A 72,077-nucleotide genomic window follows, 5' to 3' on the forward strand; every position below is an offset into this window, starting at 1 on the left:
GACCAATAATGCAGTTGATAATGACACTGATAAGTACCTGGTAGATAATCCGGATAGTGATGAGGATGAGGATGATGACGAGGACGAAGATGAAGACCATGGTGGTGATCCCGAACCTAGTACGGGTTAGTTGTTACTAGTATATTCATTACATATAGCATTGTTGTGTATATTTATTGTCATTCAATTTTTATTTGTTACATGTCATGTATGTTGAACTGATAGGTACCACTACAAGTGAAAAGGGAAAAGGCTACAACCTTAGAACCGATCCTCCACGCAGGAGCGTTACTCGGTATACCCCATCCGCTTTTAACAGGGTTGCAAAGAAGTGCAAAAAGTTATTCAAGGATGTGAAGTCGGCAATGAAAAAATAATGTTTGGTGTTGTTTACTTTGTTAATTAGGTTATTGTTACTATCATGGTTTCAATGTCTGTATCGAGTATGTTAGTTAGGTTATTGTCACTATTATGGTTTCAATGTGTGTATGGAGTATGTTAATTAGGTCCGGTTAACCGGTGAAACCGAGCCAGTCCGGTCCGGTTTTTACAACTCTATTTAATTAGGTTATTTTTACTGTTATGGTTTCGATGCATGTTACAGTATCAAATAGTTAGAAACTTAAAAAAAAAATCTTCGGTCTGGTTCACCGGTTTTTCCAGTCAAACCGAGCCGGTCCGGTCCGATTTTTGCAACTCTATTTAATTAGGTTATTGTTACTGTTATGCTTTCGATGCATGTTACAGTATCAAATAGTTAGAAACTTAAAAAAAAAAATCTTCGGTCCGGTTCACCGGTTTTTACAACTCTATTTAATTAGGTTATTGTTACTGTTATGGTTTCGATGCATGTTAAAGTATCAAATAGTTAGAAACTTAAAAATAGAATCTTCGGTCCAGTTCACCGGTTTTCACATCGTTACAATAAAAGTCCAATAAACTGAAATGCAAGAAAAGTAACTCTAGTTTCCGTCCGGTCCCGCACTTGGACCACCTGCTTGACGACATCTACTATGGCTGTGGCCCTCAGCACCGCATTGCTTGCATCTCCTAGGACCACGCAACATGCGTGTATCCATCTCATTCAAGAAGCGGGTCATCTTAGGCCGACCTTTGGCTACCCGTCTTAGGAATGGATTACCAACAAATCGAGGTCCTTGATAAGGTAGCCATGTTGTAGGATTCCCCAGTGGTCTGAACCTAGCTCTGTATACCCTTCGAACTTGGTCCATTTTGTAAACGTCATGAACGTACACTTGCTAGTCCAACCGCTGATTTGCACAACAAGCAAACACATGTCGACACGGAATTCTATCAACCTGGAATTCACCACAGTCGCAACGCTGTCGGCATAGGTCAACTGTATACTCAACCCCACTAGGCATCTCACGTACTTCAAAGACTTCATTTTCTCTGTCAAAGCAACTAACCTATATATTTCCTGCTGCTTGTTGGTTTGCATGCAACTTACAGGTCACAAGCTCAGAGAACACATGCCCAGCATTAATGCGAGCCTCAGCCTCGGCTCTCTTCCTAGTGAACAACTCATTCAGTCTGTAAAATGTAGCCTTCACAAGGGCGGTGACTGGGAGATTGCGAGCCCCCTTCAATACGGAGTCGATGCACTCCACAAGGTTGATGGTCTGTGACCCTATCTATATCCACCATCAAATGCCAACGCATACTGCTCACGCGGGATCCTGTCAAGCCAGTTGGTGTAAGCTTCACCCCGTTCGCGTAGTCGTTCATAGCGCATCTGGTACTCCCGAATCGTCCTTGAATATCCTATGATAAGAAACATTGAACCATGAACAACATTCTATTCTATCGTATTTATAACTTTAGAAGTGTGCCTCTAATTCAAACTTACCGATATTGACGATAAGCTTCTGCAGGTAAGGTGCCTTGAACTTCCTCAAGAAATTCGACTCAATATGCCTGATACAGAACATATGGAAAGCTCTAGGAGGAGACCAAGCCCTATTACTGCGAGCAATAGCTGACCTGATGGAATCGTGTCGATCAGATATAAGTCCTATACCATCATGTGTCACCACATGTTGGCGTAAGTTACTTAGAAAAAAGTACCACGCCTCAGCAGTCTCTCCCTCCACTATGGCAAATGCAATTGGGACAATATTGTTATTTTCATCTTGTGAAATTGCTACCAATAAACAACCCTTGTACTTTCCATACAAATGAGTGTCGTCCACCTGCACAACTGGCTTGCAATGTCTGAATGCCCTTATACAAGGGTAATAACTCTAGAAGACTCGGTGCAGTACACGGATATCAGGAACCAAATCATCTCTCTGGTATGCAGGCATAGTCTCAAAGTGAACCACCGCTGACGGCTCCTTGTGACACATAGCCTCAAACCATATGGGCAAGGCTTCGTACGATGCTTCTCAACCCCCGAAGATTGACTCCACCGCCTTCTGCTTTGCCAACCATGCTTTGCGATAACTGATGGTGTAGTTAAACTTCGACTGTACTTCCGCAATGACTGATTTCACCTTTATAGATGGGTCAACCTCTACCAACGGCTTAATTGCTTCTGCAACTGTCTTGGAATCCAGTTTCGAATGGTCTTGAAAAATACTAGATCGAGTACAAGTGTGACTACCATTGTACCTTCTTATCTCCCAACAGTACTTCTTCTGTATTTTGGTAACCCTGATCAGCAAATCACAACCTGCGCCATATTGTGCACATTTAGCATAGAATGTCATCGGTTCTGACTCATACACCCTGTAGTCTACACCTCTACGGATGGTATAATCCTTCATCGCCTTGATTACTGCCTCTCTTGAACTGAATTCCATTCCAACCGTGAATTCCCCATCCATCACAACAGGAAGCTCAGCTACAATCACACAGCAAGATACGTATTCTCATAAATAATAATAATAATCTACATTTTTACATATATAATTATAGTCTACATGTTAGCTATCTTATTTACCTAACCACCTAGTAAATATAGTCCATACTAAATAACTAATAACTAATAAATTAATCAAACGCATATTACACAAATTGTAATTCACATGTCACATAACTATCTTTCTTTACATACCTGCATTCATGTATTGAGGAAACTCCGGTGCATGCATAGCCTCCAAATCCAACGACCGCATGAAAGAAGGCTCTTGAAACGGTTGTTGGTTTGCCAATACATTGGCCACCTCCGCCACATCTGTGTTAATAGTGCCGTCAGCTTCATCTTCTTCTTCACCTAAACCAACGATCTCATAATGACTTTCAAATTCCTCCTCGCTATCACTATCATAATTTTCCAATTCAATATTTCGGTCCGCTTCCGACTGCTCGAACTCAATGTACAGCTCGATGCACGACATTCGATGACGATTTCAATATAGATTGAAAACATTTCATGCATGCTCGCTTCATCCGTTACGTACTTGGTTTGAAATTGTGCGAACCCACCAAACACGGATAAAGGATACCTGTACAAAATACACGACACTCTCCTAGATAAACGAGGATTTATCCTCTCACAAATCACACCTTTTAATTCCTCAAACGACAATGTGTATGGAATAACAATATCTAATGGATTTTCACATACAAATTGAACTCCTTCATACGTTTGTAATAAAATCTGCCCAAAACAATATACTTTCAAACTAACTCTATCATCCATACTAACAGTGATATACTAGCTACTCTCAATAACAATATTTTTTTCCTCTATTTCTGCAACAATAAAAAAGAAGGAGAACCAGAGAAGAAAAGCTACATAACTTGCTGGATTTTCTCTCTGCACGAAGAGGAAGACGAACTACTGCGTACTAAAGGTAACTTATATGTATACAGCAGCAACAACCAAATCGGACAGTCCGACCGCGTCTTCGCATTTCAAATTTTTTAACAACACTAATCGGACCGTCCGATTAGTTTCACGCCATTTCCTCTCTCCTAAAATCGGTCCCAGCGATTTCAGTACTCCCCTCGCACAAATCGGACCGTCCGATTTGTACCCTCTCTCTCCTCAATGAAATCAGACGGTCCGATTTCTTCACACTAACAAACAAAACTTCAACGCCGTCACACCACCGTAAATCCCCCCAAAACAATATAACTTAGGCTAACTCACACATTAAAATCATATCCAAAAAAAACAGCGCTTTTTATCAAGACATACTTTAGTTTTTTTTTTTTTTTTTTTTTCAGAAATTTCAATGACATGATCAAAATTGCTCAATCCAGAACTTTTTTTTTTAAATAGTTAGAAGAGCTTGGTATATTTATCCTCTGTTCAGATTTTTTTTATTGAACTGATCATACAATAGTCTATAATCATACATATCCAAAACCTAGTCCATCATGCAGGAACCAGAGCCGATGACCATGTTTTATCCCATTAATGCAGTTTTAACTGTGTTAATTAAGTTACCATGCACACAAGAACAAATATAGACACCTCTGGATCATTCAAATAATCGTATACTGCATATTCTTGATTAAAAGATTCTTTTGCGGTATGTATGTATCTGAGTCGTTGCTTTCAAACTGAGAGGGTATATATTATTCAACATAATTAATTTTTGTACCAATAGACATTGATACAATACATTATTTAGCTGGACATACATGCACCATATACAAAATAAAACGATATATAACATACATAAGATCATAAATTAGCGAGGCCAATTTATGTAGCCACACTATGCAGAACAACAGTTTCAATGGTTAAACCGGGACCAAAGCCAAACAACACACCCCATTCAAACCCTTCACCGGTGGTTTTAAGTCCTTCTTCAACCGATTTCTTTCTCATCTCATCCAATATGAACAGCACACATGCACTTGACATGTTACCATAATTACTAAGCACATCTCTAGTGGCTTTCATCTTCTCCGGTTTCAAGTTCAACTTTTCTTCGACTTGGTCCAAAATCGCAGGCCCACCGGGATGTGCAATCCAAAATATCGAGTTATAATCAGATATTCCCAATGGATCAAAAGCCTCGGTGAGTGCCTTGTTGATGTTCTTCGAAACAATCGAAGGAACATCCTTGAGAAGATGGAAAGTAAGCCCAACTTCACGAAGGTGGCCATCAATGGCGCCTTCGCTGTCGGGTGCAAGTGTTTGAGCAGTCCAAACAAGCTCGAATATCGGCTTCTCAATCTCCGGCAATGGATCCGAACCAACGATAAGCGCGGCGGCTCCGTCACCGAACAATGCTTGTCCTACAAGACTATCCAAGTGTGTTTCACTTGGACCACGGAATGTAACCGCCGTTATCTCAGAACAAACAACAAGAACACGTGCACCCTTGTTGTTCTCCGCCAAGTCCTTGGCCAAACGGAGAACGGTGCCGCCGGCGAAGCAGCCTTGCTGGTACATCATGTACCTCTTGACGTATGGCCGGAGGCCTAAGAGTTTGGTGAGTCGGTAATCGGCACCGGGCATGTCGACGCCGCTGGTGGTGCAGAAGATCAAGTGTGTTATCTTTGACTTTGGTTGCCCCCATTCCTTGATGGCTTTTGTTGCAGCTTCTTTGCCCAGCCTTGGAACCTCCACAACCACCATGTCTTGCCTTGCATCCAATGATGGTGCCATGTATGCACACATGTTAGGGTTTTCCTTCAGCATCTCTTCCGTTAAGTACATGTATCTCTTCTTAATCATTGACTTATCACCTGAAACAATACGCTAACCCTTGAGTTCTTCACAATGCTATATATGTATAATTAAACAGCAATTAATTCATTAATTAATACATACACATGCGTTGGAACTTTTTCTTAAGGTCGCTCATGTGTTCGCTATTGGTGATTCTGAAGTAGTAATCCGGATACGTGCTTTGATCAACGCAGTTCGGTGGTGTTGCTGTTCCAATTGCCATTATAGTTGCAGGACCTTCTGCTCTTTGAGCCTTGCGAATCTCAGATACATTCACCATTGTTTCTTATTAGGTTAATGCAGAAGCTTTTGCTAGATAGTGGAAAGCTGATAGCATGTCCTGAAGAATTGTTATGGAAAGATGAGATTTTATAGGCACCAAAGTGTGAAGGATGTGTGATGAATAGGTGCAGTGGGTAGCTGAGCATCACGTGCTTCACTCTTAATTACCATTATGTTCATGTCACGATGAAATTTTTTCAAAGAAAAAAAGTGTTTGAATTCTTTTTATTTAAATTATATTCATAAGTGATCTTATTAAATCAATTTAAATTGAACTAGTAGTTAGTTTATTAATCTATTTACTTACATAAAAATATAGGTAGACAATGAAAATATTAAACTATGTGAACAATAGATATATCGGATGTTCAATTTTTTAGGTGTGCAGATAGTTATTCTAATATTAAGATTTAGCTGAGTAATTTAGAGTGTAGTACGTTTTACTTGAATTTTAGTCAACTTTAGGACCCGTTATTTATGTTATTCAAGAAAGTCATTAGTTATCTAGAATAACCTCTTACTTAATTAAGTATTAAAATTTAAATTTTATTTTATATATACAGTAATTTATTAATTAAACACATTTTTAAAAGAAGTTTAAATTCATAAAGAATTAATTTTTGGTCAAATTTAAAAATATAATGAGAAATTAAAAAAATAAATAATCTTATTAATTTCAAAAAATTTCAATATTCTTAAACGACGTTCTTTGACTGCTACGATAAATAATGACGAGTTTGTTTGGACGATGCATGGTATGTTTTACCCTTCGCATTAGAATGGAGACTAGTCTTTATGTCTACAACCAGTCAACCACATGAGTGTGATCCTTGTCTTGTTTGGCCAAATGCCCAAATTAAACTAAGCCAATAATTGGCTACTTATTTTAGAATTTAGTTAATACATATTCTAAAATATATATGATAAGTTTATTATATAATAATAAAATATTTTAAATATTTTTATTTAATAAATATATTAAAAATCTATATTTTTTATAATTTTAATAAAAAAATTAATTTATAAATTTAATATATGTGTTCTTAAAATATAAGATAAATAAATTCTTTATTTTACACTATTTTTATGCATTTGATTTTTTGGGAGAAATTCAGATAATATGCGCTATGTATCGTAGTCACAGTATTGAATAGTAGCTTTCTTCAATGCTTCCTAGTTGGTTCCTACGTACCATTGCCCAAGTGATAAGTGCAACACGACTAGCTCTATTTGTTCTCCATGTTATCACTTACCTCTGATACGTGTTTTTTCTTTGTTATAACATTAAATTCCTTTTAATTTGATCCTTCTCTAGTTGTACAATGATAAATTTTACGGTGGTTTCTCTTAAATAAGATATTTATTGTTTATATGACATGTTTTATTGTTATTAAAAAAATTTGGTCGAGTCATTATAATTAATATTAACTATTTTTTTAATTTGAATTTAGATAACTAAATTATCCAATTAAAATAAAATAATTTCTGTAAATTACAAGATCTTTAACAAAATTCCATTTTGCAATTTCGTTTTTTTTTTAAACTACCAAATTCCTTAACCTTTTTCAGCCAAAAGAATGAAACGAGAGGATTAACTTGAATCAAATATACTTTGGTCATCGTTGTGTATGATTAATAATCCTTTTAGTTATTTACTAACGATTGTAAGGTATCATTTAAAGTCATAAGTTTCAGTGTGATTGAAGGAATTTAACCCAAAAAAAAAAAAAAAGAGAAAACAACTTTTACAATTTATTTTTTGAAAATAAAAAGCTCAACACAACAAGGTAGAGAAGCTAGAAAGTACAAAGTTACTAGGTAACAAAACAAAAAATTAAACTGTAATCATCTCCGACATTGCCATCAACAACTAGAAGGATCAAAATCATCCCACTCTTTGTAGCACCTAATCGATTTGTTGATAATCTCCGCAACACCTGCTTCTTGATTACTGAATATCCTGTCATTCCTTTTCAGCCAAATATTTCTGATGATATATAGTACAAAAATCAATCAACTACCTATTGCATTCATCTTTCCTAGCAGGATCTAACGGATATTAGTGGATCTGAGCACATAAGAGAGGACTGTGCTGCCCATGCAGAGAGAAATTCTAATACTCATGCCCCCAAAGCCACAATTGTTGGAGGGAGAGTTAGTTACAAACCAGGGACAGATGGCAAGCAATCTGATAAATCAGGGACCACACAGAAGCACAAGAGTGAAAGCTACTAATAGGAGGCGTGAGCATTATGTTCGTTGGCGTATTGTGGTATTAACTTGTCTCTCTCTTAATTGTGGATTCTATTCCTTTCTATTCCCATCTCTCTCTCCTCCGCTCTCTTACACTGAATTTCCCTTCGTAATTTCTATTCTCAAATTCTTGACAGGTTCAATTGATTGGAGGAATTCATGTCACATTCTTCTTGTGTTAGTGTTACTCATAATAGATATTTTTCTTCTCTATACATTCTCAATATTTCGTTAGTTTACTATTTTATTGAGCTCATGCTACTGCATCACTATACTTTTGTACTAGTTTAGTTCTTTTTAATAAAATTCATCAATCACCCTTCTAAATTGATGCTTTCATTGCCGGCTACAGGATGAAAGGCGTGGAGGCAAATATTAAGAAGCTCTACCAGATGCTTGAAACGGAGGCAGAGGAAAATCGCACAGGACGGGCCAGAGCTTCTGAGGCAATGAATCTGAAATTTGACGTACTTCAATCCTCCATCACGCAACTACTACGCACTCCGCGTTGCTCTAGCTCTCCTTCTCGTGAGCTCTCACATGGTGCGAGCTCAATTGGAGACCAGCCGTTTCGTGCAGGCTTGCAGCCTCGAAGGGTGAACTTCGATATGCCGAAATTCGATGGGAGTGATGCCTTGGGTTGGATATTTTCCATGGATCAGTATTTTGACTTCTTCCGGGTTCCCGACGAGTAACAAGTGGGTTTGGCAGCGCTTCAAATGTCTAGTTCGGCCATCCCATGGTTTCAGATGTCATAGAGGGCTGCCCAATTTCGTTCATAGACTCAACTCAAATGGACGATCGGGCTCGAGTTTGGACCTTCCTTGTTCGAATCTCCTAGGAAATTGCTCTTCAAGTTGCAACAACAAGCTTTGGTGGGTGAGTATTACTCCGAATTTGTTGTGTTAGCCAACCGTACTCAACTTGAACCACCTAACGCCCTTAGGGATTGTTTTATCAGTGGCTTAAGGACGGATATTTGAAGGGAGGTGAAGGCACAATGTCCCCCAAGTTTGATGTGTGCAATGACTTTGGCGAGATTATATGAGGATAAATTTACCCCCAATCCCTGTCACTCTACAAGGCCGGCTCCCCATCTTTCCCAATTTGCTACCCAAGCCTTAGCCACTTCTCGGGACCAAACACACATCCATCCTTCCCTCTCTTCCTTCCTACACCGCCACAACGCCTTCCTGTGACCTCAAACCAAAATGCTACTAGACGTCTTACTCTGGCTGAAATCCAGAGTAGAAGAGAGAAAGATTTGTGCTATTGGTGTGATGAGAAGTTCTCGGCCACACACAAGTGCACCAACCGCCAATTCATGTCTCGTCAGTTTGAAATTGATGATGATACAGAGCTGCAGGTGAATCTATATGAGGTTCTGTGTGATGGGAAAGCTCTATCGCAGTTGGAGCAACAGGTCTTGTGGAACCATTTATCTTATAATGCCATGCACGGCACCTCTAGTCCAGCTATGATTCATATTAAAGCTCATGTCAATGGGTTGGAAGTTCAAGCCCTTATTGATGGCGGTAGCTCTAATAGCTTCATCCAGCCGCGGATTGCAAAGTTCTTAAATCTTCCAATCGAACCAGCTCCTGGTATCAAAGTAATGGTAGGTGATTTTGATGTGTTAGAGGTGGAAGGTTATATTCTAGCCTTGGAAGTTAATTTGCATGGGTGCACAGTGACTATTCCCAATGTGTTTGTTCTTTATGTTGCGGGAGGTGATTTAGTGATCGAGACGACGTGGCTGAAGACTTTGAAGGCTCATATGTTGATTACGATTCATCGTTTCTCTGGTTCTTGCATAATGGTCAATTTGTCATGGTGCAAGGTGAAAAGTCGCATACTCCGGCTCAGGCTCAATTTCATCACATCAGATGCTTGATTTGTACCAAGTCTATAGCTGAAGTTTTTACTCTTGAGGTGCAAAAGGACGAAGAGTCCTTGACACCACAGCTGCAACTCCCTGAAACTCTAGCTCCTGAATTAATTTTTCTTCTCAACACCTATGCAGGAGTTTTCGCCCAACCATCAGGTTTACCCCCTCCCCCCAACGTTCTCATGATCATGGCATTCCCTTGGTCCAGGGTGCAGCACCGGTTAAGGCTTGCCCCTATCGATATCTGCATTACCAAAAAACACAAATTGAGTTGATGGTCAAGGAAATGCTGGAAGAAGGCATCATCCAACCTAGCAAGAGCCCCTTCTCTTCCCTAATCCTTATAGTAAGAAAAAAGGAGGGCACATGGTGCTTTTGTACCGATTATAGAGCACTGAATAACATCACTATTAAAGATAGCTTTCCGATACCTATGGTGGATGAGCTTTTGGACGAAATGTTTGGTGCCACGATTTTTTCGAAGTTGGATTTACGGTCGGGTTATCACCAAATTCTGGTCAAGCCTGAGGATCGCTTCAAGATAGCTTTCCAAACTCATCAAGGTCTTTATGAATGGTTGGTCATGCCCTTCGACTTAACCAATGCACGGGCTACATTTCAAAGCCTCATGAATGATGTTTTTAGGCCTTTTTACGGAAATTTGTAGTGGTCTTTTTTTATGACATTTTGGTATATCGCCCATCTTGGAATCAGCACTTGCAGTACCTTGAATTGGTCTTGAAGCTGTTGCAGCAGGAGCAATTGTTTGCCAAGCATTCTAAGTGCCTGTTTGGTACATCTGAGATTGATTATCTAGGGCACACTATATCTGGCAATGGGGTTCACATGGAGCATGCCAAAGTGGAGGTTGTCACTGAGTGGAAGCCGCCACAAAACCTCAAGCAGCTACGCGGGTTTTTGGGCTTAACTGGCTACTATCAATGCTTTATCAAAGGATACGCTACCATTGTTGCGCCACTCATGGACCTTCTAAAAAAGGACGTGTTTGAGTGGAGCCATAGGGCTTACTTGGCTTTCAACCAACTAAAACATGCTATTTCTTCTAAACCGGTGTTGGCATTACCAAACTTTGTCCTGCCTTTTGAGATTGAGACTGACGCTTCAGGTTCAGGCATTGGAGCCGTTCTGGCTCAAGGTAAGCACCCCATACCTTACTTTTCTAAGAAGTTGTCTCCTACCATGCAGCAACAATCTGCATACACTCAGGAGTTCTATGTGATTACTGAGGCTATCGTCAAGTTTTGACACTATTTGTTGGGGAAGAAATTCATGATCCGCTCGGACCAACAGAGTTTAAAAGTGCTACTTGAACAAAATTTGCACACTCCCAAGCAGCATAAGTGGCTGCATAAGCTCCTCGGGTATGACTTTAAAATCCACTATAAGCTTGGCTCCGAGAATGTTGCCACAGATGCTTTATCACGCTTCTATCTTGCGGCATGGTCAATGCCTAAATCTGAATGGTTGCAGAGTCTTAAGGAAGAGATTACGGCTGACACCTTCCTTAAGGATATTGTACACCAGTGCACCACTAATACGGTTTTGGACAAGAACTATACTTATCGGCATGGCATCTTATTGTGGCGGGATAGAGTGGTAGTCCCATAGAGAAGCAAGCTTATTGGTCTCATCATGAAAGAATTCCATGATAGTGCTGTGGGAGGTCATGTGGGCATTGCTAAAATAGTGGAACGCATTTGCTCCACATTTTACTGGTCTAAGATGCAGCAGCAAATACGAGAATATATCCTTTCTTGTGATACTTGTCAACGAGCAAAAGTAGAGACAAGATTGCCAGCAGGATTGTTGCAGCCGCTACCTATACCTTCTAGAGTTTAGGAGGATATTTGCATGGATTTCATTATAGTTTTGCCTCCGATTCATAGTTTTTTCGTGATCTTGGTTGTAATTGATCGTCTTACTAAATCGGCGCATTTCATTGCACTTAAGAATGACTTTAATAGTAAGAGTGTTGTTGAGGCCTTTGTTCAACATGTTGTGAGGCTGCATGGTTATCCCAAATCAATAGTCTCAGACCATGACAAAGTCTTTGTTAGCAAATTCTAGCAGCACCTCTTTAAGTTGCAGGGGACTACCTTGGCCATGAGCTCCGCTTATCACCCGCAAACGGATGGTCAGAGTGAAGTATTAAATAAGATGTTGGAGATGTACCTTCGGTGTTTTTGTTTTGATAACCCGAGACGATGGCTGGATATGCTCCCTTGGGCAGAGCTTTGGTACAACACTTCTTGGCATAATAGCATTAAGATGTCTCCCTTTAAGGCTCTATATGGTCGGGATCCGCCATCCCTGGTTTGGTATGAATTTTGCCACAAGGATGATCATTCTTTACAAGAAATGTTGACTCTGCGGAACCAGACTCTGGAGTAGCTGAAGCACAATCTTACTCGTTCTCAATAGTTCATGAAGTACCATGCCGATAAGCAGCGTCGTCAGGTTGAATTGGAGGAGGGTGACCTAGCTTTAGTAAAGCTCCAGCCCTATCGACAGCATTTGGTGGCTTTATGTAAGCATAAGAAATTGGGCATGCGTTATTTTGGACCATTTAAGATCCAGCAAAAGCTTAGTGTTGTGGCTTATAAGTTGGCACTTCCTCCGGAGGCAAAGATTCACAATGTCTTTCATATCTCTGCTCTGAAAAATTTCCACAGTGACCAAGAGACTCACTACCTTCCTCTTCCTCTACGTACCACAGAAATGGGTCAAGTTTTAGCACCTCATGCAGTTCGAGCCGAGCGAACGGTGATCAAAGATGACAAACAGATTCATCAACTCCAGGTCCAATGGGGCAAAGGTCCAGTGGCATAATTGACATGAGAAATTGCTGATAAATTCTGCTGGGCTTTTCTGGATTTCAACCTTGAGGACAAGGTTGATGTTGATCCGGGGAGTAATGTAACGAATATTAGTAGATCTGAGCATATAAGAGAGGACCATGTTGCCTATGCAGAGAGCAATTATAATACTCATGCCCCAAAGCCACAATTGTTGGAGGGAGAGTTAGCTACAAACCAGGGACAGACGACAAGCAATCTGATAAATCAGGGACCACTCAAGAGCACAAGAGTGAAAGCTACTAATAGGAGGCTTGAGTTTTATGTTCGTTAGCGTATTGTGGTATTAACTTGTCTCTCTCTTAATTGTGAATTCTATTCCCTTCTATTCCCATCTCTCTCTCCTCTACTCTCTTACACTAAATTTTCCTTCCTAATTTCTATTCTCAAATTCTTGACAAGTTCAATTGATTGGAGAAATTCATGTCACATTCCTCTTGTGTTAGTGTTACTCATAATAGATACTTTTTTCTCTATACATTTTCAATGTTTCGTTAGTTTACTATTTTATTGAGCTCATGCTACTGCATCACTATACTTTTGTACTGGTTTAGTTCTTCTTTTCAATAAAATTCATCAATCACCCTTCCACAGGAGCCTCTATCCAACTCTCGAAGTGTTGCTTAATTGTTCCTGGAATAGCCCATAGCTTTTTATAGGCGAACAATCAAGCACATCACACTTGTCAAGTAAACTTGCAATCCAGAAACAAATGGTAATCATTCTCATAATCCTTTTTTACACAGCACACAATCAGTATCATTTTGACTAACAATGTCAAATCTACTTAATCTGTTCTTAGTATTGACCCTGCCAACTAATACAAACCAGGTGAACAACTCCACTCTTGGTGGAACTAACCCCTTCCAACTGGAACAAGTGAAGCGATAACTGAAAATATCCTCTAGGAGTGTTTCAGCCTGCAAAACTTACACAAAGGAGTTAGTAGAATAAATGCCTGATCTATCAAAATTTCACACTATCTTGTCCTTTCTTTCGGATGCTAAATTGACATATTGTAGCACCCCATAAAGTTGATTCACTAATTCCAACTCCCATTGGAACAATTTTCTTCTCCATTGAAAATTTCATATCGACTCTAACCCATCCTAGAACCCACAATCCCTAATTACAGATCCGCTTTGGTTTGAAATCGTGAAAGCCGTGGAAAGATGTCCTTCAGCACATCACAGGACAGCCAATTATCCTCCCTAATCAAATCCTTCTTCCATCTCCTACCTCCAAAGACAACCCTCTGACCATCTATCTTATCCCTCACCTGTTGATCTTTTATCTGTAGCTGACAAACATCCCTCTATGGACCTCCTCTTTTAGGTACAAGCAGACCAGAGAGTTAGAATATTTGGGTTCATGGCATTTCAAGAGCATACAATTTTCTCTCATAATGGACAATCTTCTTTCAAAAATCGCCACCACCACCACTTAAACAATAATGTTGCATTTCAAACAATTGCACCCACTTCCAATTTTAAAATTTAGACAATTTTTCACTTTACTAAAAATATCCCGTACTTGTCATCTTCTCTACTCTATAAGAACCTTTTCTGCAAGGAAATTAACTTCTTTACTATTGCTTTAGATATCTTATATAAGCGGAGATAATAAACTTCTACAATTTGTTTTTCAATGATACTTATCTAACTAATTTTCCGTTTAAATTTTATGGTGACCTTGTGTGGCTAATTTAATTCAAGTTCACATTGATTTGTTTGAATTAAAATTCTGTGTAACTCATACACATATTTTACGTCAAATTGATTATTAGCGTTGTTTAAGTTGTTAATGGTTAATTCAAAAAAAAAAAAGTCAATATTATAGATGATTATGTGGTTATCCAAATTCTAATTTAAAAATAGTTAATTTTAATAATGATGAGAATTAATTTTTTTTTCAATTATCATAAAACGTGTCATGAAAAATAATATATCCTTTATTTAAAAGAAAATTGGTTAAAAGTTAACAAATTTTATACCTTTATATGTATGGTTCTAATTTTATTATTAATATTTTATTTTAATTTTATTCCTCCAATCCAATACGTTATAATAATATGTTTTAGTTATATTTTTAAATGTAAATAATACATGACGTGATAATTTTACGCTCGCATATTCTTAATATATAAGCTTAAAATTGTCATGTAACGGAGATAATAATAAATCTAAAAAATTTTGATAGTAAAAACAAAATATATATAATATAATAATAATAATAATTTTTATAATAAAATTATTATATATTTATGTATATATATGTGTTGTTTAACTTATTTTTAATGCGTATTTTAATTTATATTTTAATATTTATTTATTTATTAATATATAATAAGAGAGTAGTAATAGATTCTATACTCGACAAATGTATAGTCTATATAAACGACATGTGGCAAAATAAAAAGACACAGATTTTAAAGTGAATACCAGTCATTTATATGTCAAAACTATATTGTGTCAGTAGAATGATAAAAGTTTTAATTAAATCAATTGGCTCGACAATCCCAATTTATACATTTGGGTGTTTCAAGTTTTCTGAGACTTTTGTGGATGAGATTAAGAGTTTGTTGACACTCTTTTGGTGGAGACAAAAGCAGGAGGAAAGAAAGATGCAATGGATAAAGTAGGACATTTTATGTCGACCAAAAGGATACAGAGGATTGGGGTTCAAGGACCTCAAGGCTTTTAACTTGGCTATGCTTGATAAAAAAGGATGGCGTTTAATCACCAGACCTCAATTAATGATTACAAAGGTGTTTAAGAGTAAGTATTTCAGACACACTTCCTTTCTAAAAGCTGACACAGGACATAATCCATCATGGACTTGGAGGAGTTTACTAGAAGGTCGGAAAATTCTAGAAAAAGGTGTTATATGACAAGTTGAAAGACAGTCTATGATTAGAATTTGGGAGGATCATTGGGTTGAATCAGGGGCTGCTATCACATATGCAAGACCAACAAATTAACCCCAATTTAATTTGGGTAGCTCAATTCATCACAGAATTTGAAAATTGGAACACTGAATTAATTAATAATAATTTTCAGCCAGAAATTACACATGCCATCATACAAACACAGATTCATTCAGGAGAAGACAAGATAAAATGGAATAAGGAGAAAAAAGGGACTTACACTATAAAATCAGGATATGAGGTGGGGTTCCATTTCTTCCATGCCCCAATTGAAATGATGCTAGCACACTTTCGGGATAAGCAAATTTGGTCAGCACTCTAGGACCTCAAGTGCCCAACGAAGATAAAGGTTCTGCTATGGAAAGCTTTGCACGGAGACCTCCCTGTTAGGAAAAAGTTAAATGCAAGGATTCCAGCCATAATCAGCACATGCCCACGGTGTAACCAGCACGAAAAAACAGTCAACCACTATTTATTTACCTGTATTCACTTAAGACAGGTTTGGAACCTAGCTCAAATCCCAGCAGCTGACCCGGAAGAAGACAACAATAATCTGTTTCGCAAATGGTGAAAGATGATACTTGACAGAACAAACAGCAATAGTCACCGAAGGAAACAAAGAAGCTTGGTAGCGTGCTTGATCTGGAACATATGGACTAGCCGCAACAAACGGATTTTTGAAGGCAAGGTATTGACACCATAAGAGATTTGGAAGGTAGCTGAATATTCAATTAAGGAATTCTTACAAAAAGTTTCTGGACCCTAATTTCTCGTTTAGTTCTCACTCTTTCTTATTTGAGTTTCAATTGTAATTGGAAAGCCATTCCTCTTTTGTCTGTGACTGTCCAATTTTGGACGTTTGTATTTCTTTCCTTATTTGAATGAAATGCATCTATTGCCATGAGGAAAAAAAATAGAATGATAAAATCCTAGATATTTAACAGCAACTTTCTCTATAAACCAGTATATTTCAAAATTCAAAAACTCATTCCTCTCTCATCACATCTCTCTCCAAATCTTTATCCTTCTCTCCACAGTACCGAAACTCAATATCGCCACTGGATAAACACATCAATTTTGCTAGTGATGTAATCAGAAAATCCGTCGTTAGAGACTTTTTATTTGTTCGCAGAAACTGAACCTTGATCCGTTCACAGTTACTCAGTAGGAATGGCTGTCTTGCCTTATGGTTGTCGCCGGCGAAACAATCAACGATTGAAAATACATGTATTTGTGTATAAATTATCTATTAACTATTATGTATTTTTATATAAATACATGTATTATTTAACTCATTTTTAATGTGTATTTTATATTTCAATATATATTCTATACAAATAATTTTTTTATGTATATGTAGTACATTATTATTATTATTATTATTATTATTATTATTATTATTATTATTATTATTATTATTAATCTTCAAAATATCTAATTTATAAATTAAAATACTAAAATAGTAATTTAAATAATAATAATATATAATTTAGAATTCTATTCTTTAGGTTTATATTTTAAAAAAATTGACTAATTTTTTTTTTTACAATACAATTGAAATATATCTCTTTCTATATATATTACTAAGCAATTATTTAAAAATTTATTTTTTGTACAATTAGAAGTTAACTTTTGATGATATTCATAATTGAAAAAATTCTTTCAATTAATGCAGTTGTTATGGGAAAAAACTAAAACTAATTTCAAAAGAAAATAAATAATACTCTTTTGAGTCGATTTCTAAGAAAGAACATCAATCTCATTTAAATTGAGAATTGATCATTTTAATAGACATCTAATATAAAAGTTTTAAATTAACTATTAGGTACTAAAAGTTGAGTAAAAAATTATTGTGGGATCAAATTTAATAATTTAATAAAAAAATAAATATTATTATCATATACTACTCAAAAAAATTTCAAACTATAATAAGAGTACTTGCCCCCACAACAACAAAAAAAAAAAGATCCATCCCTAGTTAGTGATATATTTATATTGATATGCTAATATCTCTGTTAATTTTGTTAATTTTTAAGAATATAATATTTAAAATATTATAGATAAAATTAAAATAAATTAAATATTAAAAATATTTTAAAATTTTTCAAAAATTTAAAGGATAAAAGTATTTTTTTATTTTTTTAAATTAAGGTTATTTAATTGTATTATAATTAGAAAATTAAATTTAATTTAAAATAACTAAATCATAAAATAGATTTGGTTGCAATATGGGCATATTCAATCTGAGTTTACATAAGACTATGTATGGTTGCGTAGAAAGTAGAAACATTTTAATTTTGGAAGTTATTTCCTAACTAAGCATAATAGTTGATACGGCCGTTACCAAATATAAATCAGCTTTACGAGCTATAACTCGGCCGAATCGTTGCAAATCGTTTCGAACGTTACAGATCGGCCGTTAATTTAAATAATATCACTTAATGAAAACGATGATAAAATACTATGTAACGGTTGATGCTCGGTTATAAAAGGTAAGATGTCATATCCTTAATATACATAAGAAATACACAGTACTAATTTAAGCATCGGAGTGCCTTTTGCAGGTACACTCCCCTGTGCTCATATTGTTTGCAACGAGGAATATCTTCGGACGGAAAGCTCGGATCCTTCAAATTCTCATCTCGACGTTGGAGGCATTTACTCGGCGGCGACTTCTAGGAACCGAGGTTAAGTCCAGATAGTTGAACCAGAACAAATTGACACTCACCGTGGGGCCGAGTACAAAAAAACCCTTCCTACTTACCGGTCTCAAATTTTTACGCGTTAATTCATGGCCGACGCACCCCCTCCCACTCCATCCGAACTTCTTCGGATGGTAACAGAGCTTCAGCAAGCAAACCAACGTATGGCAAAGGCCAACCAGCGTATGACGGAGAACAATCAAAGAATGGCCAACCAAATTGCCGAGCTAGTTAATGCTCGGGTTGAAAATAATAATAATCGTCATGAACACCTGGAGGATGAGGAACACCAGTCCGGTCCGACACACATCTCTGATACCCCTCAAAACGATGAGGATGGGCAGCCTCGAAAGGCCAACACCTACAGAGGATTTGCAAAAAATATATTTTGACACTAACTCAGAAAAATTTACCTATGTAGGTACATCTCTCAGCCCCGAAGAGAAGAGCAGACTGCAAAAGTTTTTATCCCAGCATGCCGACCTGTTTGCTTGGACACCCGCTGATATGCCGGGGATTGATCCCTCGGTTATCTCACATAAGCTGGCACTAGATCCATCAATAAAACCTATAGCTCAGAAAAAAGGAACTTGGGAGACGAAAAAAGGCAAGCATCCTTGGAGGAAACCAGAAAGCTACTTCATGCTGGTTTCATCAGAGAAATTCGGTTCACCACTTGGCTGGCAAACGTGGTTATGGTAAAAAAACAAAACGGTAAATGGCGCATGTGTGTTGATTTCACCAATCTCAATAAAGCATGCCCCAAAGATGCTTACCCTCTACCATCTATTGATTGCCTAGTTGATAATGCATCAGGTTACCAAACTTTGAGTTTTATGCATGCATATTCTGGGTATAACCAGATCCATATGCATCCATCCGATCAAAACAAAATTGCTTTTGTTACTGCGAATGGTAATTATTGCTATAATGTTATGCCCTTCGGACTTAAGAATGCAGGTGCAACTTATCAGCGGCTTATGGACAGGGTCTTCACCCACCAAATCGGAAAGAACTTGGAGGTGTATGTCGATGACATGGTGGCAAAAACCAAGCTCGGCAATGACCATCTAGCCGACCTTGCAGAAATCTTCAGCCAAATCCGACAATACAATATGTGACTGAACCCGGAGAAATGTGCATTCGGATTCCAAGGGGGAAAATTCCTCGGCTTCCTGATAACAAATCGAGGAATTGAAGCAAATCCAAAAAAATGCCGAGCCATATTAGACATGGCGAGCCCACAAACTCTCAAAGAAGTACAACGCCTCACAGGGAGACTTGCCGCCCTCTCAAGATTTTTACCATGCTTAGCATCTAAATCATTTCATTTTTTCCAAACACTTAAAAAGAAAAACAATTTCATTTGGAATGAAGAATGTGAGGCAGCATTTTTAAAACTAAAAATAATGATTTCGACGCCTCCGATTTTACAAAAATCTCTTCCAGGCGAAGAGCTTTATTTATATTTGTTTGTTACTAACTGGGTTGTGAGTTCCATACTTGTTATAGAAAGGCAGAAAGTACAACAGCCGATCTACTTCGTCAGCAAATCACTTCAAAACGCCGAGCTTCGGTATCCGAAGATTGAAAAGCTGGCCCTGGCACTGATTTTGACAGCTCGTTGCATCCGACCTTACTTCCAGAGCCATATAATCAACGTGCGAACTGACCAGCCCCTAAAACAAGTGTTATACAAGCCTGAACTGGCTAACCGACTCATTAAATGGTCGGTGGAACTCTCTGAATTCGATATTCGATATAAAAGCAGAGGACCAATCAAGTCGCAATATCTTGCCGATTTCCTCGCCGAATTCACTAAGCCAGATCCAACAAACAACTCGGCAACATGGACGCTATATGTTGATGGAGCATCCAATTCTCAAGGATGCGGGGCAGGGGTCATTCTAGAGGATGGAAATGGTTTTGTTCTAGAACAATCCCTGCACTTGTCATTCAAAGCAAGTAACAATCAATCCGAGTATGAGGCGCTAATCGCTGGACTAAAGCTTGCAGCCGACCTAAACATTTCTGAACTAAAGGTATACTGTGATTCTTTACTTGTCGTCCAACAGGTAAATAATATTTACCAAGTAAAAGATTCTTTATTAGCAAAATACCTGGACATTGTCAAAGGATTAATTTCAAAATTCCACAAGTTTGAATTACATCACATACCTCGGGAAAATAATCATCACCGAGCCGATATTTTGTTTAAACTTGCAAGTTCTCAGATGCGAACTTCCTCTTTATATAGATCTACATTGCTTACACCAAGTGTAACTTTAGCCAAAGTTTTGAGTTTAACCCAGGAAGAAGACTGGCGACAACCTTACATAGAATATATAAAATCTGGGAACATCCCCGCCGGCACCACAAATATAGCGAAACTTAAAAGACTGTCATCTTTCTTTATTATATACGATAACCATTTGTATAGGCGAGGTTTCTCTCGACCTTTGTTGAAATTTCTTCCCAGGAACGAAGCCAACTAGCACTGGTCGAGGTCCATGAGGGTATCTGCGGCACACATATCGGTGGCCGAAGTTTATCCTCAAAACTATTGCGCGCAGGTTTTTATTGGCCAACAATCCAAAAGGACAGCGCCGAAAAAGTTAAGACAAGCGAGAATTGCCAAATGCAGGGCACCATCACACACTTACCTGATGAGGTTCTACACAGTTCTGAGGTAACTTGGCCATTCCATCAGTGGGGGCTTGATATTCTTGGCCCTTTTCCATTAGCACCTGGCCAGGTAAAATATTTAATAGTTGCAATAGATTATTTTTCCAAATGGATAGAAACACAACCACTGGCAAAAATAACATCCCAACAAATGATTTCTTTTGTCTGGAAAAGTATAATCTGTCGGTTCGGCATACCTCGGCACATTATCACCGATAATGGTCGCCAGTTTGCCGATCACAAATTCACTTCTTTCTTGCAGAATCTCAGAATCAAGCAACATTTTTCATCAGTCGAACACCCACAAAAAAATGAATTAGCAGAAGCTGCGAATAAGATCATCTTACACGCGCTAAGGAAAAAGCTCGATGAGGCAAAGGGCCTCTGGTCCGAACTAATCCCCGAAATAATATGGGGATACAACACCATTGTACATTCAACAACCAGGGAAACACCTTTCATATTGGTGTATGGCTCAGAAGCAATGATCCCAGTGGAAATCTCTCAATCCTCAATCCGAGCACAAATCACCGATGCTGCAGCGTCAGACCAGTCCAGGAGGCACGACCTTGATATCGTTGAAGAGGTTCGATCCTCAGCAGCAATCCGTCACCGAGCCATACAACAGCGTATAGCTCGGCAATACAACAAGAAGCTCCAACCAAGAACGTTTCATCTCAACGACCTAGTGCTGTGGAAAACCGAGCTAGCCAGAAAACCTTCGAGCCATGGGAAATTAACAGCAAATTGGGAAGGTCCATTCCGCGTCAGAGAAGTGTTCGGTAATGGGGCATATAGGTTAGAAACACTTGATGGTAATACTATACCAAATACTTGGAACATTTCCTCTTTAAAATTGTATTACAGTTAAAAGACAGGGACATGCAAGTACTCTTTTTCCTACTCACAAGATTTTTTTCCGAAAGCTGGGTTTTGCTTGGAGAGGTTTAAACGAGGCTTGCCTACCTGCGCCTTTTTACTAAAGGATTCACAAAACAATATAGTTCATTCATTACTTGTCCATTGTTTGTACATTCATCGAACTTATCGGATTGGCCTAATCTACCTCTAACAAACTCGGTTCAAACCGAACAAAATATCATATGATATCAAATCTCAAAACCGACTACTACCTCTCTGAGTTATATTCAACGAGGAATATTACCAGACATAATCATAATTCACAAACTCACACCTAAAACAGTGAGCATTAAAAAATGTCAAAGAAGTACACATAGTACTTTCATAATTAAACATCAAAATTACAATTGTTTTCACCAATAAAGTTTAAGATATGACCAAAAGAAAACCACAATAAGGAAACCATTAAACTTCTTCGTTGAGATTGTCCGCACCATCCCCAGCAACTTCTTCATCTTCAACCAAATTCCCATCCTGGACAATCTTCCCAGGATCCATTTTTGACAAATCCTGGTCAGGCAGCAAGAACTTCGCTTGCAGCACAGCCCGCTCAAAACCTTCTATGAAGGCGTCCAAAATCTTAGTCTATTTTGACTTTTTCAGGTCTTTCATTTTAACAATAACTTCCACTACTTGCTCCTACAAACTTGCAAGCTCGGCATTCTTCAGCTACTCAGACTCTTTATCATACTTGTCCTTCATGGTAGAAAGCTCTTTTTCCTTCTCCAAAACCTTTCCCTCTAGTTCAGCAATGACCCTGTTCTTCGCCCCAAGCTCCTCACTCAATTTATTAGCTCCCTCAGACAACAGTGAAGACTTTCTATGCCTAATCTCCTGGCTATGCCCAAGGCTTGCAATCCGCAATCCAACAACCTAAGAACAATACAAAATACTTATAACGCAAATAAAAGTGATTATAAAAAACAACAAACATACAACCTTATACCTGCATAAACTGGTCGATAGCAATATCACCAGCCTCCTCTACCACAAGTTTATCCATATCAGACTGGGCAATATCATCAGTGATAACCATGTATGGGCAATCCTTACTCCAAAGAGAAGAACCCTCCCCACCCTCTGTAAACCCATGAAAACGTCTTTGATTCTCAACGAATCTAGATAACTCTTCTAAAGGGACCCCCTTCTCCCCTTCAGAAAAATCTTCGGAATCTTCAACATCAATTGCACTCGACTTTCTCTTTCTTGTGATAACCTTCCTACGACCTCGGCGAGGTTGATTAACCTCACCTTCCAAACCTACCTTATCAGGCTTCGATGTCGAGCCCTCTTTTTCCAAATTTTTGCTTTTAAACCGATCTCTTAGGGTTGAAGCTGACACACCCGGATACTTCCCACCTGTAACAAGCAAATAATAGAAATATTAGGAACAAAACACCTTTGTATACATCGAAGATATAACAATACTTACTCAGGTACTCAACCATAGAACTCCTATTGTCCTCCCAAGGGAGAAGTTCAAAAACCGAAAATAAACTTGTTCCGCGAACAACCTCAACTAAGAACTCAATAATACATTCGTTCTCCACACTAATATGCTCCGGACCCAGGATATAGTTTGGCTGCGACGACCAAAAATGGGGGAATTTTTCCCCCAAGATTTTCATCCAGATAGAAAGGAAAACAATCTTCAGAAGCCCTAAACTTTAGGAACATTTCTTTAAAGACTTTAAAAGAAGACTTATACAGTTTGAACACAGCAAACCCTGGGGTACTGTTTAAGTTAACCCAACTCTCTTTCCAGATCCCTTTTGCCTGGAACAAAGAAAAGAACAACTCCAAAGATGGCTTACACTCCAGAAAATCCAGCAAGTTTTCAAAGCATTTTAGAAAAGTCCACCCATTTGGGTGAAGCTGGGAAGGTGCATAGTTTAGTTGCTTCAGAACAGCACACTCGAAATCAGTAAATGGCAGTTTCACATACAATTCCTCAAGAACACAACTATACATAAAAAAAAACTCAAAATCATTTCTTCTATGAAAGACCCGGTCTGATCTAGGACACGAAAGTAGCTCTATACGAATTCCAGAACCTTTTCTAACAATCTTGTTCACATCAATCTCACCAACACTCTCAGCATCTACAAACAGAGGCCCCTGTATCTTAACATCATCACTAACCCAGTTATATGAACCATCTTCTATCAAAGGTTGTTCCTTTTTCAATTTTTCATTTCCCATTTTTTTCAAAAGAATACAGAAAGGCAAGGGAAAAACAAATAAGAAAAGAAGAAGCGTACCTCTTTTGTTCATTTTGACTCAACAAGCTTAGATAAAGGTTGATGGAACCCCTCCAGTTAACAATAAAACCAACATGCAAAAACTGTTCTAGTCCCACACTCAACCCCAACTATCAGATCTAATAATGAGACGCTGTTTCCAACACTCTAAGTAAGCGTAAGGGTCAAAGCGCACATCATTCAAGGGAGGGGGCTGGTCATTAATTAAGTTTTTAATATTCATTTATTGTAACACGTGCACACACCACCTATTTTCATTTTTATGAAGCATTTAAGCTTGGGGGCTACACATGTTATGCACCTACCGAGTTATAGCTCGACTTTCAATAAGCTCAACCTGCTTCATCAAAATGACAACAGGTCAATCTTAGGAGCTATGATACGGCCGTTACCAAATATAAATCGACTTTACGAGCTATAATTCGGTTATAAAAGGTAAGATGTCATATCCTCAATATACATAAGAAATACATAGTACTAACTTAAGCATCGGAGTGCCTTTTGCAGGTACACTCCCCTGTGCTCAGCATATTGTTTGCAATGAGGAATATCTTCGAACGGAAAGCTCGGATCCTTCAAATTCTCAGCTCGACGTTGGAGGCATTAACTCGTCGACCATTTTTAAGAACCGAGGTTAAGTCCAGATAGTTGAACCAGAACAATAGTGATACAACGAGCTATACTCAAATTGACTCATGAATTTAATACTATTTCATTTTATAATAATTTAAAATTGATATATTTTATAATAATAACACATAATTATATTATTTTAGTAAGATAAATATATAATTGACTAAAATATGTTATAAAGCATGAATTTAATACAACGAATTATTTCCTAACTCAATTTTTTATAATAATTTAATATTAAACATTTTATAACACATAATTATATTATTTCAGTAAGATAAATATATAACTGACTAAAAAATATATTTTTTTTTTTATTTTGGTCTAACTTATGCCTATTACCATTAACACTAATTAATTAATAAAAAAGGTCACTTATATAAAAATTATTATAAAATAATTTATTTAAAAGATATATAAAGTGAATGTTTAAATTTATCTTTTATATAAGCATTACAATAGCCTTTTTTTTTTTCATTTTACCTCTTTCAAATTCACTATCAAAATCAAACACCGCATCATAAACCATATATATCGTCAGAATTGAAAACCGATTAACGGTTTAATCCAATAAGAAAAAAAATAAACAACACAAAAGAATGTTAAATCGTCTAATAATCATCATCTCCTAGTTTCATATTTATTTTAAGTTTTTTGAAGTAGTTTTTTAATTATGTAAGAAAAATTTTATTTAATTTACATGTCAAAAAATAGATGAGAAATTAGAGGATTTAAAAAATATTAATAATTTTGAATTTATAAAATAAAAAATTAGAAAATTTATTTTGGAGAGTAATTTGATGTACGTTTTTTAATTTCAAGAGTTAAAATGAGTTATAAGTGAAAATTCAGAGATCTTTGAATCGTTTAAAATAATAATATTTTAGTGACACGTGAACAAATTTTGTTATGACACGCGACATACAATTGATACGTGGATAAATTATTATATTATGATACGTGGTACTATTATCATGTCAGTATAATACATGTCACTAATAAACACGTCATTTTTACATTTCACATAGTCGAATGTTATTGACACATGTGGTACTAACTCTGTACGTTAGTATGCTATGTCATCACAGCGTCAATAAACATTATTTTATTAAGAGGTTAATATGAGTTTCATAATAAAAATTCAAAGACCAAATTAAAACGATTAAAATTTCAAGAATCAATTTAAAACTTAAGACAAATTTTAAAAGCTAATTTGAGTGTTAACTCGTGATGCAACACTTAATTCATAATAGGTAACCATCATTATAATGCCATAAAAGGGTATTCACTATGTTTCTACAATTAAATTTAAAATATTTAATATAAGTAAAAGACCATAATTTGAAAATAGATATTTTAGTCTTTTTAAAATTAAACTTAAATTTTCAATTTCTATTACAATTAAAAAAATTTAAAAAGAAATATAGCCACTTAAAGTTTAATTAAAACGATATTTTAGTATTTCAAAATCAAATTAAAATATCTAATGTCTAATATAGCTAAACAACTTTGACTCTAAAAAGAAATTGTAGTCTTAAAACTAATACTAAAAAAAATAATTTAGTCTTTTTAAAATTAACAAAAGGATATTTAGCCTTTTCAAAATCACATTCAAATTTTTAATTTTTACTATAATGAAATATTGAAATTAATCATATAATAAGAGTATTTTAATCTTTTCTCAAAATTAATTAAAAGATTACTTTAATTATTTTAAAATTAACCCGACAAGATTATTTTGGTCTTTTAAAAATTAACTATACATGTATTTTAATCGTTTTAAAATCAATTGGATTTCTTATTTCTAACACAAACAATTTTAGACTAATAATCATATCCAGGTATTCTAGTCTTTTTGAAAATTAATACTCTCTTTGATTTTCGTGTCTTAAGATGAGCTAAATAATGTTTTCAGCATTTATTCAAACTTATATTTATAATAAAATTAGAAAACTTAACCCTAAAATATATAATTTTTATTTTTTAATAATTAATTTTAAAAGAATATTTTAGTCTTGTAAAAACTAACTAATAGGGGAGTTTATTAGTCCTTTTAAAATCAAATTCAAATTTCATATAAAAGTATTTTAATCTTTTTTAAAATTAATGGGATATTTTTTCCTCTTAAAAATAAACTCTACTTTGGACCTTTTAAAACTTCAAAAATTGTAATTTGTAATACAATTGAACAACCTTAAATGCTAAAAGAGTAGTTAATTAGTTCTCTGAAGACTAATCCTATAGCTAAAAGGTTATAATCTTTTAGAAATTAACTATAAAAATATTTTAATCTTTTCAAATAAAGTTATACAGTCTTAATTAATTTTACGGTACTTTTTTCTTTTAAAAGTTGAATAAATTACTATTTGTATTCATGAAAGATACAAACGCCAATAAATGTATCCATATAAGAATAAAACGACAATTGTATCCACGAAAAATAGCTTCCGTGTGCCAAAAATATCCTAACGGACCAATTGTGTAATCAATGTCTGGGTACTCTTGACACACAGAAGCCATCTTCCGTAGTTATAATTGTCGTTTTATTCTTATATCGGTACATTTGTCTGTTGATAAAATGAATTATATAAGTAGTTTAGTCTTTTTCAAAAAATGATTTTTAATACAATCAAATGATTAAATTATTTTATTAGTCTTTATAATTTTATTAAATTTATAGTTAAATCTCTATAATTTAAAAGTTTTCGATTGAGTCCGACACTATTTTAAATTTTATAATTAGATATTTGTTTTGCAAAAAATATTAAAGTTAATAGAATACTTTTTTTAAATGAAGATACTCACATTTAATCAAGGTTGCGAGAATCAAACCTGTCAATAAACTGATAAGGTAACTAGTTCAATAGTTCAATCGAAATTTAACCGATTTAGTTAAATATAAAATAAAATTATTAAAAATTTGATATATAATCTTAAATATTTAAATTTAATAATTTTAAATTAATAAATTTAAAATTTTATAATTTTACAAAATAAATTATTTATAATTTATCATTAAAATTTTATTTTAAGTTATTCCATCTTCATCATACAACCAACAACACAATTAGAAATAGTTTTAAATAAATTAATTCAGCAAAATCCATAACACCACAGTCAGAAAATTAACTTAGCAAAAAAAATTAACCATCAATAAAAATTATTCCAAAAAGTTTAACAAGTATCACCATCAACACAGCCATTTAACAAACAGAACAGTGTCAACAAAAATGATATGAAAAAAATCATCATAATTTATTCCATTTTCATACAAAATTAAATAAAAAATGATAAAATAAGCCGAAACTCATTAATCGATTTCGAATATTTTAGGTTTAGAATCATAAAAAATAGAAATTTAAAATTATAAAAATTAACAACAACAAAAAAAATGAACAAGCGAGAGCTTATCGGTAGCGAAGGAGGAACCAAACATATGGTGATAGAGAAACAAAACAGAGGGCGAGGAAGGAACGAAACTCATGAGAGAGAAAGCAAGCTGACAGCGAGGGAGGAAATGCGAGACAAAGACGAGGATCGAGCAAATTGACAAGCGAGGGAGGAATCAAATTGATCAGGCTTGAAGAGGAGATGACGTGAATGTAGAGAAGAGGATTTTTTTTCTTAAATAAAATAAAAAAATTAAATAATTCCCCAAACAAGATATTTCAACTTTATTTTCTAGAATATGAATTTTTTTTTTTGTAATAACAGCAAGTTTGCCGTATCCCCGGCAAACTATATGTTAGGTTTCTAAAATAAAAGCATATCTGTTGGAGAGCATATCAGAAAATCACAATTTCGTTGTTCATTTTCTTTGTCTTAGTGTTGACATTTTCTCTACGATGTCAAGGAATCCATTATTATCCATTCATTACGATGGTGAAATAGTGTATAACGAAGAAGTTTCTATCGTTTTTAGATCGGGACAACCGATAATTACCTATATAACACCGAAAGTCAACAGTTTAACAGCTTTGAAGAATTTGATATTGTATTCCGTCAGACAGTAAGAGGAAAAAATGGTGAAAAGAATTTACTACAGATATCCGACCGAAGTAGATGGCAGTTTGTTTTATAAAAGGTATATTACAGTTGTATTGTCTCTGTTACTATTATATTTATCAGACCATGGTTGTGAGAAATATTTCTAATGTCTTGAATTAGGTACCATTTGCGCGACGACGAGGATGTACGGCTTATAAGGTGGTGGCACAACCAATGGACAAATATTCATCTGTTGGAATTATTCGTGCATCTCGTTGAGGTGGGTGGCTGAGAATCATCTGCAGATACTGTCGATGAGAGTCCGTTGAGTGGAGCTGTTAGACGAACTATCAGAAGAACTATGGTGGATCTAAATATGCCACCTGAGGGTGGATGGTGGATGGGAAGGTCTGGAGCAAGTGGATGGTGGATGGGCAAGTCCTCTGGCACAATCCCAGCCGCCACTAGGTGCTGGTCACCTAGATCAAATAACTCTGTGTGCGCCCACTACAGGTACCAAGTCATATATGGAAGGGATGGACGCAGCTCTATATGATAGTGTATAGGCAGACGATGGTGGACCCGGGCATCCCACAACTCATGCCAGCCACCAAGCAGTTGCGGGAACCACTCGCCGCATCCAAACCGACCATCCAACCTGTGCATGTCGTCAATGTTCAATGGCCTGGTCGGAATGTGCTGCAGGCCACCGAACTAACGTACTACCTAGTCCACCTGATACCACTCGACGATAGCGAAGCAAATCAGCGGACAAACAACCGCCGCCGAGGCTTCCGCCTCAGCTATCGCCAGTGGAACTAGACCAATCAGCTGTGTGTCAGCATACGGCGTCCACTCAACCTGTTCACAAAATGCATATAAATGACGACATTCAAATTTCATGTGAAACATGTATTAAAGTAAATTAAACTTAAATATGTAAAACTTAAATATTTATCAGTTACATTCAGCATCCCAATCCCGTTCAAGGTACGCCTGTAATGCCTAAGCCTGCTCTCGCCTCTGGCATTGTCCGGCCGGTACTGAACACACCTACAATGCCAACCACAATATTATTTCATCGCTCAATTTAATTAACTAAGTAATAGTAACATTAAGGGTTATTATAAGTATTATAATAATACCTCTCCATCAGGGAAAATTGACGATCGAGTATCAAAGTCATCGGGCCGTACCAGCGGAATATGGTGATAAGCCCAAGACAGCAGCAAGCTGACGCACCCACCCAAATTGCACTGACCATGCTCTGTGGCCTGGCACATCTGGCGGTACACCCATGCCAGCACAGCCGAGCCCCACGATAGCCGGCCACACGTCTCAAGGTCCTCCAGCAAGGGGAGCCACCTGATGTGCACCCGAGAGTCAGATGCATTAGGGAATACGATACCCCCTATCAACTACATGATGTACCCTCTCCTGTACCTCAACAAGCGCTCCTCTGTGGCGTCCTGCTCCAGCTCTCCACAAATCGTGTTGTGGAACCGAGTGAGCTTCACAGTCCACTTCGTCTGTGACTGTCTGTCATCTGGGCCGGGAACAGCACCCAGAATCTGCTCACATAACTCCTCAATGTTCCGTCCCTGATGGTGCTGCTCCCTCCCACCAATGGATCCACTCACAGGATCACCGTCGATCCTGAGTCCCAGCTGATAGGCCACGTCCTGCAGGATGATAGTCATCTCCATGCACGGTAGATGAAATGTGTGGGACTCAGGCCTCCACCTCTCTATCAAAGCCGAGGCAAGTGGCCAATCGTGCTCAAACTTGACCATATAGGCCACATACTCAAATCCGGCTCATCTGAGATATGGCCTAATCTGCTCCGGCGGCCGTGTCATCAAATTCTACCTGGTGTGCAAGATCCGAGTCGCCTACCAAACGAAAACAATAAATTAAAAAAACTGTGACGGTGAAGACATAGAATAACAAGTTCACTACTTATTAAATACAATAAAATAAAAATTAGTTAAAAAAGTGTACCACTCGATTAAGTCTGCCAGCAATGTACTCAGCGTGATCTAATTGGTACATCTCACCCTCATAACCCAATAACTACTGCTCCATCTAAACACAATCTAGTAAAATAAAATCACACACACTAAACTTAGTTCCTTTTACGTTAACTAAATTATTAAAAAATATATTTAAGTCTAAAACAGCTTATAAACTTAGTAATTCTAATTCTGCCCCAGCTAACCGACGCCGTCAACTAACTAATTAATTAATAAATAACTAACTGAATCCTAAATTTTACTAATCAAGTTTCTTTCTAATATAACTTAACCTTATTAATTATTCCACTAATTACCTTCTGATTCACAACTTAAACTAATTATTCTGACTAAACTAACTAACAATTTACTTTGTTTTACTAATTAACATGTTATAGACAATAAACAACAACTATACTTAAAAATAACAACATAAAAAATCTAACTAACATAAAAATAGTTAACAGTAAGTCTAACTAATATGTAAACAGTAAATCTGCAACTCTAACTAACATGCAACCTATAACTAATAATTTTCTCTAACATGTAAACAGTAACTCTAACTAAACTAAAAAAAAAAAAAAACTCTAAGTAACTGAGAATTACTGACCTATTAATTACTGACCTGGAACTGAGAATGTCGTCCACAATGAACTTCACGGGCGTCGAAAAGACAGAAAGAAATGAGGAGCAAAGTAAATTTGGAAGAGAAATTAGAAAAGAAAGGGACAAAAGCAAATGGTCCCACTGGGTATATATATTGTGCCGAACTCATCATAGAGCTCGCGGGGAGTGCGGCGAACTCTATATAATTTATAGAGTTCACCGGGGGTATGGCGCTTGCTGTTATTACAAAAAAAAATTGTATTCTGAAAAATAAAGTTGAAATATCTTGTTTGGGAAATTATTTAATTTTTTATTTTATTTAAGAAAAAAATCCTAGAGAAGATGGCCACAAGCTTCGATCTGCAAGTCCAGAGGCGACAATGTAGAGGATAAGAACCTTGATCTGACCTTTTATCTGTTACTGCCGACGGCCACGTGCGTGAGGAGAAGAGTTCGTCGACCGCGTGGACAGGCGCTGGCTGCCGCTACTAGTTGGGCATGAAGTCAGAGAGAGAGAGAGAGAAAGAGAGAGAGAGAGAGAGAGAGGATATTCAGAGTTAGTGGGTTAGGGTTATTGCTTTTGCTTATGAGAGAGAGTGCCCGAGAGAGGGGGGATTGGGATTTGGGAGTGTTTCTTCTTTTTTCCAAAAACTGAAACGGGCCCGTTTTGGGAGAGGGGGAGATTTTTTTTAAAAAAAATATGAACTGGTTAATCCTCTAAAAACCCGGCCAGTTCCGACAGTTTATCGGTTAACCATCACTTCGGCCGTTTTTCATCAATTTTTTTGCAGAACGGTTCGCTACATTAATTGAACTGGTCAAAAGACCGGTTTTTAATTAATCCAGTCAAACCGGTCAATCCGATTCGATTTTCAGAATATTGCATTTAATAGATAAATCTCTAAACCTAAACGTTCTCTCATTTTTAGAATATCCTATTAACTCTAGTTCTGTGTTTCAAAAAAAATAAATAAAATAAAAAACTAAAAATGTCTCACTGTTTTGCTTAAAAGAAAAAGAATTAGGGGAAGGAAAAACACCTTCACTGTTTTGTTTTTTTTTTTTAAAGAAGAATTAAGAGGAAAAAGAAAAAAAAAAGCTCTACAACCAAGTAATTTACTCAACTAAGTTGTATAACCAGTTTTTATATTCACGCGCGTTACTTCTTCCGTATACCGCCGCCATTACTGTTTCTTCTTCTTCTTCCCCTCATTTTAATTCATCTTTCTTATTCGTTATCGTCATTGTCGTTGTTGTCACTATCACCACCACCACCACCACCGCCATCTCCTCCTCTTCCTCCTCCTTCTTTTTCATTTGATGAATTTTTCTCCTTTTTCTTTTCTCTTCTTCCATTATCATCATCATCATCATCATCATCATCAACATCATCATCATTGTGATTCTTATCATAGGCTTGGATGACTTATGTGAGTTAAGCTATGTTGATAAGTTTTTTTGGTGATATCATTTTCAAGTTTTGGTGTTATTATGAGTTAGATTCATTGTGATTCATGTTTCTATGCTTGTTTTGAGTTTAGTTTTTTCTGGTGTCACCATTTTAAAATTTCGATGTTATTTTGATTTAAATTTAGTGTGATTCTTGTCATAGGATTAGATTTGGAGTCACTATGTAGTTGTAGTGTTTCTTATGTGATTTAAACCATATTGATGAGTTTTCTGATGTCATCATTTCCAAATTTCGGTGTTATCATGAGTTAGATTCAATGTGATTAATGTTTTTATGTGCTTGTTTTGGGTTCAATTTTTTCTGGTGTCACCATTTTAAAATTTTGGTGTTATTTTGATGTAGATTATGTATGATTCTTGTCATAGACTTGAGTTTGGTGTCTTTATGCAGCATTCTCCTCCTCTTTCTCCTCCTCTTTATTATCATCATCATAAGAAGAAAAAAAATCAAATAAAGAAAAAGAATAAATACATAATACTGCAAAATAAAAAAGAAAAATGACGCGTTTCATTAAACCGTTGTATCGGCGGATTATATCAACGGAAAATCCGACGGTAGTTTTGACGCCATAGAGTAATATCTTAATTTGCGCCAATACTTTCTGTTAGTTTTTTGTGACGGAAAATATATTTCTATGGTAATTTTGTATGGCGACAAATTTTTCTTTTTTTTTTTGTTAGAAAATTCGATTATAAATCTGCCGATACAATTTGACACTAAATTTGACGGTAATTTTGACGATATTTAATATTTTTTTGTAGTGATTTAAACTAATTTGATTAAATTTAGTTGTCAAGAAGACTTGAATATATAATAGGACTCAAAGAGAAAACGTCAAGTCATTTTTGTATTAAAATAAAAAAGTAAAAACGCTTCCCCCCGTTTAATTTTGTTTCAAAAAACTGTTTTAAGTTTTTGTTACTGAACACATGCGTACAATAGCCTATAGCAGCATGTGTCCAAAACACTTTCCGTCTTGTACCAAAACCAAGCACCGCTAACCCATGACCGGTCATCATGTTTTATCCAATTCTCTCCATTCTTTTTTTCAATTAATCATGTAAATATAGTTTCACATTATACAACAACTTTTTATGTATTATTTTAGTCCAATTTAAATCTTGTATAGTATAAAATCATACTTTATAATATCACACTTTAATTAATTTGTTGCGCACGCATTAACTGAAAACAAAAACGAACTCGTATTTATCACTCAAAGCATCTCTACCGCATTGTCTTGATTAAAATACTGTTTACAGTACATATTTGAGGCATTGTGCATTTTTAAATAATTTCTTTTGTTCATATTTATTAAAACAAATATCAAATTTTACTAAATATCTATGTATTTAAAGGGAAAGAAAAAACAAAATACATGCATTTCGTTAATCGTCACTAAGACACTTTGATATTTCTAATATAATTTAAATCCAAAACGTTTAATTAGAACGTAATATATACTTACGATCTTAATGGATATCTTAGATGTATTATTGTTGTATATGTTTAATACAGTCATTTAATTTCTCATTTAATCCAGCTATTTCAATGTGTAACTTGAGCAATGACTGGAACAAGACAAAATACTATGAAAATGAATTTTATCATGTATTTGCTGCAACACAAGATGACATATTGTATCAGTATTCTTACAAACAGTTACCTACTTTGAACTTTGAGATTGAATTTTCGTGTAAAAGAATAACTTGAGATATTTTTGGCTGATCAGGTCCTTATTCTTGAACAAAAGATAATCTTTAAAGGTTAACACAATCGCTTATATGCAGAGATATATAATTAAGTGTATCATATAGCTACGCTGCGAAGCACAACGGTTTCAATGGTGAGACCAGGACCAAAGCCAAAAAGCACACCCCAATCAAGTCCTTCTCCGGTGGTTTTAAGTCCTTCTTTAAGGGACTTCTTTCTCATCAAATCCATAATGAAAAACACACATGCACTTGACATGTTACCATAATTGCTAAGCACATCTCTAGTGGCTTTCATCTTTTCTGGTTTTAAGTTTACCTTTTGTTCAACCTGGTCCAAAATTGCACGTCCACCAGGGTGTGCAATCCAAAATATTGAGTTATAATCAGATATACCCAATGGATCAAAAGCTTTACTGAGCGCGTCGTTGATATTTTGCGAAATAATATCAGGAACACTCTTGTTAAGATAGAATGTAAGTCCAACTTCACGAAGGAGACCACCGATAGCTCCATGGCTGCCAGGGACGAGTTTTTGATCGGTCGAAACAATCTCAAAGATAGGCTTCTCAACCTCTGGCACAGGATCAGAACCAATGATAATCGCAGCAGCTCCATCCGCAAATAATGCTTGTCCTACAAGACTATCCATGTCTGTCTCACTAGGACCACGGAAAGTGACTGCAGTATTCTCAGAACAAACAATAAGCACACGAGCATCTTTGTTGTTCTCAGCCAAGTCCTTAGCCAAACGAAGGACAGTTCCACCAGCGAAGCAGCCTTGGTGGTACATCATGTACCTCTTGACGCATGGGTCAAGTCCTAAGAGTACGATGAGTTCGTAATCTACGCCAGGCAATGCAACACCGCTAGTGGTGCAGAAGATCAAATGTGTAATCTTAGACATTGGCTGGCCCCATTCTTTGATGGCCTTGGTTGCAGCCTCTTTTCCTACTCTTGGTACTTCCCTGATCATCATGTCTTCTCTTGCATCCAATGACGGTGCCTTGTACGCACACATATTAGGGTTCTTCTTCAGTATCTCTTCCGTTAAGTACATATGTCTGTTCTTGATTTGCGTTCTCTCACCTGAAATAATATTTAATTCACATTCATCAAGTTATTTGTCAAATACAAAAACTGTTTGTCACTTATTAAAAAGTAATATTTTTAAAATTTTTATTACGTTTTTAAATCTTTCGAGTTATTCTTGTAGTGTGACTTAAACTTTCGTACTATTTTAATAGTTTAGCCAGAATTTTAATTATAGAAATAATGTTAATATATAGTCGTCGTCGTCATCATCATCGTAAAGCAGAGGATATGATAGATTTATAATGGAATGTTAATTGTTGTGTATTAAATAATATATAAGTAAAATAAATTTTATTTTGATAAATATTAATTAAAATAAAAATAAAACATTTGACAAGAATACATACAAATACGCTGAAACTTCTTCTTTAAGTCGGTCATGTGTTCGCTGTTAGTAACTCTAAAATAATAATCTGCATATGTACTCTGATCAACACAATTTGATGGATTTGCTGTGCCAATCGCCAATACAGTTGCAGGGCCTTCTGCCCTTTGAACCTTGCGAATCTCGCTCACAGACACCATGTTTTCTTATCGATGTTCTTTGGGATAGAAAAGCTTAGCTATGTTTTATGGGATAACAAAGATATTTTGATCGATGAAGACTTGGGCAAGAAGATGGGGGGTATTTATATGCTTGGGAGTAGGTGAATATGTTGAATAAGAAACCATGTTCTCAATCAAAATTATATTAAACTCGTAATAATGTTCCTGGTGGTCATAGCAGTATTCCGAAACGATGTTCTCCAATTTCTTAATCGGTTGCTTAATTGTTTTATTTTGACTGAAAGGATGAACCCGCTGTAATTTGGAGGCATCGATCGGGAGAAAATTTCTATTAGGTGACATCATTCTCTTGTTCAGTAATTTATTGGAAAACTTACTATTATTTTCTATTTTTTATTATTTTAGATAAGTTATTATATATTATTTATTATTTATTATCTATATAAAATAGGGATATAAAAATATTTAATGTAAAAATTTTTATTCGTACAAATTTTTTAATGTATAAATTTATTAAAAGAAATTTGTAGTTTTTAAAATTTTAACCCAAGACTTTTTAATTAAGTATTATTATTATTATTATTATTATTATTATTATTATTATTATTATTATTATTAGCAAAAAATTTTATTCGTAAATATTTTTTAATGTATAAATTTATTGAAAGAAATTTGTAGTTTCTAAAATTTTAACCCAAGACTTTTTTATTTATTTATTATTATTATTATTATTATTATTATTATTATTATTATTAGTTTAAATGTAGGACAAATATAATAAAAAATGTTAGTCGTCTAATAGTTTTTATTTATTGACAAAACCTATTAAATAAAAGGTGATTTCTATAATCCTCCGAATCCATAAGTTAGAAATTAGAGATGTCTTTCTTAGATGACCTTGTTTAAATTTGAGCATATGTTCATTTAAGTAAATATCATCAAGGAATAGTCAAATTATTATTTAAAATTCCATTTTTTTAATGCAAATATGCTTTCACTACTACACTCATCAAGTCTATTATGGATGGCTTTACTAACAATTGGTGTGGGAACTAACAAGTTATTGACGGCCGTTGCTAAAATACAAGTCATTGGTAATGTGACTGGAAATTATTTTTTTCTGCACCTTTATCGCGAATAATATTGTTAACGTGTTAGGAACATAATCATTTATATTGTCTCTTTTTATTAGTTTAAGTTTTTAAAAAAAATAATATCATGATATAATATTAAAATTTTATATTTAAAAGATTTAGAGTTTGATTTTTGATAAATAAAAAATAATATAATTAATATTTCAGACAAGTGAGTCATTGACAATATTTAAATAAATAAAATTTTAATTATAAATTAAGAAATAAGTTACAAACAATCTTAGATAGTTTTTTTTTGTATTTAATTTTTAAATATAATTAGAGATTGTTTTAGTCGTCAGTAAATATAAAATAAATGGTAAACTTGCTTGACCGTTGCTATTTTGAAATAAAAATGTTGCGCTTATTATTTCTATTTAGAGACGACTTGACTATTGGTTTATTTATTTATTAACTGATTTTCAGTGCTAATATATAAAACATTTTTGTCTTACATACATATGCACCATAAAGTAGGAACTATTAAGGATATGGATAGCTGCAAGTGGGTAGCCGGGCATCACGTGCTTCACTATTATTAACCATTATATCCATGTCATGCTGAAATCTCTTCGAATTAAAAATGTTTGTGTTCTACTACTAGTGGGTGGAACTTATTATATCATGTTTTCTAATAGAAATTTCAATATTCAAAGACGACGATGTATTTGAGTGGGTGTATGAGGAGTTTGGTGGATGACTATGGAGAGTTGGAGACCTCTCTCACTCGACGCCTCTATATCTACCACCACATATATGAATCTGGTCTTAATTAATTAGTCTTTCTTGACCAAATTAAACAATAATATATATAATATGATTGATGACTATATTATTTCATACTTTTTTTTTTCTTTTATCTTTTGTTACAACACGATCCAAAATGAGAGTACAAAATGTAATACAGCATCTACATATGTTTTGAATGTTTTAAATTTAAACATTACGAACCTACAAGAAATAATAAAATTATTGACATTACGAAATCTATATCTAACTATGTCAAGATATATTTTGAATGTTCCAACACTCAAATACATGTTCTTTGAGTACTCACACTCATGCCTTTAAAACAAGCACCCAAATATATCATTAGCTTTATAAGGCCCCTCCTACAACCATCTGAATACGTTACACCTCTCTCAAGCTCATTGAATCCACTTTTATTTTAAACAGTTTCTTCCAAACCCAAAACAAAATAAAACAACCAACCATGTATCAAACGTTAAATAACCAATTCCCTTCGGCATTGCTATCAAGGATTAGTTACTCACCATTTAAAATATTTTTCGATCAATCGGTATCAACTCAACTCAATAAGGGAGAAAGTCACAAATTACATCACCCTCTAATATTCTACCACACAGAGGTTTACGCCTAGAACATAAATTAGAGGTGGCAAGGTGCTACAATCTCAAAAAATAAAAATACATATGTAGATATATTGAAAATGGGAGTTATCTAGGAATCTTGAAGAAAAAGTTGAAACGAAAAAACAAACAGAAAAATGCATCACTCACGATCGGGTAAACGTAAAAAAGTAGATAAGATCAAGCGGAAAAGATAATGTATTTAAAATATCAGAGTTCCAAAGATACAAATAACAAACTTTAGGCTCGACCTACGAAGCAAAGGCTGACCAGCGTATACATATACATATATAAATAATCCCAAGAGCAACCCAAAATATGACAAAGCACATGTTTCTCTAAGTTAGCCTCTAAGAGGGACAAAACATAATATATACAAGATGGAGAATCCGTATACATATATAAACTTAAAAAAATACAAACACCGAGTTCCACGATAGTTCTTCGCTTCCAAGAGTCTCCAGAATGTTCAGTGCGGTGCTTCGCGTCCTGCATATGAAAACAACAATATATGTATGGAATGAGAACCGGAGGTTCTCAGTATGGTAAAGGTGCCCACGTACATAATGTATAAGGTCCCGGGAAAGCCAGAGGCAATCCTAAAACTCCGACACTCAGATTTAAACTTAAGATCCAACTAAACCAGAAATTAGGTAAAACTATCTAAGGCATTCAGTTTCTAATCCAAATATAGCCTAACACTTCAATCTCAGTCTCTTCTAACCCTCCAAATCATCGGTGGAACAACTATCGTCACACCTCCACCACACGAGGGATCTCTCAGTTGCAGAGACATACAATATAGACAAGAAAAACACAGATAGAATGTAGTTACAGCAGGTAGAACATATAGCAATTAGACATAGTTAATCACATAGGCAATCCCAAGTTATGCAAACTCAAACAAAACAAACAAATGCATATGATGTATGCCAGCTCTATGGCCGATGAGTCTCATGTGTCGGTTATAAAGCCAAATTCGACATGTCCGGTAGCTAACCCTGGACAGAATACCAAACACGGAGCAAATGGGACAACGCCGCAACCCTTACGTCTTACCCGCATACTCGGAGCAGGGGACAACCTCACCACTGCCTCTTACCCAGGCAGTGTTACAGTTCTCCACCTGGAGCAAGTGGCGACATAACTCAACCCTTGCATCTTACCCGAAGCCTCGAACTCTTATCTGGAGCAAGTGGATCACACTACTGCATCTTACCTGGAGTCTCGGCTTTTACCCGGAGTAAGTGGACAACACCACCGTCTCTTACTCGGAGTCTCAACTTATATCCAAAGCGAGTGGCCAACGCCACCGCCACTTATCTGGTCACACATATCTCATAATCATTAATTCAATATCGCACTTCAATATTAATTCTCATCATCCTTCATTCAAATTCATTCTTCATCAATCCATCTCTCACTCAATTATCATTTCAATTCTTTCATATTAATTCAAAATTCATAATTAACTCAATTTTCATCATTCTTCTTCCTCATCCCTTACTCGGAGCAGGTGGACAATGCCATTGCCTTTTATCCGGGGTTACATATATCTCATCTAAGTACAAATCATCATCACTTCTATCATCCTCATCAATCTCCTCTCATTCAACGTTACCAGCGCCTCATTAATTCAGTTACACTTCGTAAAATCCTTCCAAATAACTCTTAAATTTATTTAATAGACTCATCCTCATTCTAAGACTTAAAGGCTCACTAACGGACCTTAAACAGGTATAAGGTAGATTTGGAAAGCTAGAGAATTGTTTTAGTATACAAAATTTCCACTTCTAGCCAAAACAGAAGTCTCGCGTACGCGAGTTTATGTCCATGTACACGAGATGGCAAAACAAAAGGAACTTCTCACGTAACGTGTGCCGCCCGTGTACGTGACGTTCGATTTAACAAGTCCTCATATGTGGGAACATGTCTGCATATGCGAGATATGCAGACAGTGAGTGAATCTCGTGTCGCGTGTGCATGCTCGCTTATGCGACTCCTCAATTTTCTCAAAAAGTTGCTAAGTTGCAGAATTTCCAAAATTTGACACCAAACTTCAAACGTGCATAACTCTTTCATTTAATTTTAAATAATTTTTCATCCATTCTTTGAACGGCATAAACTTCACGGACCCAATTTTTATTTGAAATAAGTTTGATAAAATTTGGGAGTTCGTAAGCCGAGTTATGACCCGCCAAAGTTGGTCAAAAATCAAGTTTTACCAAAAACCCTAAAATCTCTTTTCTTTCCAAATTCTCAATTTCAAATAAAAGTTCACACCTTAAAACAACTTCAAATATACTCAAAGAAATCCCCTAACTGTAAAACCCGGTTAATTAATGGCTAATTAACCCATAAATTAAAATATATTCTAGAAAATGAGAAATGAGATTTTTATTGTTTAATGTGATAGAGAAATTTAAAACGAGAATTTTGACGCTGTCTGGGTGGTTGTGGACCGGCTGACGAAGTCGGCTCACTTTCTACCCATTCAGATGAACTATACTCTTGAGGAGTTAACGCGCCTGCATATTAAGGAGATTGTGAGACTTCATGGTGTGCCTACGACTATAATTTCTGACAGAGATCCCCGTTTCACTTCGAGGTTCTGGGGTGCATTTCAGAAAGATTTTGGAACCCGTTTAAACTTAAGTACAGCTTACCATCCTCAAACAGATGGTCAATCTGAGAGGACAATCCAAACCCTAGAGGACATGTTGAGGGCTTATGTTTTAGACCAGCCGGCGAGCTGGGATCAGTACATGCCGCTAGTGGAATTTGCGTACAATAATAGCTACCATGCGAGTATCGGAATGGCTCCGTATGAGGCTCTGTATGGGAGGAAATACCAATCTCCGCTATACTGGTATGAAGCTGGGGAGAAAATTCTGTTGGGGCCTGAGATGATAGCGGAAACCACTGAACAAGTTAAGAAAATCAGAGATAGGATGCTCACTGCTCAGAGCTGTCAAAAGAGTTACGCCGATCAGACGCGGAAGCCCTTAGAGTTCGAGGAAGGAGACCATGCTTTCCTTAAGGTTACTTCGACAACAGGAGTAGCTAGAGCGATTAAGACAAAGAAACTAAATCTTCGATACATCGGTCTGTTTCAGATTCTTGAGGGTTGGACCGGTGGCGTATCGGATGGCTCTATCGCCTCACTTTCGAACCTGCACGACGTATTTCACGTGTCGCAGCTTCAGAAGTATACTCCTGACGCTAATCATGTGTTAGAACCTGAATCGGTTCAGTTAAAGGAAGACTTGACTCTGCCGGTGACTCCGGTCTGGATTGATGACACGAGTATTAAGAAGTTACGCGGAAAAGAGGTTTCATTAGTGAAAGTGGCATGGAGTCGAGCCGGTGTTGAGGAACACACTTGGGAGCTTGAGTCAGAGATGCGAGCAGATTACCCACACCTATTCTCAGGTAACTGAACTCAAATTTTGTGGGCAAAATTCTCAATTAGGTGGGTAGAATGTAAAACTCGGTTAATTAATGGCTAATTAACCCGTAAATTAAAATATATTCTAGAAAATGAGAAATGAGGTTTTTATGGTTTAATGTGATAGAGAAATTTAAAACGAGAATTTTGACACCAACTTTAAAGAAATCGGCCCAAGATTGGGCCGAACGGGCCAAACCGAGCCAACCGGACCCAAGTTGGGCCCAAGGGCCCAGCCAAGCTCTCATTTACTGAGAGAGCTCGGCTCTCTCTCTCCCTCAAGAACACACTCACGCTGGAAATTAGAAAGGGGAAAGGGGGAGGAAACATAAACCCTTGTTCCAACTTCAATTGATCACAACTTTTGATCCGGAGCTCCGATTGATGCACCATTTGTGGTCACACGACCGCGGCGTCGAGCTCTACAAAACCTATGTCATTATTTCTGAGGTAAGCCATAGCTTCATCTTCGAATTCTCAGCCCTTATTTTCGAAATTTTAGTGAGTAAAGTGTTGAGATTTTTGAGTTTGGATGTTATAGGCTCAAATTAACTTGAAGGGAAGGCTTGCCCTTGCTTCCTAGATCCTTGTGTAAGGTAAGAGATCTCAAACCCTAGTGAAAATATTGAATTTAAGGTTTTGGGTGTTGAGTTATTTGTGTTTTGGTATGGTATTGTGGCTTAGGCATTGTATATATGTGTATTGGAGCTTGATTGGTGGTTTTGGAAAGCTTTGGTGTGGAGCCCCAAGCTTGGAAAATCTGTTGGTGGAGTTTGGAAACCTTGGAAGTTGAATTTGAGAGTGTTCCAGGTGGAACAGGAATCGGCCAAGGTATGGTTTCATCTTCCTGTATCTAAAATATAATGTGGTGTGAAAACTTAGGCTAGAGACCCTAAGATAGGAGTTGAATTACTAATGTTGTTGATGAATGAAATGAATTGTGTTAGTTGTGTATGAATTTAGTGGTTGAATGATTGTGAATGATGATAATTGTTGGCAAAGTATACAAGAGTTGTATGTGATATGTCCAATGGATGATAAGGTTGAGACTCTTGTTGGTGAGCATGAGTTGAAGGGTGATATTGAAATATGTATGTATATATGGTAATTGATGGATTGGACGTTTGTTTGGTAAATTGAATTATGAAATGTTGATTATGATTTGAGATTTGGTTAAATATGGTGAAATTGGTAGATTGATGTTGGGATGGTTAAGTTTTGGGTTGATTTTGAATGGATTTGGAAGTGTATGTTTTGAAATTTGAGAGTTTATGAGTTTTGGTAAAAATAGAATTTTGATGAACTTCAACGGATCATATCTTGAGTTATTGTTTTCAGAATTTGATGCTTTTTATATCAATTGAAAGATAATTTCATAAGCTTTAAAATGGTTCAAATTTGGTTGAAATATGAATTTTGTGGAAGGAGATATGATCGTTGGAAGTTCGGGCCAAAAATCTGAATTCTGCAACTTATGCAGAATTTGTGATTTCTGGGTTGTGTGCGTACGCACAGCCTTGTGCGTATGCACACCACGCGCAATTTTGAGCCTGTGCGCACGCACAGGCCTATGCGTAGGCTCGCGCGGGAATGGAGCTGCTGCTGGGAGTGCTAGCACGCTCTGTGCGCACGCTTGGCCAAGGAAGTCTTGCGAGCTGTGCGTACGCACAGATCTGTGCGCACGCACAAGTTGGGAATGGCATGCTGTTGGTGGCGCTGGCATACCTTGTGCGTGCACACAACCCTGGAGGTTTTTCTTTTTGTGCGTACGCACAGGCCTGTGCGTGTGTGCGTACGCACACGTTTAAAAATGCTTCTGGGCGTGCGCACGCACACCCCTGTGCGTACGCACGCGACCCAGTTCTTTTCTAAAGCTATTGTTTTAAGTCTTTCACATTCCCAACAAGCTTGTAACCTTCTGAGACGTTATTTCACACTTATAAACCCCCCAATTTCATCCCCTAAATCTTAAATTGATGTAAAATGCCTAGTGAATGAAAGTAAGCTAGGAAAGAGGGTAAATTGTGGAGGAAGAAAGGGGATGTTATGATGAGTATGATGAATGATGATTATAAGAGTTGTTGAGGAGGATGGTGGAGTGCTGTATATGATATGAGCCAAATGGCTGAGTATGATATTAGCCGAATGGCGGTGTGTGATGATGATTATGGCTGGTTATGAGATTATGATTTGTAAGCTGGATAGCTGAGATGAATGTTAATATATGGATGTGATTTATATGCATATATGCTGAATTGTGATTATTGTGATTGTTGCACTCCACCTATTTGAGATAAGAGTTTCCCTGGGTGAAAGCAGTGGCTAGCCACCACGTGCTCCAGGTGGAGACTCGATACTCTGCTGACCCTATGTCGTAAGTGTGGCCGGACACTGTGAAAGTTCCGGATGAGCTCGCCCCCGTAAATATACACCAGTGAGGGTGTTGGATATATATGAATTTATGATTCATGTTGAGAATAACTCGAGTTGGAGATGCACGACAGAGGGACAGTCCAATGGTTAGCTACCAGGACTTGTCGGGTTGGCTTTATAACCGACAGATGAGACTCATCAGCCACTAGGACAGGCATACATCATATGCATTATATGTGACTTGTCTGGATTGCCTAATTGACTGCATCATTACTTGCTAATTGCCTAATTGTCTTATTTGCTTCCTACTTGTGCATCTCTCTGCTTGATATACTTGTGTTTGCATTTCAATCACTGTTGGCGGTTGAGAGGTTTGCAGGATTGGAAAGGGGATATTTAGTTAGATTGAAGATCCTTAAGTTAGTCGCCTGTTTATATTTCTTATGGTTTAGCATGTTTATGCGCTTTGGTTATATCTGAAAGTTCTAGGATTGCCTTCAGCTTTCCCAGGACATTAAATGTTAAATATTTGGGCACTGTTACCATGCTGAGAACCTCCGATTCTCACCCATGCGGATTTTGTGGTTTTTAGATGCAGGACGTGAGGCTCCTCGTTGAGGCATGCTGGAGACTTCCTTTTGGCGAAGATTCTTGTATCTTGGGATTTTATTCTGATCATTATACACTTGTTTAGATACTTATATTCTCCACTATTCATATATATTTTGTATTAACTCCTCTTAGAGGTTATTTTGGAGAAACAGATTTTGTATTTTGTCTTTTGGGTTCTTTTGGGATTATCTTATATATGTATGTATATATACTTATATGCTCGGGCCGGTTATCTTCGCAAGCCGAGTCCCGAGTCTTGATATATGTATTTTGGCACTCTGTTGTATATCTCTTTGTGTCAGCTTACTCTTTATCTGTTTCATTTATGTTATCGATCGAAGTGTTGCACTTTTCGATTTTAACGGTTTTGATTTACCCCTTTTTCTTCAAAGGCTCCTAGTTACAAATCTTTTCACACTACTATACGTACTAAATTTTACTTTTAGAGGTCGTAATACCTCGCTACTTCTGTTTTATGACTTAAGCATAAGACTCTGTGTGGTAGGGTGTTACACTAACCGTTTCATCTCTTCGATAACATTCCCATACTCCATTTTATCAATTTCCACCCAGTAAATAATAGCCAACAACAATACAATTCATCAATAAACCATAGCATAAATCATAATCATTCATCAATTCTCATCAATCACCACCATCATCAATTATCACACATTTACCTATATAAACTCAACATTTTCACTAGAAATCACTAAGCCACCACATATGCACATAGTTTAACTTATCCTACGGTCAACTAGCCTAAGTTTTTTTGTTACATTATACGTTATCTATGAGAAACCGAAACTATACATTGGCTGATTCCTCCCTAGCCAAAAACACCTCAAATTGCCTCTCCTTCACAAGCTCCAAGCCAAATTTCTAATTCTGCAAGCCCAAACACCCGAAGGTCATTCCAAACCACCAAATTGAATTTCAATTCAACAAGAATCCAGTCTACTTCACACAACATTATTAAAATCATTATATGTCTCACTAATCTAATAATTCACTAGGGTTAACAAGTTCTTACCATACCCACAAGTCAAATGGGCAAAACCCATTGATTACCTGCTTCTAAAGTTCACCTAAACCATAAAAATTATTCAATTTCTCAATACCAAAATCTAAGATTTTCGAAACTGAACAGGAGAAGGCTAGGTAAGATAATAATTTCTTACCAAATTATTCAGTGAATTTTGTAAAGAATTCCGAGATGAACGCGTGGCCGCTGACAGCTCGTCAATCGGAGCTTTAAATTAAAAGATATGTGAGATTGAATATCAAAGTGACAAGGGTTTGTGCTTTGTGTTCAACCCTTGCCCTTTCTTCAGCATGCTTCCATTTCTTTTGGGGGAGAGAAGGTAAGTGTTTGGTTTTTATTGGGCTCGATTCGACCAATTTGTTTTGTTGGTCCAGTTTTGGACTAAAATATTTAAAATTAGTGTCAAAATTCATATTTTAATTATTTTTACTTCATTAAACTATAAAATTTAACTTTTTAATTTTTTTAAATAATAATTAATTTATTGGATAATTATTTATTAATTACCCGGAGTTTACACATTACCATCAAGGATGAGCCAAGGTCAAGAGTACAACCAAACATAAACTTCAAACAAATAAAACTAAGAAACAAAATTAAATCATTACATTCGACTTGCATAATTTAACGTCTCTAATTTTTTTTTTGCTATAGATGTGATATCTATTAACTCCATTGAACCTACTTGTTCACATTTATGTTCGCCTTAGCTTGCCACTGCCGCTTCCAAACGAATTCCTTGCTAGTTTTATACTCTAAGGACAAATTTTGGAACACTTCTTTGTTTGCAATTATTTTATTTCTCAAGAATCTTTGTTCCAATTAGTTTTTCCTTTAATCCACCCAACTAAATTTTTATTTTCTATTACCACCTTCAATTTCTCTTCTTTTATATTGGCTTCCTCCACGAGAAACTGAATAGTTACCATAATCCCTTTCAAATCCGCGTCCCCACTTATTTTTTCTTGAATCACATCTCCCATGATACATAATAGTTTCCCCTCTTTGATAGTAAGATACCCCAACTACAAAGCCTCCTATTTGTGGGTTATATACAGCACAATGCCACTAAATTCATTCTTTGTCATCATCCCTATTTTGATGCTTCACTAGACTATTTTTTTGTGTCTTGTTCGTTAGACACCATTGACTAACAAAAGCTTTTATACGTTCCCATGCAGTTTTCTATGGAATATCTTTATTTTCAAACACATTTTTGTTTCTACAATTTCAAACCTCCCATAAAATAGCAAAAAATAAAATAACATATTTCTTTCTTCAAATACTACCTAAATCTTGATTTAGCCAATTTTCAAACTAAATTTTAACATCATTTACACTTACCCAACTAATACCACCCCACCTTTGAGTCATCTACCATATTTGAGAACAAAATTTACAATGTAGAAATAAATGTGTTACCGTCTTTGTTGCTTCATTACATAGCACGCACACGTCTTCGCCATGGCCAATGATGTTTCTCTTCTTCAATTTTTCTTTTGTGTTTACAGCATCCATAATCACGAACAATGCCAACATTTTCACTCTTGGTGGAACCATACCCTGCCAAATGTTATCAAATATATGTTTCATGCTTGGGACTCCATATTGCTCCCCTATTATCACCTTCATGAATGATTTCACAACTACACACCATCAGTGCTATGTGTCCATGCCATTTTGTCCATATTACTTACATACAGAAAACACAGTCCAATACATCTTGTAACTCTCCTATAAGTGCCCTCTCTCTTTGTCAAAGAACTCTTTTCTTCACTGGAGATTCCCAGACCCATGATGAGCTAACCCATACACCACAATTTTCAATAACACACTCTTTCTGATTGGAGATACTAAACAACCTCGAAAATCTCACTTCAAGAGTCTTTTCTCCCACCTAAATATCTTTTCAAAATCTAGTTCTCTTACCATCTCCCATACAGATCCTCCATCCTTCTTTATTAATTTTTTCATACATATCGTTTCCTTTCATCACTTGAGTTATATCCTTCCATGGTCCATTCAATACTTTACAATTATATTCTGCCACTTGTACTGTCATTTCTACATCATAGCAGGAGCTTATCACCCTTTTCCATAACGGCTCACTCTCATCAGAGAATAGTATAGCCTCGTTTTTCATTTCTATGTCACCAACTCCCAAGCCTCCATACTTCTTTGGCTTCTGTATTATACACCACTTAATTATCGGCATTTTCTTCTTACCTTCCTTACCTCCCCAGAAGAACCTCGATTGCATGGAGATAATTTTCTTTAACATCGTCTTTGACATCTTAAATAGCTCCAGAAAATACATGGAAAGACTATTAATAACTGATTTTATTATCACCAACCTCCCCGCCCTTGACAACGTTGTTGCCTTCCAAGTACAAAGCTTCTGCTCTACTTTGTCAAGAATCGATTTCCAAGTGGACACTTGCCTCGGATTTGCCCCCAAGAGAATACCAAGGTACTTTATCGGTATCCTTTCCACCTTACACCCCATTGCTTCTTTAACCTTGGAACCATATCATCATTTCAATTAAACGGGAATACACTTGACTTATCAAAATTGATTGCAAGTCCCGACATCATGCCAAAGTATTTCAAGATCTTCTTATATGATCTCAAAACTTCGGCTTAGCTGGGTAAAATATGATAGTGTTGTCAGCAAATTATAAGTGCGACAACTCTACCCGCCTTTTACCCATGCCACTTTCAATCTTTCTACCATACTTAGTTGTACTACATTGTCGATCATCCTATTAAGTACCTCTGCCACCAACACAAACAGGAAAGGTGGGATTAGATCACCTTGCCTAAGTCCTCTCTTCATATTGAACGGTTTCATAGGCACCCCATTAACTAACACTGACATACTCGTATTCTCCACCATTCCTCGTATCCACTTCCTCCATGTAGCTCTAAACCCCCCATCCTTGCCAATACGTGGTCTAAGAAGCTCCATCTCACTTAATTGTATGCCTTTCTGAAGTCCAACTTCACAATCACCCCTTTTTTCTTGGACTTCCTAAGCCACGCTACTGTCTCACATGCAATCAGAACCCCATCTAAAATTTGTTTGTTTTGGACAAATGCTGATTCGGTCTCACCAACCAACTCCTTCATAAGTGGTCGAAGTCTGGCAACTAACACTTCCTCATGATCATTTCTTTCTTCACCCACTTTAGCCTTCATCCTCTTCATAATTTTTATTGTCTTTTGTGGTAATCTCCTCACTGCTCCTTTTTTTCAATTTCTTCTTTTTTTCCCCTTAGTCTTCTCACGCTAGTTACATCTTTTTCAGCACGTCGTGCTTATTGATGGTTATCAGTGGCTAAGAGAAGGGGGTTGAATCTTAGCCCCTTTTTGCTTGATAATACTTGCTGACTTTTGAAACCAACTTAGGAAACTTTTTGTCTTTTTATCTCGTCATTAACCATGAGATTTTTTCTTTTGTCTCGTCCCTAGCCACGAGACTTTTCTTTTTGTCTCGTTACTTGGCACGAGATATTTTTTGTTTTTGCTCCTGTGCAGTAGAAACAGAAATGGAGTAGAGAGGAGAGAAAATTATACCCAGATATATCCTGGTTCAACTGCTAAGTGCAGTGCAGCCTACATCCAATCTCCATCACAAACATGATGGAATTTCACTATAATTTTCCTGATTACAATCTGTAAAGTGCTAACCCAACTTACAAGGGAATTCCCACAGAATCATGAAACACAACATAGATGAACAAAGGAACTCTAAGATCATCTATGGCTTTTTCTTTTAATTTTGTACTCTCTGTATTTTTCCGCTCTATGGCTTTTTCATACAAACCTCACTGTTTGCCTTTTTCCATGAGACTCAAGACATGACAAAATTAAACAGAAAAATACAAAACAAAATACATTGAAGGAGAAGAGAAATCTGTTAGCTCAGGTAGCTCTGAGAACTCTGTGCCTTGCACTCTCACACTTTCTCCTTACTCCAAACAGTGGCTGTTCTCTCTTTTTATAGAAGAGGGAAGCCTCCACTTTTGAAGCCAAAAACCAAGCCAACTTCTTCTTCTCCAAGTACAAAACCGATTCGGCCACACAGAGAGAGAAGAGATAACCATACAAAACCTAACATGCAATTACCTCTAGTCCTTCCTTGATCATCACTCTTCATCAATCCGAGCGCTCCATCCTTGGCTTGCTCTCCAAGATGGATTTCTGGCCCTTGATGCTTCATGATGATGATTGCTTCATCTGCTCCAATCTCTGCCTCTTCCATCACTTCGCCACTCTAGCTACTTCCTGTGGTGGTTGAGCAGAATCAAAGACAAGCCATGCCTCCAAGAATCTCTTCCTTGCTGGCCGAAATCTTCTTTAACCCTTTTTTGGTATGAAGAAGCCAATATCTTGTCACCATATCTTACCATTCATGGTCGAAGATCTTAGCTACAACATACTTTTTCTTTTTTATGTTTTCTTGCCATCATCATGATGGTCTTGTAGAGTGTTCTTCCTTCACTTCGGTAGCTCATTTTTGCTTTCATGGTTTGCTGGGTATTGTCCGAAAAGAGAAGAAAGAATGAATGAGAGAGAAGAAACAAATGAAAGAGAAGTAATTAAATGAAGTTAAACCATTAGGTAGAAAAAGTAGCTTCCCTAGCTTGAGTGGCGTGCTGCACAAAGTAAATCAATCATGTCACTCATAATCTCTCTCATAGTTCCCATGCTATTAATGATAATTGAGTAAATTTGAAATCCATCATGTGGCAAGCTTTAAGATCCATTAGAAGACATATGGCAAATGCTAACATTTGCTTTCCTGATGAATTGTTTTCGAATCAAGCATGAGAAACAATTTTGGGCTTGGAGCATTGAAACTCATTCTGGCCCAAGTAACATAACAATCAATTCTGCCTCATAACAAAAGTAACATTAATCAAGGCTGAATGCAATTTTGATTTGGGCTTGCACCAGAATTTTTTTATTTTCGGCCCAATAGTTTCAGCCACTATGATCACAATAATTTAATACCAAGGCTGAATTGGACTTGCACCAGAATCTCATTTTCCGCCCTAATCAAAAACTACATCACAAAATTATTAATTAACACATGTTTAATGAAAATCAAATTAATAATTTTATAATTAAATATTTCAATAATATTTGTTCATCATAAAAATTAAATTGGAGTTTCAAACTCATCACTTATCTTTCTTATTCATTGAGAGTGCCATTTCAAAACTGGGGGGCTTTGATGGCCCAGAGATTGCATCATCTGAATTTCAGCCCATCCCATTGCTAACTATTTTTTGATTGCATGGATATACTTCTCCATAATGTGTATTCTATCCATTTCTCATAGACCCATGTGTTAGGCCCAAGAAAGACTCTTTTACAAATTTCTTAGTTAATCTATCATCTTCTAAGGTTTAGTTCATTGATCTCATGGCCCAATCACTTTGTAACACCCAATCTTCACCATCAACGTAGGCCTTGTTGACTCCACCAGCCCCTTGCCTCCCATGCTTGGATTCTCTCCATTTTTTTTAACAATTGAGGGAGTAAAGTGTGATCTCTCACCATTAATTTTATAAGTGGAACAAAGAATAAATATGAGAGAGAGCAATGAAAAGTTAGAGATCACACTTTACATTGTCAATTTTTTTTAACAATTGAGAGGATCCATTCCCCTCCCATACGCCTTGGAAACCCTAATGATTGGCGCTTCATCTTTGTGCCTTGCCTCATCTTTAACCAGTTCATCTTTCCCTCCATCAACATCATCTCCATATACTTCTCTCCCATTAACATGAACGCCATTATCCTCCACAGCCACCATATTGTTCGATTTTTCTAATCCACCTTTACCCTTTTCACACTTCCCACCCTTCCTTCCCATTTCACCATCATTATTATCCACATCTTTTCTCCCACAATCCTTACTATCCGCTGCTTCTTCGGTCACCATTGGGTATGTTTTAGTCTCACTTGCTTCTTTCACAAATATCCAAATTCTTCACCATTAATCACCACATTTAACCTTGCTTGGACTGATGGTGAGAAGTTAGAATCCACAAACACTTTGAAAGAGTTGTAATATTGTCCTTTATCAGCTACCACCCGTATCACTGCCCCCCACACCTCCCCTATATTCTTCATGTTATCGTTGCACCATGCATGAAGAGGTAGTCCAAACACTTCTGACTTCAAACCATCTCCTTGATGCATTAGTTCACCCTCTGTCTACACCCTTATGTCCACAAAGTGATTAAAAAAACGGTGACCGAATAGCTTCATCCATATTTTTCCTTTGAATCAAATGCCATCACCACTTTCATAGAGCCAAGCATATTAACTTCCACAACATTATACCAATCTCTCATTACTTCTCCTTTCACTTCTTCATAATCAATTGGGATTATTGCCTCACCAACAATGCTACGTTTCATCTTCTCTATAATATTGTCAACGCAGCGCAATTCCAGCTTAGAGCTTTCAAACGATTGAATCCGATTCCCATCTTGTCGATCCAACACTTCAACTTTCTTCTTCCCATATACAAGGGCATCCTTATAGAGTCTAGTATCTCCTTGCTCTGTTTCTTTCTCATCTTTGTTTATTTCTCTCTGCTTCTCTAAATCCATGCCCTCTTTGGTTGTATCATTCCATGTTCGTCTATTGTTTGGTGCCTCCCTTCTCTACTTTGACTCATAAATTTTCAATTTACACCCCACACAACCCATCCATCCATATTTAGAATCACGTTCAGAGCCTCAGTTCTACTCGCATATCTGACAAACGCAAATAGAAGTGGAATTGTTGTTCTTCACTTCCTTGACAAAAACACGTTAATAATACGCCCTTCGTTCCCAAAAACATTCCACATCCACTTCACTGTCGTATCCCTTGGAAGATTATCAACGAGCACAGTTACTGTTCCATTCCCAAACTCCTTTACGTTCACCTGTTTTTCATATCGTCCATTTTTTTTTTGTGTGAAGTTGGTTAGTCTGATCTCCAGAATCCTCCCAAACCTTGCTTTCTCACTATTTGCCACTCACCGATCTCCCTCCTCTCCCCTTTTCTCTGTTTTTCTCTCCACCCTCTCATTCTAGGATTTCGAATTAGTATTTCTTTAATCGTAACCAAGCATGCATGGAAACAATTATTATTGGATTTACAGATTATATTATTTCATACTACAAGCTAATGTCTTTATTATTAGTCACTTTCGATCTTTTTCATTGAAAATACTAAAATAGTACAATCCACAACTTTTAAAAGCTTTACCACTTTTGTGTATAATAGGAATGGAAAGAAGGTTGCGTAAGCTTTTATTATAATACGGAAATGTTTGGTAACAAAAGAAAATCAGTCGAAAACAGCCATAATTTGTCTTATTTAACATTCATTAATTGTTGCGATAATTAATTAATGCTAAATAAGGCAAGTTCTGGCTGTTTTTTTTGTCTACCTAGCATTACCTATTATAATAATAGTCTTTCTCATGTATATATTTATTTAAAAAATATACTTTTTACCATTTTTAGTACTTTATTATTACTAAGATGTCTTAGTTAATCTATAAATTTTTTCATCTTAACTATTTTCATATTTATTAATATTATATATTTAATAAATAAAATAATAAATAAATAAATCAAATTTACTCTTTTAATCAATTTTTCAATTTTTTTACCATTTTGAACATTTTGTAACTATGTCGCAGTTAGCTATATATAGCGCAAGTGCTGGCTGCGAAATATGGTTAAAAAAAGGAAAAGTCTAGGGGTCAGTAGTTTTGTTGAATTTTGGCCAGTATGTAACCAGCAGAAAAATGTGAGTCATTGGATGAAATCTCACATCAATCACACACCATTAGATCATCATTGATGGCTACCAATCACAAAAGTTGCTGGCCCCTAACATTGCTCGTTAAAAAAACTATAACACAGCCGCTCCCAGCGCGCAATAAAGCAATAGCGCAGTTGCTGGTAGCGTAATAGTGTGATAATGAGATAAATGACCGTGTATTCAGGATACGTATATTATTGTAATAATTTAACTATAATATTATATATTCATATTATTCTACTCGTATGATTAATTAAATATTTGATTTAAAAAATATAATTTCAATTTTTTAATTTAAATAATTAAGATTTAAAATTTTAAAATTATCTAAGATATGTGCAAAACTTTTTGATACGTTGATATAATGTTTTGGATAATGTTGTGTTAGTTTATTTTTAATTTTCATTTCATTCAATGTTATTCAAATAATTTAAAATTTTAAAATTACAAAATTTTTAATTTAAAATTTAGATAAATAGAATTTAAATTAAAAATTAAATTCAATCCAATAAAAATAAATATTCTCGTATTATTATACTTATATGATTAATTATGAATACTACCTAATTAATTTTTTTTTAAATATGACTACAAATATTAGATAATTATTTGATAACTAAAAGAATCTTATATTTAATAAAAACAAGTTATCTAATTATTGCTTATTATATAATGGTCTTAGCTATATGGCAGGCAAAACCTGCTTTATAGTTTGAGATCTATTTCAATACAATGGTGCTGGCAGCGAATGTGCTACGGTGCTCTTTCTCAATTGTGCAACTTTTACCTATGTTATAATACTTGATTGTAAAATAAAAAACAATATCTAAAACAGTAAAAAATTTGAATTTCAACTAAAAACGTAAATATGATTTTTATTTATTTATTAAAAATTCCATTAATTCAGTGACCTACTAAGTTTGCTCAAATACTTGTTCATTACTAAATCGGTCGCTAATCATTAAAATGGCGACTCATTAGTGATTAATTGCTTTAAAATATGGATTTTGTAGTTGACTGCTAAATTGATCGTTCTCTTGATTCTTAGGAATCGATATAGTGACCAATTGTTTTTCAACCTATTTATATGTTAATCACAAAATTGGTCACTAAATTAAAAATAGCAACCGATTTAACGACTGATAAATTTCTAAAGTCTAAGTTTAATTTTTTTATTTTAGTTGCTAATTCGGTTATTAAATTAAAAAATAGAGATTGATTTTAACGACCAACAAGAATGACTTCATTATCGATCGCTAAATAGTTACTAATTTTTGTTGTAGTGACCGATTTAGTAATAGACTCTATTCTGATTCCAAAAAAATCTAACCGGTCGCTATTAACACTAATTTCGCTGGTTGCTAAATTTGGTCATTATTCCAAAAGCTTCTTTTAGTGTTAACTTCTTGAATGAACATAACTATTAGCTAATATAATGTTACTTAACATAGTGATTAGCCTAAATATTTATACCAGAGTTAGTTAGAATTGTTAACTGACCATAGTTACCAATTAACTAGAGTTAGCCTTTAGTTAGCACTTGTATATAACTTCAGTTAGGAGGTAGTTAACATTTTTGTGATTCTCCTTATTTCTTCAGTAAGAAATCTCTCACTTTCATATGCTCTTTCTCTCTGCTCCTCTTCTCTCGCACCCATCATCAATTTGCAATCTCCTCACGGCTCTGGACTTTATCAGATCCCTTCGTCGACATCACTAACCCCCTCACCTGTGTTGGCTACTTCCACAACCATCATTCTCTCCTTTTTCAATCACAACTTTGAAACTCCTTGCATTATCCACCAATTTTTCGATCCCCGGTCCAAACCCACCATGACCATGTCTATTTTGCCGTCGTCAAATCGAAGGTGATTGACAAGCTGAGGGAGAAGCGCCAACCAAGTTATGGAGAAATCTTTCTTTCCAATAATGAAAAATGAGAGGGATTTGCTAAATTAGTTCTAAATCGTCATTGTATCAACGAGTGGTGATACTTTGAGGGCCGATTAGAAATTTAAACTGATATTTCTTGAGTTTAAGTATCATTTTAAATATGGAGATGCCGAGGAACTAGGGAATGTCACTTCTCCTTCGCCCTGATCCACTTTTGTGTGATGTCAAATTGTTTAAGTTGATGTTGCTATTATAGGATTACTATGTGTTCATAACACACGTAGCGGAAGAAAATAAAGTAATTCTATAGATTTATTTTTGTGCTTAAACTTTATTCCAATAATAATATATAGAATAGATCTAAATACCTGCGTACACTAGTAAAAATCATTTTTTCCTTCGATGGTATGAAGGCGCTATGCGTATCCACATCGAGACCAACTTTTGCTGTCAACTCCTTGACCAATAGACATCTGATCTAAATTGAGAAACCTCTTGCAACTCTTTGCACACCATAAAATTCTTCTCCAAGAATTAGGCTCACATACATTTATGTGCGTAGAGGTAAAGGAATAAAACCCTTGTGTTTTATTATCGTCTCTTTCCTGTACTCCTGACGTACATATATATAGTATGAGATTTGTTATTAATTTTAAATTTGAATCTCAATTCAAATTTAAATCATATCTTGAAATTCTAAATATAAATCCTTCAAATTTATGAATCATATCATAACTAAATTTGAAAACAGAATCAGTTAGGATCTCATTCAAATTTAGAAATAGAATAACTAATTATTCTCAAATCTCATTTAATATTCTCAATTATCATACTATTATTATATTCTTGGTGCTAGCAAAGAATATAATAATATTCCATTTGAATTAATATAATTATTTATTTGATCAAATCAAAATAATAATTAAATAATTCTATAGCAAAGATTAGAACACTCGTTAGTGTGTGACCCCATAGGTTCAATACTAAGCGGGTAGTAAATTAGTCATACTAAATTTTTTTTTTTGGTTTCCCACGGTATCCCTCAACCCGGCAGGTCAAGGACTAATCCGTCGCGGTACTGAGTTCCATTTAAGGGTTTGCCGCTGGCCAATGGGTTGCTGCATGCACAAGGCGGGATTCGAACCCCCGACACTTGCTTAAGCGGACTAGTGAGCTAACCACTAGACCAACCCAACTTGGTTTAGTCATACTAAATTTACTAATCAAGGTTGGCGTCTAGCAACACTCTTCAACGACCCGATAGTATGAAGTAATATATTTTTACTAAGAACCTTAGAAGAACAAAGTATAATTCCTTCCATCTTTTCAACTCTTGGTTAACCCTCAGAGTATGGTTTAATTGTCAAACTCTAACTTGTTACCATTATTATAATGAACTGTGAATGACTTAAGAAACTCATTTCTTCATTCATTCAATCCCCTTGGTTAAGGTTTTATTCATCTCATTCATTATAATCATAGAGTTCAAACTCTTTACCAAGAGTTGACGGATTCCTTATTGACTAATAATTAATTCTACAAGTATTTAAATCATACACAATATCTATTCAACTAGCACCCTAGGGTATTAGGTGTCCGGAATCAAAGTATAATAATACGTTGTTAATTACTATGATAGTCGCAGGTCAAAGGAAACTCTATTACTATATTCATCTTGAGAATATCTTATTGACAAATATGTGGTAATTATAACTATTAGGAATTCTCAGAGTGAGCCAGTTCAATGGTCATATCTCTATATGCACCATCTATATATATAATTTAACAAATGAGATCTATTAATCTTCATTCAATGAAGACCATATATATATATATATATATATATATTGTAACACCCTAACTACCAAAGCTCACACTTCCGGCTGCGCGACTCTGATAGTTCGGACATTACGACGACTTTTATATTATTTAATACTAAAATATGAGCCTGTTTAAAACTTTAAACCGCAACACCGCTCCCAAAGATACTTTCGTTCGATAACGTACAACGTACATCCATAAATACCATACAACTTACAAAAACTCATAAAGAGTACATCCATATATATACATACATATATGTAATTAATATTACAACCATAATCCAATACAATTCCTATCCCTCTTACAGATTATATCAAGATAAAGGCGAGGGTACAATAAACCATAGCTAAAACAATACAGAGCATCACAACAACAATTAAATAAGCTCTTCGTAACTTCTGCACCCATATCCTGAAAGGGGAAAAATGTAGGGGGGTGAGAACATCATCCTCGAAAGGGTTCTCAGTAGAGGGTTTTTGGGAATTACTGTAATAGGATACGTGAAGATAAACCGTACCAGTGACTAATAACCGTCTTATGCCTCTTTTCAAAAACAATGGTTTACAATAAAAATAAAGTCGGAAATCTTTTCTGAAAGAGGAACCGTTTAATTCTTGAAAACATCAAAAGCCTTTCAAAAGGTTTATCTATACTGAACCAAAATAGCCTTTCATATTTTATTCCAAACCAAAAACACAAAACCGAAATCAACCATCAGTTCATCTCATTCCAACCACGGCCTTAGGCCCAAACAATCCAACCAACAACCAATCACCACAATCCAACAGAGTCCCAGATGCAAACACAGATAGGAAGTTCAAGCACAAACAAACAGTTATTACAAGTAGAACAGTTAGCAATTAATCATATAGGCAAACCAAGTATAATATGCACACCCAACCAATGTCACACAAATGCATATGATGCATGCCTGTCCCTAGTGGCTGATGATATCATCTGTCGGTTATAGAGCCAACCCGACAAGTCCTGGTAGCTAACCATTGGACTATCCCTCTGTCGTGCATCCCCAACTCGAGTTATACTCATCATAAACTTGATCATAATCATGATCCATATCCATCACCCTCACTGGTGAATATTTATCCATCACCATCACTGGTGAATATTTATGGGGGCGAGCTCATCCGGGCCTTTCACAGTGCCCGGCCACACTTACGACATTGGGTTAACAGAGCTTCGAGTCTCAACCTGGAGCACATGGTGGCTAGCCATTGCTACTACCCAGGGAAACCATCATCTCCAATGGTGGAAGTGCAAACATTCACAATTCATCAATGATTCAGCATAAACATGCAATCAATCTCATCCATGGATCAACATCCATCTCAGCCATCCGGCTCACGGTTCATTCCAGAACCAGCCAATATTCATATCATACACAGCCATTCCGGCTCTCAACAAAATAGCACTTCCACATTCAAAATCATCAAATTCATGAAATCGGCATTTAAGCCATAAATCATTTTCTCAATTCATTTCACTTTGAAATCAAGTTTCAACTCTTTTCAGCCTTGGCTTTAAAGATCTCATTTCTCAAATCATCTCAGGCTCATAAGCCACTTTTACTCAAGGTAAATTCCCCTTTTAAAACAATGCCACTCTCGACATCCTCTTTCCAAAACTTCCATAATCATGGCAAGTTAAAAGCCTCTTTGAGATATTCAAAATCACCCATCCAACAATGGGATTTTATAACAAAAGTTTCTCGGCAGAGTCCCAAGTCTTTAGGGGAGAATAACATAACTCATTTCGCCAAATTCATTTAAAATCATTAAAACATTGGCTTTCCGATTTGAGTAATAAAATAGGATCTAAGCCAAACCGAGTCACATAATCATTTACTCCTTTCAAAGCCATTTCCTTTACTTAAACAAAACCGGCTTCAATTCCATAATTAAATCTGAAGCGTTTCAAACTGATAAGAGAATCATTTTTGTTGTGTTAAACTAGAGTTCAAAGGGTGCTCTGAATCTTATTCAAACGTCAAAATAATGAGGTTCGTCAATCGAAATCCAATTCCTTTTAAAATCACGAAAACTCTTCCAATGGACACTCTTTATGTTTAATAGAGAAAAACATAAACCCGTTTTACCTTTTAAAACAGCCTCAAGGCAAAATTCTCTTTCGAATAACTTGTACCCAAAGACATACTATTCTTCTTGGAAAAATAAGGAGAAATCATGATTCTCTTTTCAATAATTCTTTCAAAGCATAACTTCATTGCTTTCTTAATTGTTCTAAGTAAAGGTAATAAAAGAAGCCATAATTTCACAATCCTCAAAATAGATAGGAAAGGCATTAAACTCAAAATTTCCCAATTAACATTTCAAATAAGGACTCGGATTCTATAGAAATTTCGGCAGCACCTCCCCTAAAACTTGGACTTTTGCCACCCGGTTCGGGTCCCAACTAAACCGCTTCTCATTCCTTTTCAACAGCTCAAAACCAGGAATCAATTCAAAAGCAAGCTAAATCCAACAGTCGCCTCAGTGGCATATCTCAAGGAAGCCATTTCAAAAATCAACTCAATATCAACCGATTTAACTCATTTCTAAAGCTTTAAAGAATCGGTTCAGCAATAAATCATTTATCAAACCAAATCAATTAAAGTAACCCAGGCTGAATTTCAAGAGTATTCTATCTTTCACATCATCAAAATAATTGACTCAATTCAAACCAATCCTCAACGGATTAAACTCATTTCAAATCTTTAAATAATCAACTTCAAACGTTACATTTCACAAGCCACACAACAATTCGGCCAAACCAATATCCATAGTCATTCGAGTCAATCAAATAATACATAAGGCAGATACAATCACCAAATACACAATATCTCACATCAGTACCATATGTAATAATTCCAATAATAAACTATAGTTTTTGGAAAGCGCCCCTACCTCAAAACGCAAATCCATAATCTAAACGCCTCACCGAGTCCTTTCCGCCTCAACCCGAAATCAAAGGCAACCTCAAAGCACAGCCCCACACATTTTCGCAGCAGCACAAACAGCTCTAATTTACGACAAGCAACCTCAGTTACTAACTCTAGGAACATTAATACCATAAAGGCTTTAATACACGTACGGGACACTAACGTAAGGCATTCGAAACATAATTTCTTACCGGAATAATAACACGAAGCAGCTGCGGTTTCGAACCGGCCCCGACAACAGCTCCGGCGGCGGCCAGAAGCTCCGGTGGATCAACTAAAAAAAATCGCGCAGCATTAAAACCTTCTCAAGATCCAAAATGACCAAAACCGCAAATTAAAACCCTTACCGGCAGAGTTCTCCGACGATGGCAATAGGGTTCTCCGACGGCAGAGGCAGCTTCGCCCCCTTTTTACCCATAATCAGCCACGTCGGAGGTAAGGCTAGTAGTGACGGCGGCGGTTCCGACGGAGGCGACGCCGACGACGTGAATGGCGGCTGGTTGCGGTGGTTGGACCTCCAGCTCGGCCTCAGCTCTCTCTGTCTCCTCTGCTCGGTGTGACTGGACGGCCTTCCTCCTAACGGCACGGAGGTGGCAAACCCTAGCAGTGGCGGCGGTCTTCCCCGGACGACAGTGGCAGTGCGACAGACCGGAGCAACGCGGCGGCAGCGAGCTTCGATCGCGGCAAGGGATGGCGCCGTTCTCCTTCTCCATTTTCGCGCAGCTCCCTTCCTCAAAGCTCGCCTCAATCTCTCTCTCTCTGCTCAGACTAGATCGGCGGCTTCATGGTGGCGACGGCAAAAGGCTCGCAACGGTGACAGCGGTGACAGACCATGGCAGGGACGAGCTTCACGGTGGCAGGGCGAGCAAGACTGGTGATGACGCGGCGGCACGACGCGGTGGGCTTCCCGCCTCCTCTCATCAGCCACAACTCAACCTCTCACTCTCTGCTCTGTTCTTCTATTCATGGAAAAGAAAACTGTGTTTGACTTGTGCCGCTGAGCAAGGAAGAGAGGGATAGGGTGTGACGGCTGAGAGTGAGGAAGAAGGGTAAGAGTGTTGTGTTGTGTAAATTAGGGTTAAGGGCATTTTAGTAATTTCACATAAAATTGGGAATAATATAGTAATTGAAACCCAATGTAAATCCAACACTAATTATATATAGAAAATGCCATTTGTTCATCATTTTCACAAATTATTTTCAATAAAATGCCCAAATCTAAAAATTAGAAATAACATAATTAATTTCTCTATTTTCCAAAATAGCAATATCAATATATTAAAATATTAACCATTTAATCCAAATCATATAAGATTCTTATTATTTAATGACTAACAACTTTATAATTTAAATATAGAAAATAACCCAATAATTATAAAATCGGATAATAATCATAACTCATCTCAAATTCAATAAATCAAAACTTGCCTTAATTATCTTTAATAAAATAATTTCTGAAATTAAGGCTATAAATAACCATATGATTTGAGACTTGATCATAATAAGACTTTTCAAAGATTCTGGGTCTTACATATATATATATATATATATATATATATATTGATCTTTCCGGATTATTAATGTCCTTTTTATAATCCTATGACCAAGAACAATTTAGATTAAATTATAAAAGATTATCTCTCAATATTATGATCACTATCACAATGATAAATCTCTAAATTTAATCAAGAACCTTATTATATTAACATTTTAATATAATAACAATAACAAATTATTTGACACATGATTGATTGGATTGTGGTCATACTCTTTATTCCCAACAATCTCCCACTTGCACAAGAGCCAATCATGATAGATTGGATCTTGGGCATACTATTATCTCAATAATCTCCCACTTGCACTAGAGCCAATCAATCATGTGTATAATTTTTAATGCACATTTGTGTTTATCAAAACTCTTTTGACCTTAAACACCTTAGCTTTTGAGCACATGTGCTTGACCTTTTGCAAGATACACCTAGTGCATAATAAATATCACGTTTTCTCATAACATGAAATCTCCCACTACAATAGTATATAATTTTATTTAAGGACAATCCTTATTGAACATGATTATAAAAAATCTAAGTAACCATTAGATCTATCTTTATAGAATTGTATCATTATACAAATAGGCTACTTTTTCAAAAAGTTAGTTTGACGATCAAACCTTTTATACTTTCAGGAGAAAGTATATCCTCTGTTGAGTGGTATACAATTCTAATAAAAGTAATTGTACTCCCACTCTTTCTTTAAGATGGAATCCTTTTTCTAAAAAGGAGTTTAACCTCTTATCACAAACACTTTGTCGTAAGAAGGGTGATGGAAATAATACTCATTATTTCTTTAGGGTAACCAATAAATCTCATTTATCAAACTTAATATCAATTCTATTGTTGTGCAATCTCTTAACACATAATAAGACATCTCCAAACTCTAATGTTTTTTAGTTTCGGTTTATGCCATTTCTATATCTCACATAGATAAAAATTGATTTAATAAGAAATTTGTTAATTTAACCACATTTCTAAAATATAGTTTAAATATTTAACAAACAGTGATCCTCAGCTAATTTCTTGTTTCTTAAACATGATGAAGTACATAGAGTACTAGTATTTGTACATTGAGAGAATCTCATTCTCTATTCAATAAAATATCAATTAGATGTTAGAGATTTTACTTTAAACTCTTATAATAAAAATACTCAATATCTTTATTATTGGTCAAACCAACCCTTAAGAGCAATTTTGATTCGCATCCTCAATACTCATATTGAATTTTTCCTAAAAGATCACAAACATTAATCGTATTAAGGCCAATTATAAATTGTTTGTGACATAATAAATCTCCAAAAATGCTTGCAATAACAATTCTCGCAAAAGCCATTTGTCTAATGACATTCCAACTTTTAAAATTGTTTAATTCAAAATATATTGCCTAATACTCCCACTAGTTTAAACAAAAATTTTTGATAGTTGTACTATCTTGTTTTGGACACCAACTTCTTCTTAAGATGTTTAGTAATAAATAGTGGGTAGATGTCTTTGAAATAGGAACTCATGGTTGTCAAAACAACCTATATTGCAATAAAACAATAATCCAAATACTTCACAAGTATTAACTATTCCGTCACCAATTTTATTGGAGGATATCATTTGAGTAGGATTATCATCTCAATAATAATCGTACGCTTTGGAAAAGTAATTATAAATTGTAGCCAATATATTACTTTCAAGTATGCCACACAAAAGGTGGACATATTTAAAAATTTAAAATCCGAAAGTAAATTAAGAAATCTATATTTCTGGAAAAATTATTTAGAATCATGAATGAGTACCTTGGTTGTCAAGTTGTTACTTATACCTATTCCAAATAAACATGATTAAATTATATCTCATACAATTATGATCCCAAATAATTATCTGGTTGTCAGACAATTATTTAACTGAATTATATTTTATACCCCTAGGTTATCTAGGTTCAAGTATAAAATTAATTCTCCTTATACATCATCATATGCATAAATAAATTCTATCTTTGAGTACAAGTCTTCTGGTTGTCAGATTGCTCCTTATAAACAAGAGATAATTTTATTTTTTGGCAATTTCCTAACTTTTAGGATGTATCTCCATGGTTAGAGAATTTTTATCAGTACTCATGGATTAAATTTTATACTCCCAAGTTGTCTAGGTAAAAATATAAAATTAAATCCCTAATACATCAAATGTATATACTGATTATTATCTTGAAAATAAAATTCCTGATTGTTAGGCCACTCTTTATAATCAAGAATATTAGAAAAAATAATTTCTAAAATTATAGTGTTCAACACATATAATCAAATCAAAATTTGATTTTTCATGTACTAATGTTTAGCCTTAAAAATTATCAAATCAAATTTGATCTTTATATATACACTTATATATAAAAAACAAACAAAAGATATTTTGCATCTTATTCCTTTTATTGTGATCAAAATCACAATAAAATTTAATAAATAAATAAAATCAAACAAAATATTTGATTATAAATATAACTTTTATATTAAAGAAATGATAATTTAATCACAATTAAATAATTAAAATAAATTAACTATTAATTTATTAAAAAACCATCTCAATGAAAATAACTATATCATATGCTTAAAAAAATATTTGAATTAATCTTATTAATTCACAAACTTTTAGAAATATAGGAATAAAAATTTAAACACAAAAAAGCCAAAGTTCTAATACCACTGTAGGATTACTATGTGTTCATAACACACGCAACGGAAGAAAATAAAGTAATCCTATAGATCTATTTTTGTACTTAAACTTTATTCCAATAATAATATATAGATTAGATCTAAATACCTGTGTACGCTAGTAAAAATCACTTTCTCCTTCGATGGTACGAAGGCGCTATGCGTATCCACATCGAGACCAATCTTTGCTGTCAACTCCTTAACCAATGGATATCTGATCTAAATTGAGAAACCTCTTGCAACTCTTTGCACACCATAAAATTCTTCTCCAAGAATTAGGCTCACATACATTTATGTGCATAGAGGTAAAGGAATAAAACCCTTGTGTTTTATTATCGTCTCTTTCCTATACTCTTGACGTACATATATATAGTATAAGATTTGTTATTGATTTTAAATTTGAATCTCAATTCAAATTTAAATCATATCTTGAAATTCTAAATCTGAATCCTTCAAATTTATGAATCATATCATAACTCAATTTGAAAACAGAATCAGTTAGGATCTCATTCAAATTTAGAAATAGAATAACTAATTATTCTCAAATCTCATTTAATATTCTCAATTATCATACTATTATTATATTCTTGGTGCTAGCAAATAATATAATAATATTCCATTTGAATTAATATAATTATTTATTTGATCAAATCAAAATAATAATTAAATAATTCTATAACAAAGATTAGAACACTCATTAGTGTGTGACCCCATAGGTTCAATACTAAGCGGGTAGTAAATTAGTCATACTAAATTTACTAATCAAGGTTGGCGACTAGCAACACTCCTCAACGACCCGATAGTATGAAGTAATATATTTTTACTAAGAACCTTAGAAAAACAAAGTATAATTCCTTCCATCTTTCCAGCTCTTGGTTAACCCTCAGAGTATGGTTTAATTGTCGAACTCTAACTTGTTACCATTATTATAATGAACTGTGAATGACTTAAGAAACTCATTTCTTCATTCATTCAATCCCCTTGGCCAAGATTTTATTCATCTCATTCATTATAATCATAGAGCTCAAACTCTTTACCGAGAGTTGACGGATTTCTTATTGACTAATCATTAATTCTACAAGTATTTAAATCATACCCAATATCCATTCAACTAGCACCCTAGGGTATTAGCTGTCCGGAATCAAAGTATAATAAATACATTGTTAATTACTATGATAGTCACAGGTCAAAGGAAACTCTATTACTATATTCATCTTGAGAATATCCTATTGACAAATATGCGGTAATTATAACCATTAGGAATTCTCAGAGTGAGTCAGTTCAATGGCATATCTCTATATGCACTATCTACATATATAATTTAACAAATCAGATCTATTAATCTTCATCCAATGAAGACTATTATATATATTGATCTTTCCGGATTATTAATGTCCTTTTTAATAATTCTATGACCAAGAACAATTTAGATTAAATTATAAAAGATTTATCTCTCAATATTATGATCACTATCACAATGATAAATCTCTAAATTTAATCAAGAACTTTATTATATTAATATTTTAATATAATAACAATAACAAATTATTTGATACATGATTGATTAGATTGTGGTCATACTCCTTATTCCCAACAGCTACAAGGGTGATGTCGTCGCACATGTTGAATTTTGAAAAAAAAAAGGCGGATTAATAAAAACATTCCTCTATATATGGAAATAGATCCTCTCCAGTTTTTTCAACACTTGACAAAATACAGTGCAATCTCTCACCTTTGATTTTAATAGTGGGACCAGAAATAAATAAGAGAGAGAATGTGGTGAATGGTTGGATTAAACACTGCACACCATCCAGTTTTTTATTCACTGGAGAGGATCCACTCCCTCTATATATATATATATATATATATATATATATATATATATATATATATATATATATATATATATATATATATATATATATATATATATATATTTATATATATTTCGTGGATAATTTTTTCTCAAAATGTGTTATTCATATATTCATAAGTAAAACTTGCACACTATAAGAAAACCAGGATTTTGCTACGCTTTTAAAGCGTGGCGAAAAGTGGAAAAAAGTTTAGCGATAGCTTTTCGCCACGCTTTTTGAGCAACCGACACTCTTTTGAAAGGGTCACAACTGCTAGCGTGCCGGTTGCTCTATCGCCACGCTTTTAGTGACCTATGGCCACGCTTTTATCTATTGCCACGCTTTTAAACGTGGCCGTATGCAAGAGGATATGGCTACGCTTTTAAATCGTGCCAGTAGCTAGATATGGCTACGCTTTTAAAGCGTGATAATAGGGAGAGATATGGTTACGCTTTTAAAGGGTGCCAATAACTAGAGATACGGCTACGCTTTTAAAGTGTAGCAAAGTCGTGAGATATGGCTACGCTTTTAAAGTGTGCCAGTAGCTAGAGATATGGCTACGCTTTTAAAGCGTGTCAATAGCTAGAGATATAGCTACGTTTTAAAGCGCGGCGAAAAGTGGCTGCTGTACAGAAATAGCTACCCTTTTAAAGCGTGGCTATAAGTTTGTTCAAGTTCAATTGTTTTTTTCAATCTTCATAATAAAATCTAACAAAATTCATAAATAATGTAAAATTTAGATAATATAAAACCTCCATAACAATTTTAATTACTATTAACAATATAAAACCTTCATAAACTTGTACACCAAATATAGTGGTTGATCACATGACAAGCTCTAATAAAAAATCAAAGTGATAACAACTACCCATGAATTTGTATTACATGCATTACAATTCCAACAACTATTACATTATCTACATCCTCTAAAAACTATAAAATACCCTTCCCTCTTGTGATGTCTTGCTGGTCACCTGAGATATCATAGGCCAACCCTTTCCATCTGTCCTTATCTATCTGCTTGTCCTCATCGATCGCTACAATGTTGAAGCTTCCGGAGGAAACCTTGCTACTGCTGTGGATTCTTGATGTAACCTTCTTCAAGCTGCTTCCGAAGAAAGCTGATGAATTGGGAACTGATGAAGCCACAGCTCTAGAACCATTCAAACTCACCTGCAATGTAAAATTACATTATTCTCTTATTATTTAAGAGTTACTACTCTATTCAAAACTCTAATCCAGTTTTTTTAACTATACAAGAAATCATGAACCACATCTAAATATATTGATAACTCACAAATTAATGATATGTATGTATCCATAGTCCGCATGATCATTATTATCTAATTTGGTATCTATAACTGATTACTAATTCACACTGCATCCAATCCAATTACTATCCGAATCTTATACATAGTTTGAAACTAGAAGTGATAAATTGAGTGAATAGAATTAATTAAAAGAAACAAAGTAAGGTAAAAGTATCATACTGGAGTTCCTTTGACAGTTCCTATGGTTGAAACTGAAGCAGCCATGGCTGTGTTATTGTCCTTGTAGCAGCAGAGAGTAATTGCACTTTCTACAGAGGAAATAATGAACACTATAATGAATACTCATGAGTTGGGAAAGCAGTCCCCACCACGCCCAAACCCTTTTTCCCTATTTTTTAGAAACTAGAATCTGTGACGATTGGTCAACCTTAAGTTCAAACTATAGTAATCTAATTAAATACTGCACGGGTAAGACAAATCCATTTTTTCCCCAATATTCAACCAAATGGCTAAGTGGACAGAAAAGAAAGTAAAATAATAAGGTGGAAACAGAGTTCATGAACTCACAGATCTGTCAAATTCCAACATGAAGCATCTTTTTACATCTTCTTTGGTAGGGCAACCACAGCGATCACGTCTGAAAGTGAGGTATGAGAATTTAGAATGTGTAATGCAAAACAGCTGCCTCCTCCAACTTGATCTCACTAGCATAATTCAGGAGAACATCATGGAACTCATAAGTGAAAAAACATCAAGGGGAGACATAAATATAAAGAATCAACATAACATACTTTGGGGATTTCATGTAATTATCCCATCTGTGTGCACCATTTGGACGAAGATGATCTTGTATACAGGCAGCTGATTTACCATTTTCGTAAGTCAGAAAGTAGTTTGGAATCCCACGTACAGAATCTTTGTAATTGCCAAAGTATATATCTTTTGGAAGATGGTCATAATTCTTCTTAAACATTGATAGCTGAATCAACAGATCAGGAGAAAACGAAGGAGATAGAAGTATCAATGCCAAAACATGCAACTGCATTTATAAGGAAACCAATACATGATATTTATCGATTTCCTCTTTATAAAGTACTGCTCAATTAAAATCTAAGGATTACAAATTCAGTAATTTAAAATTTATTCCATTGCACAATAATTGGTTGAACCGTTGAAATCAATCTATGCCTTTTAATTTTGGTCAATAATTGTTGTCCAGTAATGGCTACAAGGTTCATTATTGCATTAAGACAGAAAATGTAAAGAGCAGAAGTATAGAGGAGAGAGTTGAAGTGAGCATGAAGAAAGAACAGAGGAGGTGGAACTATGGAAGGCATTAGGGTGATACCATTCCAGTCTCTCTGAGTGTATTAATTGAAGAATGAAACACAGAAAAAGTAGAGAACAAGGTAGCATTAGAGAAGCTACCACTCTCCTAAGGTCCTACCCAGCCTAAATTCCTCCTTCCCTCTTTTAATTCCCTTCACCTCTCTCATATACATTCTCAACTCTCTCTCCTATAATAGAATCGTCCATCACTCACGCCCTCCGAACTAACTTTTCTTCTGCCGTTTATAAAAGGCAAGGGAGCTATTTTACGACTATCTTCTCTCAGCTTTCACCTAAAATAGCAAAGAGAAATAGAATTTGAAAACACAATTATCCATATCCAATCAGCACAAAGGAGTAATAAAGTAAAACAAAATTTTAAGTCAAACCTGAAAAGCAAGAAAATACATGAGACTGGAAGTCTGTTACTAGAAATTACTGTGTACGTTTGTAAAGATGCAATAAGGAAAACCTCTTGAATATGGAGGTTACTGATGCGTGAGCATTTTATCTATCTTTTCCTTGTGAATTTGCACTTGAATTTCTAAGTTTAATCAAAATTTAAATATCTTTTAGCCACTATGGATTCTACTTTGAGTTGTGCACAATTCTATTTATTTCAGGTAGTATTTGGATGGATTTGACGGAGTTTTGTAGTAGAAAAGGGAGAAAGCGAATGATGTTATCAATCCTGACCTCCTTGCACTTAAACATGAATAACTTGAGCTACAGAGGTCCAATTGATGTGATTCCAGTGGCATTGGAAAGCTAACTTCCAGGGCTTTCCAACGATATATAATAATGCATACTTCTTCTCCAGCAACCTCTGCCTCCTCCACGTTGAACTTGGCCCTTGCCAAGTTCAGCGTGGAACTTGAAAGCTCCCACGAACGCGTACTAACCATTCCACGCTGAACTTGAGAATTTCCAAGTTCAGCGTGGATCCAAAGCTCCAAAGGAAGAACTGCACCTCATCCATGCTGAACTTGAGGATTTCCAAGTTCAGCGTGGACATGAACGAATCCAATGATCCCTCGTACAAGGCTGCGCAGAAAGTTTAATGAATTTTGATTTAATTTTATTTTATTTATAATTAGGAAAAGATATTATTTTAGTTTTAGAAAATATATTTTACATTAATTAGGATTAGATATAAAAGGGAAAAGAATCAGTCTTTCGGACTCCTCTCTTCTCTTCTACCTCATTCCAGATTTACAGTTTTTCAGAATCCTTATTTTCTCTTTGAACCATGAGCAACTAAACCTCCATTGTTAAGGTTAGGAGATCTATCTATTGTATGAATTGATACTATTACTTTTCTATTTTAATTCATGTACTGATTTATTATTCAAGAATTGTTTTCGTTCTTTATTTTATGAATTTGGGTGGAACGGAAGTATGACCCTCTTTCTAATTGAGTTCTTGTATAACTTGGAAAAGCTCTTTACTTGAACAACAACTTGAAAACATATTCTCCTAAATTTCTAATTATCTGGACTTAATGGGATACGTGACATATAATCCTCTTATATTTGGGTAATTAGGATTTCTGTGGCATATAAACTAGAATTGAACTTCACCCTCTAATTGGAATTAAGTGACCAAGAAATTGGCAGTTGATGAATTTTAGAGGAGATTAAAAAGGTCTAAGGAATTAGGGTTTAGTCACATATAGTTTGCCATGAATTAAATCTTTCATGATTAAAATAGTTAGTAAGAAAAGTCAATTCGGAAAATAGATATCTCTGAAACCTTAACTGTTTCTCCATATATTATTCATTACTTGTTTACTGGTTGCTTTTCTGATATTCTAAATTTACTGATTAATGCAATTGAACTCTCAAACATCATTTTCTGTTAGTCTAACTAAGTAAATCACATAACCATTGTTGCTTAGTCCATCAATCCTCGTGGGATCGACTCTCACTCACCTGAGGTATTACTTGGTACGACCCAGTGCACTTGCTGGTTAGTTTGTGGTTAGAAATTCCGCACCAAGTTTTTGGTGCCGTTGCCAAGGATTGACTGTGATTAACAACTATTAGTTGTTTGATTGCTTAGATTAGGTGTTTTAATTTTAATTTTATTAAAATTTTGTTTATTTATTTTCGAAAAAAAATTTAAATAAATAGTACTAATATTTTTCTTAATTTCTGAAATTAAGTTTGGTATTTCCTAGTTAGTTTTATTTTAATTTTTTTATTTTAATTTTTAGAATTCTGTTCTTTTCTTCTCTACTTTCCTGTTTACCACATTGTGCGTTTAATTCTTTTTGGTGTTTTGTGCTAAGAGAAAATAATGGAGAGAGATCACATGGGTTACTACTCACACCCAGGGAGTGATTCTTATTATTGTGAATGTGAGAACTACCCAAATTTTGGTTGGCAAAGTCAAAACCAAAGAAACTTC

The 72,077-nt window shown here is 35.4% G+C and overlaps 4 protein-coding genes across 5 annotated transcripts; all 4 read right to left on the bottom strand.

Annotated features, from left to right (window-relative positions):
• Positions 1–4,525: 4,525 nt before the first annotated feature.
• On the bottom strand, positions 4,526–6,053 carry LOC112741587 (chalcone synthase). Its single transcript, XM_025790602.3, has 2 exons — positions 5,759–6,053; positions 4,526–5,673 (listed from the first exon to the last, which is right to left on the bottom strand). Exons 1-2 carry the CDS (start codon positions 5,934–5,936, stop codon positions 4,682–4,684), a joined length of 1,170 nt encoding a protein of 389 aa, XP_025646387.1. The 5' UTR covers positions 5,937–6,053; the 3' UTR covers positions 4,526–4,681.
• A 16,202-nt stretch (positions 6,054–22,255) lies between these two features.
• On the bottom strand, positions 22,256–24,632 carry LOC112741588 (uncharacterized). Of its 2 annotated transcripts, none has more exons than XM_025790604.3 (3): positions 24,451–24,632; positions 23,136–23,548; positions 22,256–23,062 (listed from the first exon to the last, which is right to left on the bottom strand). In XM_025790604.3, the coding sequence occupies exons 1-3, from the start codon at positions 24,461–24,463 to the stop codon at positions 22,859–22,861; spliced, it is 630 nt and encodes a 209-aa protein (XP_025646389.1). In that variant the 5' UTR covers positions 24,464–24,632; the 3' UTR covers positions 22,256–22,858. The 2 variants fall into 2 exon arrangements, with proteins under 2 accessions (XP_025646389.1, XP_025646388.1); XM_025790603.3 differs by having other exon boundaries at positions 23,622–24,456.
• A 5,443-nt stretch (positions 24,633–30,075) lies between these two features.
• Positions 30,076–30,863, bottom strand: LOC112742260 (protein MAIN-LIKE 1-like). Its single transcript, XM_025791500.1, has 3 exons — positions 30,514–30,863; positions 30,216–30,435; positions 30,076–30,123 (listed from the first exon to the last, which is right to left on the bottom strand). Exons 1-3 carry the CDS (start codon positions 30,861–30,863, stop codon positions 30,076–30,078), a joined length of 618 nt encoding a protein of 205 aa, XP_025647285.1.
• Positions 30,864–34,746: 3,883 nt separating this feature from the next.
• Positions 34,747–36,580, bottom strand: LOC112741585 (stilbene synthase 3-like). The gene is made up of 2 exons (XM_025790599.2): positions 36,314–36,580; positions 34,747–35,960 (listed from the first exon to the last, which is right to left on the bottom strand). Exons 1-2 carry the CDS (start codon positions 36,489–36,491, stop codon positions 34,969–34,971), a joined length of 1,170 nt encoding a protein of 389 aa, XP_025646384.1. The 5' UTR covers positions 36,492–36,580; the 3' UTR covers positions 34,747–34,968.
• Positions 36,581–72,077: the final 35,497 nt, after the last annotated feature.

This window comes from Arachis hypogaea, chromosome 14 (genome assembly GCF_003086295.3).
Source record: "Arachis hypogaea cultivar Tifrunner chromosome 14, arahy.Tifrunner.gnm2.J5K5, whole genome shotgun sequence".
NCBI classification, from domain to species: Eukaryota; Viridiplantae; Streptophyta; class Magnoliopsida; order Fabales; family Fabaceae; genus Arachis; species Arachis hypogaea.

Coding starts and splice junctions, on each gene's coding strand:
- LOC112741588 (XM_025790603.3), bottom strand. CDS start 23,817: ATGAAAATCTTGGGGGAAAAATTCCCCCATTTTTGGTCGTCGCAGCCA. Junction 23,549..23,621: donor TTCTATGGTTGAGTACCTGA/GTAAGTATTGTT, acceptor TGCTTGTTACAG/GTGGGAAGTATCCGGGTGTG. Junction 23,063..23,135: donor CTATCGACCAGTTTATGCAG/GTATAAGGTTGT, acceptor TATTGTTCTTAG/GTTGTTGGATTGCGGATTGC.
- LOC112741587 (XM_025790602.3), bottom strand. CDS start 5,936: ATGGTGAATGTATCTGAGATTCGCAAGGCTCAAAGAGCAGAAGGTCCT. Junction 5,674..5,758: donor GAAAAAGTTCCAACGCATGT/GTATGTATTAAT, acceptor GTATTGTTTCAG/GTGATAAGTCAATGATTAAG.
- LOC112741585 (XM_025790599.2), bottom strand. CDS start 36,491: ATGGTGTCTGTGAGCGAGATTCGCAAGGTTCAAAGGGCAGAAGGCCCT. Junction 35,961..36,313: donor GAAGAAGTTTCAGCGTATTT/GTATGTATTCTT, acceptor ATATTATTTCAG/GTGAGAGAACGCAAATCAAG.
- LOC112742260 (XM_025791500.1), bottom strand. CDS start 30,863: ATGGTCAAGTTTGAGCACGATTGGCCACTTGCCTCGGCTTTGATAGAG. Junction 30,436..30,513: donor ACAGAGGAGCGCTTGTTGAG/GTACAGGAGAGG, acceptor GGTGCACATCAG/GTGGCTCCCCTTGCTGGAGG. Junction 30,124..30,215: donor CAATTTTCCCTGATGGAGAG/GTATTATTATAA, acceptor TTGGCATTGTAG/GTGTGTTCAGTACCGGCCGG.